We start from the raw sequence: 72,089 nt of genomic DNA on the forward strand, positions 1-72,089 counted from the left end.
CTCTGTTAGAAAACCTACAGGATGAATTGATTTCACTGTTGTCAAAAAATACAAGAATGAAACAATACATCAATAATAACAATAATAATGGTAAAAATAATAATAATAATCGATAAAATTGCTCCCAAAACAGACTCCTGTAGTGTACATAAAGCTTGATGTAAAAAATGATTATTTGGTTGATTTCTTTTAGGAAAGCAGAAAATCCATGATTAGAATCAACTCTAAGTGCAATACAAATAAAACGATTTTGTCTTCATTACCTATAGCTTCACTATTTTAGTAATTTAGTACATTAACATATGTTAAAATGTTAAATTGAGCACTAGCAGCATCATGAACATCCCTGCTGCCAATGTAAATACATCAAGTTGTGTTTGTTGTACAATGTAAACAATATTTATGAACATTTCTCTCTCCTATAAACACTGTTGACAGTATATTTCTACATGTATTATACATAGGTATGACTTCACTGCCCACATAAAATAGACTTCTATTCTAGCATTCTCTAAACGAGTCTCCATAATACTAACTTAAACTGAGGATTCATTACCATGTCAATTACTTTGCTTTTGTTTTGTTTGTCCCTATTCACATTTTGTGGCAGGTTTGTGTATTTAAACTTAATTGACACTGATTCCACAGAAAGAGGTTGGAGCCCTGCCCATAACACAGTTGTTTCCACCCCTCTTGACAGTCAATTACAGTTTTATGAATAGACCTATGTGGTTTGCATCTATCAACCCCCCCACCCCCTCAAACACACACACAACCACCCACCCCCCCATAACCACCACCACCACCACCCATGAAGTTCACTTATGATTAGCTTACCATGAAATCTCCCAGTTTGTCATAATAACCTTTTCAGTTTAGGACCTTATTTACACATCATGACAGACAAAGTAACAAGAAATGTTTGTGATGTACCACTCTGGCTTGTCAGGGTTATAAATATTAAAAGAACCCCAACTGATTTCCATTACCCTGCTAGCTTTACTCCACCAAATAAAGCACTCAAAATGTACACTCTCATGGTATTGCAAATAAACCACCTTGTTTGGCTTATTTGAGTGTGTGTGTGACAATGAGTGACAACTACAGAACTCAACAAAAGCAACGGTGCAGTCATTAGGTTATTTTACTTTTTTCCTGAGGTCTAGAAGTATTGTCTGGGATTGGTTTAGATGTTAAGATATTGTTCCACCACATGGTCGTTTTCTAATTCAATTAGTCAGTGGCATACTGTGGTCCTGGACCTGGGGCCTTCAATATGACCACATGTGGCAATAAAAAATTCAAACATAGCAATAAAAATAATAGCCATAGCCCTGTCACATGGAAGTTCAGCATACTAAAGGTTTATTTGCCCTAAATGGCTTCACAACACGCAAAGGTGATTCCGGAAAACCAGTCTCACAAAACTGGCTATCATGACATCACTAAATTTAAATATGACATGTAAACGACTAAGCCTATTTTATTTTGTGAAAATAATGAAACAAGCAAATCACATTCACTTATTTCATATATTGTATTTATATATCATCGACAACTAAAGATGGATCCGATGCTGTTCTTCTGTTTGTTTGAGCTTAGACATACTTGAATTTCAGTGTAAAGTGTTGTATCTCTCCGTCAGAAGTAAAGGCAGCAATGCTGTACAAATGAGTTAATTGTAGATATCAAATGTCTCATACTGACCAGCTAACACCTCCTGAGGTGAAATGGAAAGGGGCACAAGCTCTTTGTAAGCTATGCTCAGCCATTTTTCATTGGTCTTAATTAAGCCATTTATTGCCATTTCATGCCCATAGCAATAAAGTTAGAGAGGCAAAGTCCAAGTTTGTAATGATGATTGGAAATTATTACTATTATTTCAGTGAATAAAAATTTTAAAATATATATATTTATTAGTAGTACAAAAATTGTTTATATTTTTTTATATTTATATATTCTTTGTCAATATTATTTCTTAGTCCTTCACTTAATACTTTGAAGGCCCAGACGGTTCCCCTGCATAATGGCTCATCAGTTAATCAGGTCCATACATGAACTGCCAGTCATTTCCAATAAATGCTGTTTCAGTCCAGATTACAAACAATCTTTCCTATTGATGCTGAAATTTTTTTTTATGAATTCTTACTGATACTATACGTTATATGGTATTTTATGCAGTGACTATGCCTGCAACTTCTGCATCACAAACCTCATTCATCAGTTACCATAGGACATCCTATTAACTCATTGATTATACAAACAGAGAATTCCACCCGGTAGATCCTTTGCCTTTCATGGCAGAAGGGGTCAATGAACAAGAACTGGACAGAAATTAACTCTGATGTAAATGTGTGAGTATCACTCAAGATTTTTCTTACTGAGGGGATGACTGATGACTGTTTTTCTGCCCGACTGCCACAGTGGGTTAAGACAAGGGGCTTTATGATGCATGGACATCCTTCGTTACTAATTAACCTTCATAGCACACTAATTAATTAGATTCTAGCAAGGTCAAGCTTCCTAAATGGAACAATTAAGCGCCTTCCTGGTATGGTATTGCACAGTACAGAGCCTAACAAAGCCTAAAGAGATCAAATGGAGGTTTATACTTTAACAAAAAAATGGTAAGTTTTTTCAACCATTTCACTCACCAAGTTAAGTATTATACTTGTGATTATCTTGTGCTGAATTTTTGTACAAGAGCATTAATGTCCTCATTTTGACTGGGGAGGCTGCTAACTATCCATTTTTGAGAATATGCTTTGATATTTTCTTTACATAAAATACATATTTAATTGTTTTTAAAAATAGAGATGTAATAAACTGATAGAAGAGATTTAATCTTGATCTTTTCTCTGCTGCTGGACAGTCAGCAAGTTCCTACATATGGATCATAGCATGTAGTCTAATTTAAATCTTTTCTTTTTTTCTTTTTTTTTGTTCTACTTTGAATGGTAAGATGTAACACTGACTGAAGATGGATAGGAATAAAAAGTTCTAAGAAGAAATAATAAAAGGAAAACAGTGGTCTGACTGCATCAACACAATAGCAGTGACAAAATATTCAAATGATGGAAGGTAATATTGCAACACAAGCATGCTGTGGGCCTAAGAATGTTTTAACAGCACATTAGAGATTTCACTAATGATAGCAGCAGTAAACATTACCACACATTTCCTTTTTATTTGAAATGCAGAAACAGATCTACTACAAAAAGACATTTGAATGAGAGGATGTGAGAAATTAAGCTTGCATGAGTACACACACATTTTCACTAGCAGGCGTAATCGACCAGTTGGACAGGACAGCTTGCTTATGTTCAGGAAAAACTTGTCAAATAATGACAGAAGCAAATGCAAGTACACACACACACACACACACACAAACACACACAGTCATTTAAATATGCATATGTATGAACATATGCATGTACAGTATGTGTGTTTCTCTTACACATTTGTATACAGTGCACATGTGAGCATACAGACACAGGCAGTGGGGTAGATATCATTTAAAAGACTATTCCCCCTGTACACTTGGGCCTATATCTGACTAACAGTGTGGAACCAGCCAAATGTGGCAGCCAACTGTTCCCCATCCTCAGGCGATCCCTGGACTTGGCCCGAGTACAACAAATTGTATCATTGTGGTGTGCATGTGTCTTTTGCTCTGTGTGTATGTTCTAGAGGAACTGCAGAGAAAGACAGACAACAGTGGGTATGTGAAGTAGCATAATTTTATAGAATAGCATAAAGTAATTCATTTGAAGTTGTGAATGCGTGTGAAGACAGATGCCATGGACCCAGTCTTTGCATGTATTTAGACTTGTGGTTGCTAGTGGATCAATGTTGATCACGTCACACTGTAAAAAATAAAATTTTGATTAATCAAGTAGTTGATCAACAGAAAATGTTGATCAAAATTTTTATAAAAGGCTTTATCAAGCAAAAAACAAACAATAAATATAAATATTTGCTAGTTCCAGCTTCTCAAATATACAATACCAGATTTGATGTTTACGCTGTTGGTAAGCACAAAACATGCAATTTCATCACTTCAAATTATAATTATATTCTCTTCTGTAATATTATGTAGATGCTCCAAGATATTTGGTTTATTTGGTATATATTTACGATTTTCTCTTGACCTAAATGCTCATTAGATTTTTTTTTTCTTCCTACATGGAAATGGTGGCATGTCAGAATAAATACAAAAAAAGTAAAATAAAATTCAGAATCAAGTCATAATAACCAATGTTTTCTTTTCTCTGTCAAGAACTGGAGCCCAGTGATATACACACACCTTGACAAAGCGTGTATATGTCTATATCAATGTAAATCTGCATAAGTTTTGCGTGTACATCACTGTGCATGTGTTAAATCAGGCGTGCATGTAGGTTTGTGTGTGTACTCCAGACGTCTAACTGTGCATTTGACAGAGATTAATAAGCAGTAATCCCATTCTGGGACTACCATGGGGCTGTAGACCCTATATTTTACTAAAGCCCACATAAATAAAGCCACAGGGTGCCATTTGCTTGTAATGACAAAAGGTTCTTTACATACCGTTGGCATACTGGGAATTAAGCACTGGTAGAGAGGTGACAAGGATAGACTTTTTTGTTGTTTTTTTGTTTTTTGTCAAAGAAAGAAAGACAGAAAGAGACTGAGCTGATTTTCAATATCACTGGGGTCACTTTGAGAACCAAATTCTTCCAGATGGTGTTTTATACATTTTTATTTATTTCTAGGGAGTGATGTAGTTAGATGGCATGTTTGATTAGAGTATTTCTGTGATGCACCCTGGGACAAATGAACTGCTGTAAAGAGTGCAAGGTTAAAGAGCCTATTACACAATCTGCTTAGATCACACTTAGCAGTGCATGTTTTGACATACTGCCCCTCTCAAGGACTTTTAGAGCAATTCCCATTTTGGGAAATAGAATTGCTGTTATGGACTTGGCGTTTGATGAGATCAACAACAATTTCATCTTTGTGTGTTCAGAAGAGAGAGCAGATCAAGACATGTCTGGCCAAGCTTAGAAAGACTGGAAGCAGGGTTAAACTGCTAGCCTCCATCAAAGGAGCTTTACAACAACTCAAAACTGCTTTTAACATGTGTGAAAAACAGACACTTAAAGTGGAACTTTATCGATTTTACATCAAAGTCTGTTTACAGGTCTTTGGGAGTACTGCTGTGTATGTGAAGCATTTTGTGGCTCTAGAGGGAGCTGCATGAAGTCTGATAAATTCAAGTGATGTCACTTCAGTGGTGGCTGAAGACTACATGTTTTTAAAATTTAATAAAACCTGGAGGTGTGGAGTTAGGAGGAAGTGAGGTTACCAGAACTTTGCACCAGACGTCTGCAGCCCGCTCCTCCGCTCTGCTTGAGGCTACTGGCTCAAGGCTATATTAGCCACTACTAGCATAACACACCCAAATCTCTGACCGAACTGTCAGTGGTCAGTTGCCTTGTGGGCAATGTATGTGCCAGGTTTTGACATGGAAGAAGACTACATGGAATAAAAAGAGGGTATCTCTGCTTCTGCTTGTGACCATAGTTGAAGGTTGGAAAATGAATTGACTGGTAAATTTAGGGCTTCGACTTCAGGTTTTGACTTCAGGCCTTTACTGCAATGGTCTAGTAGGGGAGACAAGGGACAGTTGTAACACTTTTTGCTATTTTCAAATAAATAAAAAACTATTTACACTGGAACTGTCCATTTGCTATATTGTAAACTTCAATGTGTCAACTAGTGAAACAATGTATTTAAGTGGTTTTATGAAATATGTACAGGTTGCAAAATTGATTTAAATACAGTCACTCCACTGTTACAACTATCCTAATGTACAGGGACGGTTGTAACACATGCCAGGGACAGTGGTAACATGTCAAAAATATAAATAATTAATCAATCAAATACTCAGAATGAAAAAGATTATTTAACATTCATGTTATTGTGACTATTCACTGTTTTTTTTAAATAATGAATACCTTTTTTCACACTACATGACAAAAAAGAGGGAAAGCCATCAAATTATAATGCAAGAAAATGATTTAATGGGTAGAACACACGTCCTCAAAAAGGTTTAAACAAGAAATCAAAATGGATTAGTTTGAGGACAACATTCAGTACAGGGTCACATGGCAAATGCCATATGATTTGGCCACTTTCCTGACTGATTTACCTTGTTTTATGCCATCTGAAGCCATCTCCAGCAAAGGAAGTGGGATTCCCCTTTCTGTCTTCCTCTTTCTGATATTTAGCATGTTGTAAGCAAACACATGTGTTCCTACTGATTATTACCATGCAACTGATTATTATTAACTTAGCATGTAATTTTATGACATTTTACATTTAATTTGCTATCTATCTATCTATCTATCTATCTATCTATCTATCTATCTATCTATCTATCTATCTATCTATCTATCTATCTATCTATCTATCCATCCACCCATCCATCCATCCATCCATCCATCCATCCATTCATCCATCCATCCACTTTATGTAGGCCTTTTATAAATGAAACTTGGTATCACTAGCCATTCTTTCACCTCATGTTAACTGCACAACTACAAATTGAATGCATTCTGCCCTAACAACACACAAAATGCTGTATATAAAAACCTGTAGCTAAACATGTTTAAAGGCATGCTGTGTACTATTTTATACATTGTAAAAAAAACAATGTATAAACTCATACAAATATATATATATATATATATATATATATATATATATATATATATATATATACATATATACACACACACACACACACACACATATATATATATATATATATATATATATTCTTATTATTTTTGCTCTGTTCAGGACGTTTCTGGGTGTCAGCCTTTGGGCAGTGGGTGTGTAGCCCCCAGCCAATAACAGTGAGTGGGGTGTGAGGTTGGGACGCTATAAAAACGTAGTGAGAAAATAATGCTTTATTTACTTGATTCACAGCACTGTAGCTTGCTCGACCAAGCCAACTTTAAATGTTGTGCTTACAAACACAAACACCAAATCTTGCATAGTATGCCTTTAAATTCGTCAGTTTGCTCTGCAATATAATTGTCTATAACAGTGCCCTGTAAATATATAGGTCATTTTATAAAGTCTAAATGTGTCTATAATCAGATGAAAACCTAAGAGAGTGGGAGATAGAAAGAGGGGAGTATGTGTGGGTATTAGCAAGAGAGAAAAGGGGGTAATTAGAGAACGCGTTTGTATTATATTCATTCATTCACCAGGGAAGTCCAGCAACACAATACTTCAGCACAAAGAGACAAAATGCCACATCTCCAGGTGTAATTTATTAGGGAGTGATGGTAGATAATATGGATGCCCTAGCTCACACAGGAAACAATGTGTTATCCAGTTACCATTACACACAGCTCACACTGCAAAGGCCTTAGATTAATGATGCACCTGTTTGGTCTATATGGAGTACACGTTAAAAGCCAATGGCGTGCATGTATTATAGCTTATTAAGAAGCCAGAGACGGAGAGAAGGAGAGGAGGTCAGAGGGAGAGAGAAATTAAAAGAGAGGATAAGAGGACATGAGAGAGAGAGAAAAGGAGAAAATGATTTAGACAAGTGTAAAAGAGGAGAGAAAAAAGCTAGAGGGAGGAAGGCAGTGGAAGGAAGAAATACATGAAAGACATAAAATGGGAAGGGAGAAAGTGAATAGTTCATTAGACAATGGAATACACCCAAGTGCTCCCAGAAAACACACTAAATTAATCAGATATCTATACATAGATGCCTCAATGCGTATATTATTATCACAGACACCATTGTCTTGGGTTTACTATAAATTAATGTCCATTACAGAGCAGGGTTCACACTGTAGACAATAGAGAACCATTACCTGGGGAGGCATTTATCTCCTATAATGACAGCTATTGTCATTAACACACACGTACAGTAAAGTTTGCCTTGTTAACTAGTATTTATACAGATGTTACAGGATACAAAATGAGTGAATGTCTTATTCACTTCACATCTTTACAGCCATTGCAAAAGGCATGTGTCATAGGATTATGTACTACACAAATGTTATCCTAAGTACTACAACATTCTGAGATCATAATAAATAACTTCCTTTTTTTCTTTACTTTTACTATCATTCATTCAATTATGAAAAATATGCAGTATATACAATATTCAGTCTACCAAATACAGTCTGACTGAAGTTCACTTTACCACACCATCAAGGAAGGGGCCTCTTTCCAGGCTATTAAGAAATGACTGATAGGCAAGAGTGACAATGATCCAGCTACTATGACAACCTGCTATCATTACAGTATCAAATGACCCCTTGGGCTATATTACCACCACCCACTGTCACCAATTACTAAACAAAGATAAGTTGTAATATCATGAACATGCATTTATACTGTCTGTTGTCAAATCGTAATGTTGCATAGAGGTCATTTGGGCACACTTTGGGTCTGTATTGGGGCGTTTGATAGACTGAAATACAGCAAATTGCACACTGAATGAATGGTGTAGAGGTGTTGAAGCAAGACAAGTAGGACCATTATTATTAGTCATAAAACAGGAATAAGAAGCTAAGATATATCCTTTTGGGACAAGACTGCTGCTGCAATTTTTCATGCTGAAGCCGACCTTTAGTCTGCCCAGTTATAAAAACTAGTAGTTTTTGTCACATATCTCAAGTTGTACTCAAAGGTTGTGAACAAGAAAAAAAGAAAACATTTCAAAAATATTTTCAAATTATTACGTATTAAAAATGGGACCAATGGGTATAGTCCTTGTATTACTTTTCAGTTTCAGCCCTTGCAGATGCTCAGCAATGCTTGGTGAAATCATCAAGATGACAATACTGCACTCTTAAGAAGAATGTGTTATTATGTAACACATTTTTGTAACTATTTTAGCACCACAAGCATTTGTATAATTTGTAAAACATCTCGAGTATGCTAATGCATAATGATGAGGTGTAACACTTGAGCTAGATGTGTTGAAAATGATACTTTCTCCCTGAAAACTGGGTACCTCTACAGCTGAAACTGACACGATAGTAAACATCCCTATTTCAGATTCTTTAATCTGTGTTATCATAATTATATGCAGTAGTTTGCATTTTTACTGATGTAATAAATAATCTGAATTATGTTGAAGAGTGGATTTTGACGAGAAGAGAAGTCAATGGATGAATGAACCTGTGTCTCAGACTGCTCCCTGGCCTCCCTTATGGACCTGAAATGACAAATATACAGTCTGGCTAATCGTCAGCGGGGTGCACTTGCTATTACACACTGCACAGCCCCACAGGGACGGTCGCAGAGAAAAGAATGGATAATTTGCTGATCTGGACATTTTCTTTCTCTCCCTCTCTCTTGCTGTGCATGCATATGTGTGTGTGCGCGTGTCTGTGTGTGTGCATGCGTAGGTAGGGAAGTGAGTATGTGTACATGTGCAGCAGAGGGAAGAGAGAGAAAGAGAATAAATGACTGTAATAAATGAAGATGAACATTCCAGGGCCTCTGCTCTCTTCCTGTGTTTTTCTCAATTTTTCTCTCCCCCACTGCCAAATATGTATTGATTTCCATGCATATTTATAATCTGCGCTGAACCAGTGGGTTTCCTGTGTTTTCAGAGGTGATAGGCCTGCTCTGTGGAGCAGAATCAACAATATCGAACACACATAGAATCTCCAATCCCTCCTCTAAGCTCTGATGATATAAAGCATTCATTTCCAACTCTAGTTTGTTCAGGCATTGTGTAGCTCGGGTGTGGTGGAAGGTTGGCTAGGGTTTTGTTGCAGTCAAACATTATTTATTCTGTTTTCTCTCTTCAGTTGTATTCTCTAAATCAAACTTAATATGGATTTCTGTACTCCAGTGCGCTGTATTTTGAGCACTGTATTCATTACCATACAATGTACTGGGTTTTATTATGCCATTGCTTCTTCCAGTCTCCATTTTCTATACATTAGATGTGATTATATGTCTTCACACTTGCATTACTTAAGTCTTCAAGCAAGTTTATGGCACTTTGATGAGACAGCAACCCCCAATGACACTGGGCATGATTAATTATCCACTAATTCTTTGATGGATTGTAATTTTACACAATTATGTTCTACTTTTCTCCTCTGCCTTAACACTTATCCAGTTAATTTCTCTTCCACCTGACATTGAGCGCAACTATGACTTCATCGTTTATTCCCTATCAATATGCTCTTTGAGTGTAGAGCTCTCAAAGGGGAGGCACAGGATAAAGACAAGAGACAGGTCTCCTAAGTGGCTCTTCATCTGCCTGCTGTCAGGCTTGACCTTGCTCTGATGGCTTTGTAAATGTGTGTGCGTGTGTGTATGAGTTGTGTGTTTTCTCTCTGTCTTTTGTGTGAAGTGAAATTGTGTTTGTGTGCTGTCTTGTGTCAATGCAAGACTTTGTGTACTGTATGTTGATAAGTGCATGGGAGCATAGATAGAATTGCATAGTAATTGTTTATAAGGCAGCAAGTTCTCCAAATGAAATAACAAAATACATTGTTGGCACTCCAGAACAACACACAGTATTTTCTGATCGGATGCCCATTAGCAGGACATCCTTTGTCTTTGCCTTCCAAAACCAGTACAAATCCTTGTTGAGAAATAAATATGTCTTATGATAGGTTTGGTTGGCTTTAGGCACAAACACGACTTGGTTAGGTTTTGGAAAAGATCATGGCTTGGGTTCAAATAAGTAACTTGGTGAGGTGTGGTTAAGGCTAATATTACCACCATCCTAAGGTTAAGGGACCGTCATTGTCATGGTTACAATAACAACTGTGTGGTTGTGGTTTAAAAAAATCAATGTTGATTCACTTATGGAAATAGGAAAGGAACAGTGGTCTCCTGTGTTAAAATGTTGTTTTGGTGACCCATCGATCCACCCTAACCTCCTATCTGTGCGGGTTTTGTTGCTGGACAGTAACTTCACCTGATGTCATCCCCTCATAATTACTACAAGTGCTAGAGGGCTTTGTCACTTAAATGTAAACATATGTCGTTTGGGGCACTTGTCAAAACGACTGGTTCTGTCATTTTTCTTGGGAGGACAGCCTCTTGTTGATCATAGAGTGATTAAATGCTAGGTGGAGCACGAAGCACTAATGGTTAAAGGAGAGATTTCCCCTGGTGCCTCATCCCCTCACTCAATGCATCAAAAAAGAGACAAGTGATGGAAGGTTACATCAAGCAAATACTATGTAACATGTACCAAATACATTTCAAGACAGCCAGCCACCTACACACCACCTTTTACATGTGAGGAGCTGCATGGTACTTCCTCTACAACAAAGCACATGAAACATAACTCAGTGTGTTTTTCAAACTGTTCAAATATGAGGGAATATATCACAAATAAGAGAAATGGCATTTGTTTTTGAGTCATTGAGTTAAACAAACTTCTCCTTTTGCAGCCACTTATGTATCCAAATGACCCAAGCTGCTTAACAGAAAGTGATCAAATTAGGTCTGATATAAAATAATGCTGCTTTACTTATCAACTTTACCTCCTTTATTATGCTATATTATGTTGTGGGAGGGTCAAGGTAAGGATCTCTGCTTCCTCTTAGTCAACAGCAAAGGTATTGTAGGATGGGGCTGACTTTGGGAAGGAGCAGCAGCATCAAGAAAACAGGCACTGGCAGTAGAGGGCATAAGAACCAGTCTAACTGTTAACTGAGGATGGCTGTAATTACTTAATGGACGTGTAAAGGCTTAATGTCCTTAATGTACAAGCTGGTGATTTCTTCAAGGTTGTAGATCTTAATGGTCATGCCAGGATTTGCTGTGAACCACATTCATTGAACATGTTTATGTATTTATTTAATTTGTTTTGCCATAGTAAACTAACATGCATTAGCAGTCTCAAACAAGACACAGCCATGCATTTTACTATTTCGATGTTTAGTATCTATTGTGTGGCATTATGATGAGTAAATAGAAAATCACCTGTTTTCAAGTATAGGCAGTTGCCCAAAGCACAACCAGACAGGTAGCACTCTTGTGATTAAATTATCTGACATCCTATCATCATTTAATTGTACATTATAGTGGTGTCTAATATGTCCATTAAATTTATAAATTAACCAAATCTGGTATTTCTTAATACATTTCGCACAATTTTAAACCAACTGCCCTGTGATGCTGACACTGTGAGTAGGACAGCAGCTGATGTAGATATGGGAGACGTTATGAAGGATGTGCTTGTGCAAGTGAAGTTGAGGAGATGTTCAGCACTGACAATACCTTTCTTGATGATGATTTCACAGCAAGTGACATTAAACAGATATGGGAAATACAAAAAAGAAGAGGAGAAATGGAAGTAACATACATATAATGTGTAATTAAGGTGATACTATTATATGTAAAGTAATATGTTATTTTATATTACATTACATATTACATTATTGGCTTACTTCCTCATTGATGACAGACGACAATTTTTAAGACATGTTTGCTTGCTGCTGTGGTTGTTTTTTTTGGCAGGAAATGGGTGACAGTGAATATCCGTCCATAGGTTACCAGACCAGCAAAAACAGCTCTGGGTTCATTTGAAATTCACCATCTTGCAAAGACATGATATGACACACTCTTGCACTTCCTTTTGTTCTTGCAGACAGACCCTTCTTCTAACTTTTTTAAGAAGCAGACACTGCATGGATGTGGGGCTGTCAGCCCATCTCCTCTACCCCCTGTTGACTGGATGATTTATTTGGCCCCAATGAAGCCTTGATCTATGCTGGAGAAAGGTTTCCACAGAAAGTTGTTATATCCAAGAAAGACACCTCTGCAGGCAAAAAAGTGCATGTGTGTGTGAAATGGGGGTAGGGTGGGGGTGGACTACTACCGACCCCCCTCTGACAGTGGCACAGTGATGGAGCGTCCATGTTGGAAGTACAGCAGCCTATGAGACTGATGGATGATGTGTCATATCTGATGGTGGAAATGCCCAGAGAATACATCTGATATATGGATGTGCAACAGTAATACAATGGTAAAACTAGGCACTGAGAAGGAGTGACAGACAAAAGAGATGGGGAGTTATGAGTGAAGTTAAGAAAAAAAAGAAAAAGAAAATCAATACAAAAGGTGAATATTGGCAGTTGATTGAGATAACAAGAACAAAAATAAGACACAAGTATCTTAAAGATGTGACTAACAAGATATTTCCACCTGAGAAATCATTGTGGGTGCAGGTCTGATGAAGTCAGACGACCAGGGCATGAGGTGCACTGCTGGGTGGTGTATTAATGATCCTAGACTGTTTCTACTCACCCAAGTAAGAGTTCTTTAAAAAAGCTGTTTTTTTGTTTTTAGCAATATATTTTTTAAAATAACTATTTTAGGGAAAGAATGCATGGTGGATGTTTACTTAATTTGCCCCTTTTTATTCGGTCTTAGAATTAACAAAAAGAATACTCCAAAAATATATACTAGCAGCAGAGATCACCATTTATTTTCAGTGTAATCATTTCTGTAGATGACAGATTGGCAAAAAGGTAATTGATGGATTTCTTGGTGGAAGGGTCCAGTAAAATCCTGCCATTATAAACTATCAATATTGGAATACTAACGCTATGAAATGGTATGAAATCTGAGCACGTGATAACGGTTTAATTTTAAATCACATCATCATTCAACTGCCTCATTAAATGGCTTTGATGACCTACCTTCCACCATTCAATACAAAAATTACTGAAAATCCCACCAACATGAAAAGTTTAGAGGATACCTCTGATAATTAATCCCTCACCCTTGTGTTCAGCATTAAAAGAAATTAAGAGGAAATATGCATCTGTTAGCTTTAAAATTAACTGGTAATAAGAAAATTATATGAGTAATTGTTTCAGACCCAGTCACAACCATATTCAATGGAATTATCTGACTCTTCCCCGACAACTTCCACCTCACACAGTGTCAGATATTCCTTTCTTCCAGGAATCACAATGTTTACATAACGGCCTTCCATTCCATTACACACAAAGGTTTTGGAGGTGCCGGCTGGGATAGATGAGATAACAGTGCATCTGAAGAAAAAGAGAAGAATAATGAATTACGGTTAAAATACTGTTAGATGGCAAACACTATGCCAAGGTCTCAACAGTATTTCTAATTTTATACTGATGATGTCACTGAGTTGAAATATTTTGATTTCTCTTTGTAAATCATGAAGATAACCAGTGCATTAACTGACTGTAACTTACACAACAGGTATCAAATGTTCAAACCTAATATAAGACAGACATTGTTGTTACCTGGGATTAGCGTTGCCATTGTCACTGAGGGAATTTCCGATGCGGATCTCAGCTCCATTGATCCTATTGGGGCAACAATCCTTTCTGTTGGTGATGGTGACAGTGTTAATTTTATATGACTTCAGAAGGTCCAGTCTCCACCATGGATTGCGATCATTCCGTGTGCAGGCACAGGATCTCTGTCCCCAGTTGCTAGCACGATTTCCATCAATGGCCCTTTCAGGGACAGCTTTCCCATACAGTGAAGACTGAGTCACTTGTCCGATTCTGGCAATATTCGTATCTGGACAAAGTTCAAAATTTTGAAATTATAAGTAGTTTGAGGAAGGCGCAGAATCATTACACGTGTTGTTTTAACTGAGGACAGTAAAGAACAAACAGTCAGCATATATGATTTAACTTTTTGTCTGATTATCTGCTCTAATTCATCGACAGAACACTTTATATGGTACAACTCACCAGTGGTAGGTAAAGGTTCACCACTAACTTCTACCTCACACAGTGTCAGATATTCCTTTCTTCCAGGAATCACAATGTTTACATAACGGCCTTCCATTCCATTACACACAAAGGTTTTGGAGGTGCCGGCTGAGATAGATGAGATAACAGTGCATCTGAAGAAAAAGAGAAGAATAATGAATTATGGTTAAAATACTGTTAGATGGCAAACAATGTGCCTAGGTCTCAACAGTATTTCTAATTTTATACTGATGATGTCACTGAGTTGAAATATTTTGGTTTCTCTTTGTAAATCATGAAGATAACCAGTTTATCAACTGACTGTAACTTACACAACAGGTATCAAATGTTTAAACCTAATATAAGGTGGACAGTGTTGCTACCTTGGATTAGCATTGCCATTGTCACTGAGGGAATTTCCAATGCGGATCTCAGCACCGTTGATCCTTTGGTGGCAACAATCCCTTCTGTTGGTGATGGTGACAGTGTAGATCTTATACAACTTCAGAAGGTCCAGTCTCCACCATGGATTGCGATCATTCTGTGTGTGGGTACATGATCCCTGTCCCCAGTTGCTAGCACGATTTCCATCAATGGCCCTTTCAGGTACAGCATTCCCATACAGTGAAGACTGAGTCACTTGTCCGATTCTGGCAATATTCGTATCTGGATAAAGTTCAAAATTTTGAAATTATAGGTAGTTTGAGGAAGGCGCAGAATCATTACATGCGTTGTTTTAACCGAGGACAGTAAAGAACAAGCAGTCAGCATATTTGATTTAACTTTTTGTCTGATTATCTGCTCTAATTCATCGACAGAACACTTTATATGGTACAACTCACCAGTGGTAGCTGAAGGTTCACCACTAACTTCTACCTCACACAGTGTCAGATATTCCTTTCTTCCAGGAATCACAATGTTTACATAACGGCCTTCCATTCCATTACACATAAAGGTTATGGAGGTGCCGGCTGGGATAGATGAGATAACAGTGCATCTGAAGAAAAAGAGAAGAATAATGAATTATGGTTAAAATACTGTTAGATGGCAAACAATGTGCCTAGGTCTCAACAGTATTTCTAATTTTATACTGATGATGTCACTGAGTTGAAATATTTTGGTTTCTCTTTGTAAATCATGAAGATAACCAGTTTATCAACTGACTGTAACTTACACAACAGGTATCAAATGTTTAAACCTAATATAAGGTGGACAGTGTTGCTACCTTGGATTAGCATTGCCATTGTCACTAAGGGAATTTCCAATGCGGATCTCAGCACCGTTGATCCTTTGGTGGCAACAATCCCTTCTGTTGGTGATGGTGACAGTGCTGATTTTATACGACTTCAGAAGGTCCAGTCTCCACCATGGATTGCGATCATTCTGTGTGTGGGTACATGATCCCTGTCCCCAGTTGCTAGCACGATTTCCATCAATGGCCCTTTCAGGTACAGCATTCCCATACAGTGAAGACTGAGTCACTTGTCCAATTCTGGCAATATTCGTATCTGGATAAAGTTCAAAATTTTGATATTATAGGTAGTATGGGGGAGGCACAGAATCATTACGTGTTGTTTTAACCGAGGACAGTAAAGAACGAGCAGTCAGCATATTTGATTTAACTTTTTGTCTGATTATCTGCTCAAATTCATCGACAGAACACTTTATATGGTACAACTCACCAGTGGTAGCTGAAGGTTCACCACTAACTTCTACCTCACACAGTGTCAGATATTCCTTTCTTCCAGGAATTACAATATTTACATAACGGCCTTCCATTCCATTACACACAAAGGTTTTGGAGGTGCCGGCTGGGATAGATGAGATAACAGTGCATCTGAAGAAAAAGAGAAGAATAATGAATTATGGTTAAAATACTGTTAGATGGCAAACACTGTGCCTAGGTCTCAACAGTATTTCTAATTTTATACTGATGATGTCACTGAGTTGAAATATTTTGGTTTCTCTTTGTAAATCATGAAGATAACCAGTTTATCAACTGACTGTAATTTACACAACAGGTATCAAATGTTTAAACCTAATATAAGGTGGACAGTGTTGCTACCTTGGATTAGCATTGCCATTGTCACTGAGGGAATTTCCAATGCGGATCTCAGCACCGTTGATCCTTTGGTGGCAACAATCCCTTCTGTTGGTGATGGTGACAGTGTTGATTTTATACGACTTCAGAAGGTCCAGTCTCCACCATGGATTGCGATCATTCTGTGTGTGGGTACATGATCCCTGTCCCCAGTTGCTAGCACGATTTCCATCAATGGCCCTTTCAGGTACAGCATTCCCATACAGTGAAGACTGAGTCACTTGTCCAATTCTGGCAATATTCGTATCTGGATAAAGTTCAAAATTTTGATATTATAGGTAGTATGGGGGAGGCACAGAATCATTACGTGTTGTTTTAACCGAGGACAGTAAAGAACGAGCAGTCAGCATATTTGATTTAACTTTTTGTCTGATTATCTGCTCAAATTCATCGACAGAACACTTTATATGGTACAACTCACCAGTGGTAGCTGAAGGTTCACCACTAACTTCTACCTCACACAGTGTCAGATATTCCTTTCTTCCAGGAATCACAATATTTACATAACGGCCTTCCATTCCATTACACACAAAGGTTTTGGAGGTGCCGGCTGGAATAGATGAGATAACAGTGCATCTGAAGAAAAAGAGAAGAATAATGAATTATGGTTAAAATACTGTTAGATGGCAAACACTGTGCCTAGGTCTCAACAGTATTTCTAATTTTATACTGATGATGTCACTGAGTTGAAATATTTTGGTTTCTCTTTGTGAATCATGAAGATAACCAGTTTATCAACTGACTGTAACTTACACAACAGGTATCAAATGTTTAAACCTAATATAAGGTGGACAGTGTTGTTACCTGGGATTAGCGTTGCCATTGTCACTGAGGGAATTTCCGATGCGGATCTCAGCTCCATTGATCCTATTGGGGCAACAATCCCTTCTGTTGGTGATGGTGACAGTGTTAATTTTATACGACTTCAGAAGGTCCAGTCTCCACCATGGATTGCGATCATTCCGTGTGCAGGCACAGGATCTCTGTCCCCAGTTGTTAGCACGATTTCCATCAATGGCCCTTTCAGGGACAGCTTTCCCATACAGTGAAGACTGAGTCACTTGTCCGATTCTGGCAATATTCGTATCTGGACAAAGTTCAAAATTTTGAAATTATAGGTAGTTTGAGGAAGGCACAGAATCATTACGTGTTGTTTTAACCAAGGACAGTAAAGAACAAGCAGTCAGCATATTTGATTTAACTTTTTGTCTGATTATCTGCTCAAATTCATCGACAGAACACTTTATATGGTACAACTCACCAGTGGTAGCTGAAGGTTCACCACTAACTTCTACCTCACACAGTGTCAGATATTCCTTTCTTCCAGGAATCACAATGTTTACATAACGGCCTTCCATTCCATTACACACAAAGGTTTTGGAGGTGCCGGCTGGGATAGATGAGATAACAGTGCATCTGAAGAAAAAGAGAAGAATAATGAATTATGGTTAAAATACTGTTAGATGGCAAACACTGTGCCTAGGTCTCAACAGTATTTCTAATTTTATACTGATGATGTCACTGAGTTGAAATATTTTGGTTTCTCTTTGTAAATCATGAAGATAACCAGTTTATCAACTGACTGTAATTTACACAACAGGTATCAAATGTTTAAACCTAATATAAGGTGGACAGTGTTGCTACCTTGGATTAGCATTGCCATTGTCACTGAGGGAATTTCCAATGCGGATCTCAGCACCGTTGATCCTTTGGTGGCAACAATCCCTTCTGTTGGTGATGGTGACAGTGTTAATTTTATACGACTTCAGAAGGTCCAGTCTCCACCATGGATTGCGATCATTCCGTGTGCAGGCACAGGATCTCTGTCCCCAGTTGCTAGCACGATTTCCATCAATGGCCCTTTCAGGGACAGCTTTCCCATACAGTGAAGACTGAGTCACTTGTCCGATTCTGGCAATATTCGTATCTGGACAAAGTTCAAAATTTTGAAATTATAGGTAGTTTGAGGAAGGCACAGAATCATTACGTGTTGTTTTAACCAAGGACAGTAAAGAACAAGCAGTCAGCATATTTGATTTAACTTTTTGTCTGATTATCTGCTCAAATTCATCGACAGAACACTTTATATGGTACAACTCACCAGTGGTAGCTGAAGGTTCACCACTAACTTCTACCTCACACAGTGTCAGATATTCCTTTCTTCCAGGAATCACAATGTTTACATAACGGCCTTCCATTCCATTACACACAAAGGTTTTGGAGGTGCCGGCTGGGATAGATGAGATAACAGTGCATCTGAAGAAAAAGAGAAGAATAATGAATTATGGTTAAAATACTGTTAGATGGCAAACACTGTGCCTAGGTCTCAACAGTATTTCTAATTTTATACTGATGATGTCACTGAGTTGAAATATTTTGGTTTCTCTTTGTAAATCATGAAGATAACCAGTTTATCAACTGACTGTAATTTACACAACAGGTATCAAATGTTTAAACCTAATATAAGGTGGACAGTGTTGCTACCTTGGATTAGCATTGCCATTGTCACTGAGGGAATTTCCAATGCGGATCTCAGCACCGTTGATCCTTTGGTGGCAACAATCCCTTCTGTTGGTGATGGTGACAGTGTTGATTTTATACGACTTCAGAAGGTCCAGTCTCCACCATGGATTGCGATCATTCTGTGTGTGGGTACATGATCCCTGTCCCCAGTTGCTAGCACGATTTCCATCAATGGCCCTTTCAGGTACAGCATTCCCATACAGTGAAGACTGAGTCACTTGTCCAATTCTGGCAATATTCGTATCTGGATAAAGTTCAAAATTTTGATATTATAGGTAGTATGGGGGAGGCACAGAATCATTACGTGTTGTTTTAACCGAGGACAGTAAAGAACGAGCAGTCAGCATATTTGATTTAACTTTTTGTCTGATTATCTGCTCAAATTCATCGACAGAACACTTTATATGGTACAACTCACCAGTGGTAGCTGAAGGTTCACCACTAACTTCTACCTCACACAGTGTCAGATATTCCTTTCTTCCAGGAATCACAATATTTACATAACGGCCTTCCATTCCATTACACACAAAGGTTTTGGAGGTGCCGGCTGGGATAGATGAGATAACAGTGCATCTGAAGAAAAAGAGAAGAATAATGAATTATGGTTAAAATACTGTTAGATGGCAAACACTGTGCCTAGGTCTCAACAGTATTTCTAATTTTATACTGATGATGTCACTGAGTTGAAATATTTTGGTTTCTCTTTGTGAATCATGAAGATAACCAGTTTATCAACTGACTGTAACTTACACAACAGGTATCAAATGTTTAAACCTAATATAAGGTGGACAGTGTTGTTACCTGGGATTAGCGTTGCCATTGTCACTGAGGGAATTTCCGATGCGGATCTCAGCTCCATTGATCCTATTGGGGCAACAATCCCTTCTGTTGGTGATGGTGACAGTGTTAATTTTATACGACTTCAGAAGGTCCAGTCTCCACCATGGATTGCGATCATTCCGTGTGCAGGCACAGGATCTCTGTCCCCAGTTGCTAGCACGATTTCCATCAATGGCCCTTTCAGGGACAGCTTTCCCATACAGTGAAGACTGAGTCACTTGTCCGATTCTGGCAATATTCGTATCTGGACAAAGTTCAAAATTTTGAAATTATAGGTAGTTTGAGGAAGGCACAGAATCATTACGTGTTGTTTTAACCAAGGACAGTAAAGAACAAGCAGTCAGCATATTTGATTTAACTTTTTGTCTGATTATCTGCTCAAATTCATCGACAGAACACTTTATATGGTACAACTCACCAGTGGTAGCTGAAGGTTCACCACTAACTTCTACCTCACACAGTGTCAGATATTCCTTTCTTCCAGGAATCACAATGTTTACATAACGGCCTTCCATTCCATTACACACAAAGGTTTTGGAGGTGCCGGCTGGGATAGATGAGATAACAGTGCATCTGAAGAAAAAGAGAAGAATAATGAATTATGGTTAAAATACTGTTAGATGGCAAACACTGTGCCTAGGTCTCAACAGTATTTCTAATTTTATACTGATGATGTCACTGAGTTGAAATATTTTGGTTTCTCTTTGTAAATCATGAAGATAACCAGTTTATCAACTGACTGTAACTTACACAACAGGTATCAAATGTTTAAACCTAATATAAGGTGGACAGTGTTGCTACCTTGGATTAGCATTGCCATTGTCACTGAGGGAATTTCCAATGCGGATCTCAGCACCGTTGATCCTTTGGTGGCAACAATCCCTTCTGTTGGTGATGGTGACAGTGTAGATCTTATACGACTTCAGAAGGTCCAGTCTCCACCATGGATTGCGATCATTCTGTGTGTGGGTACATGATCCCTGTCCCCAGTTGCTAGCACGATTTCCATCAATGGCCCTTTCAGGTACAGCATTCCCATATGGTGAAGACTGAGTCACTTGTCCTCTTCTGGCAATATTCGTATCTGGACAAAGTTCAAAATTCAAAATGAATTTACGTGATATTAAGGATAGTTTGGGGAAGGCGCAGAATCATTACATTTGTTGATTTAACCAAGGACAGGAAAGAATGAGCAGTCAGCATATTTGATTTAACTTTTTGTTTGATATTCTGTTCAAATTCATCTACAGAACACTTTGTATGGTACAACTCACCAATAAAGTGGTACGATAAAGAGCTGTGAAGGGACTGAAAAACGCTTTCTGTGTAGACCCTGTATAACAGAATTGGCCCTTTAAATTTTCTTTTCATTTACTTAATTTTGTAAGCTACTGTATTAAAAACTAATCAAATCACTAATGAATACTAATTTATTCAGAAAATATCAGCCATTTGATTGAAATTAAAAGAACAATCTCACATATAGTGCTGCTTGTCTGTCCTAGAACAGCCAGCAAGGTAAGGACCACAGCTGGAATCATCATCCTGTGGAAAACGTTCAAAACATTTCAATGGAATACTGATATATCAAAACTTGATTTGATGATCTAAGCACATGTTTTCATACACACATACATACTACACACATACATTTTTCAAGGAAAATTCTAACTTGGCACCATTTTCCTCATTTAAAGACAGGAGAAACCCACAACTTAACTCTTTATATACATACAAGAGCCGGGTTCTGCTTGAGGTTTCTACACTTTAAAGGGGAGTTTTTCCTTACCGCTGTCGCCAAGTGCTTGCTCATGGGGGAATTGTTGGGTCTCTCTAAATTAAAGAGTACGGTCATGACCTGCTCTATGTGAAGTGCCTTGAGATGACTTTTGTTGTGATTTTGCGCTATATAAATAAAAATTGATTGATTGATTGACATACCATCTCCATCTGTATATAGATGCACACTCTGTTTCTTTGAACTTGTCCTGCACCATACCCTCTATAATATAAAGGGGTCCAAATATCATGTGCCTGATTAATGTCTGAAGTCTAAATGAAATTACTTTAAGTTAGAAAGTATCACAAAGGTATCCCTACTACACATGGTGGCTATCCTTGCGCTTAGTAGAAAATATTTACATGCTTTCATTTTAAACAAAACACACTATTTCTCTTGTAGTGTCCATCGCTATAGCGCCTCTATTCACACTCAAATTGAAAAAATTAGTTTTAGTGTCTGTCTCTTTAAGGCCCCCTTCCTGAAAAGCCCACTCTGCTCTGATTGGTCAAATCCCACAGGCCTGAGCAGGCCACACCATGGATGTATTATAAGAGCTTGATAGGACACTGCCGCTCAGCCTTGCAGCCAATTTTTCCTAGTGGTCACCAGGAAATATTGCAGCGAAAAATCCCCCTAGACCACCATTGTAAAAGAGATGCCTGTAAAACTGGACACTACAAACTGCAAACAAGGCAAATTATGACTCTTTCTATTATGATTTTTTGATCCATGGAGGTTTTATATTTGTAAAACTTTCCTCAAGTCTAGAAAAACAATTAAAAAATCAGTGACGTCATCACGATGATAAGTCTATCGGCTGAGCGGGAAATCGCGGACAGGGCCAACAGTGGAAACATCACTGTGCATATTCAGTGGGCCGCACAACATGGAAGCAAACCTGGAGGCTAGAAACTTTTTTTGGCATATGTACTAGCCAAGCAATTCTTATAGGTTTGATTGGGTGCCATTTTTGGTTCGTTATCCAGCTCTTATAATACATCCATGCTCCAAACACACTCTTCTCCTCTTCAGTCAGAAAAGAAAAGTAACTAGGCTATCCTTGTTTATATCTCTCATGCAATCAATAACTGTAGATTGGCATATGATAAGCAGACTTTTAGCCACTCTATTCCACTCTTTTAAGCCAGTAGTAAATTAGTTCTTATATGTTTGTCATCAATATGAGAGGGGCACACAGTTGTTTGAGCCTCCACTTTATTCAGCTTCTTCCTGTTTGCTGTCGCACAAGAGCCTTATGGGACACATACCTAAATGTAGCTATTACCACAATATTAGCCATTGCCAGCTCTACTGATGCTGGTCAGCAGATGGCAACAATGCAACAAAAAAGTGTAGGACAACAGATGACATGATAGGCTAAACTGTAGGCTGTAGCCACTTTTTATATAAACTATTGCATATTTTCATTGCATTAAGCAGAAAAGCAGAATATGACAACCAAGTCAAGACCATATTTATATTCTCTTTATGAAAAATGTTAAAAACATTAATTTAAATCAGGAGGATTTCTCTGTTTTGGTGAAAGATTAAATAAATACCTAAGCTGAGCCGCTCGATGGAGTGTTTCTTTTTCTGATTCAATTGTTGAGTGAATGTAATGGTCTTCTATATGTTGAGTCAACACATAGTCCACCAAACGAGGCAACTATATTGTGTGTGTGTAAATGGAAGCCCTCACTCAAGTAAAAAGATACTCCCAACACTGCCTACTATCCTCCTTATATTCTCAATAATTAATAATCAAATTAATGCTTGTCTATGTGCTGTTTTCTTTAGTTGTTGGGGTCAACTATTGTTTCAAAAAATTCTAATAGGCATTGTCATACTGCACTAAATTTACACAAAATAATGATGACTTTTTTTTTTTTTTTTTTGGTAACGACAAGCATATATATACAGTACCAGTCAAAAGTTTGGACACACTTTCTCATTCAAAGGAATGAGATTACTTTTTCTCTAAAGTAATCTATTCAAAATTGATAGACATAAACAAAAATATTGGTTTCTTTTAACTGTGACCGTGGTCTTTGCCTTAGCCTAACCAAACCACAGTAACCCCATTAAAAATGAATATCATTTTATCATTATGACTGAATCAACGTCAGAAGTATTAGGATTGTCACACAAAGTCTTCACCCTAGTTTTGTTGCACTTTCAGACCTGTCTTAAAAATAGTCATATTTATAGTTTCATCATTACTCTGTGACATTTAATATGTATACTACAAACTTACCTGGAAGGTCTCAAGCACCCTGGAAGCTGTGATCTTTATGTGAGTGTGTAGAGAACAATTCTTTTATACTTTTGTGTAGAGCATGAATGACAGCTGTTTTATTAACAGACATCCTGGTCAAATAACAAGTGTTGTTTTTGTGCCTGGTTAACTATGTGTGGCAAGAATGTGGCAATCCCCACCTTCGTGATACTGTAACAACTGTATCTGTGCAAGTCGGTTGTGGTTGTAATTTATGAATAACCAATATCAGCTCAGGCCATAAACTTGAACTCATATTAAACATATTATTACATTATATAGTATATTATTTAAATTACTGTGACTTTAGCTTCAGTGGTTTTAAGCTATGCTCAAAAAAGAAATAAATCCCAGGGAACATTCTGATTGCATCATTCAAATATTATTGCAGATATTTGCTGTACACCTAGAGTATAACAAGCACAAGCAAATGAGAAAACATCTTCACCAATTTGGCTAGACGAGAAATACTTACAGCTATGGGCTTGCCTCATAATAGACACAATGGTAATAAAAGCATGCAAAGAGTAAGGCATGTTTTAATCAGGGGAACAGTATACATGAAAGCTCTTTTTCCTTGCTCAGCATGCACCTTAGGCACCAAAACAAGCAACAAGTCCTCTAAATTAAACAACAAAATACATCATTAGTCCATGCATTCCAGAATGACACATTTTCTGTGAAATTTCTGAGATCTGATGACTCTGTCGGCAGCAATCGGCAGGACAACATCATTTGGCTGTGCTTTCCAAAACAGTTACAAATCACTGTTGAAAAAGAATAGATGTGAATAGATGGATGTTTCAATCAAGAACAGAAAGAAATGTGGGCAGAGACAAGACTTTTTCTTTGCCTCAAATGAAAAGCAATACTTATTTCTAAAAAAAAAAAAAAAAAGCCAAGCCTTTAGTTTTTCACCAATTGAACCATATGAGGTTTGAAAGAAAGAGAATTATCAATTAACCAAATATTGGTACTCTGATACAGACCCAATCTTTGCACCCCGAAAGGTAGTGACGGGTGGAAGGTCAATCTCTCTCTTACAATTTTTGTACTTTAGTTTAGGATTTCAGCATTTAGAACCAATTTCATATAATTCAATGTGTATTGAATAAAATAGCGGTAAATAACTGTGTTGTCTGCATAAAAGTTATCTTTGCAATGCACCAATATTATAGAATTAAATCATTTAACAATGCTCACTGAAAATAATGAGGGGTTAAGCTATTGATGTATTTTTGGTGAAGATATGCAGCCTCTAAAATTGTTACAGTTATTTTAGTTAATACTCAAAAACATTCTTGCTGTTATGATTAGTAGTCAAGACTAATACAAAGTAAGGGTTAGTTATGTGTGGAGTATAACTTTTCTAGTAATGTATTGTATGTAATATAAAGTATGCGAATGTGTAAAGAGGTTAAAAAAACATCCCAAAAGTTGGCATAGCAACTGAATGAGCCAATCAATGGCTCTGCTCTTTTTTTGGCCCTATTCCACACCCTCTCTTCCTCCTTTCTCTACCTTTCTCCTTCTTCTAACATTCTTCCATCCCATTCTCTCCCTCTCTCCCTCCCTTGCTTTCACTCGTTTCCAACTCTTCTGCTCACTCATTCCTAATTACCTCTTGCTCTTGTCAACTAGTGCCTATATCCTGTCACCTCAACATCCTTCTCCTTTACCCTATGTGTCTTCACACACTTCCAATCCCATCCAATCCCTCACATGTATACTCTTTCTCTAATTTGACTTTGCCCACTTTTCCTCTATCCTCTTCCTTGCATTACATTCTCTGTGATCTATCTGTTCCTGTATGTGTGTGTGTGTGTGTGTGAGTGAGTGTGTCTATCGGTATGTTTGCATGTGACAAGCCACATGCGCACTATAAGGGGAGCTTGAAGTAGGTCAGGACTGCATTTCTAATAATATCATGGTCATATTGACATAGTGTCTTGTTTGAGAGCAGTCAAATCAGCAGACATTATACTGTCCGCAGACTGTCTGACAGGCTGCCATAAGGGACACACTTCAGAGCGCTGCTCTCTCTGAGTACTTAACCTCTTGTTAGAAGAGGGGACAGTAATAAAATGGTGTGTGGTATGGTTAATGTACATGCCATCTGGTCCCTGGTCAAAAGCTCAGCTATCATATTCAGACGTTACTATACAGGAATTATCATATGCCATTTGAAATTGATGGTGATGTCCATGTTTGGACATGTTCTTTAAACTTTGGTTAAGGACAACTATGATTTTTAAGATAGGGACTTTGGTATAATTTGACCATCAAGTTGAAGAGAGACATGAGTGATTATAAATGGCTGTACAAAACATATTGAATCTTAACAGTGTAATTACCATGATAGAGGTTTTATTGTTTATACGGTAACAGTGTAATTAATATTGTGATGATATTTAAAATGTACCTACTGGACATTCTTGTTTAAAAATCGCTTATTACTTGCAATAAAAGATTGTATAAGTAAGCTAAAATCCAAGCGCACCTAAATACCAAAATGGATACAAAAAATGTATTGTGTCAGTTCAAGATGAACCATGGATGTACTTAGACAATATTGTGTTCCATGAACACTGAATTTGTTTTAGTGTTGACGGTCACATATGCAAAAACATTCAATGCCAGCCAACTTCCTGCACACAAAAAGCACAAAAAATAATATATGAATATGGATCTTTGTGAATTAAATCTTTTTAGTGGACCCAAAGACTGAAATTGTAATAGTACAAAGAGTTATATCTGAATAACTGATGCTCTGTTTCTTTTCCTCTTGTTTGTTTGTTTGTTTTTAATGGTTGTGTATGGGAAAAAGTCACTCTGAGCCTAGAAGTAGGCACACAGCACAGTGCTGTTTCTGAGGAATTTGTACAAGCGGAACCTTAGCTGCAGTACTCCATTTGTCTCTGGAGAACAACTGAATTGTGTCATGCTTTACTACTCTTACTGACTTTGCAGTAGCGTGAAATGTAAGGATCCACACCTTTACCAAACATCCTTGTTAACAATCTGTGTTAATACAGTACTGACACGTCCAAGGCTGTAGTGGTAAATAAAACTTGGGTAAACGCTACCTCACCTCAGTTATTCTATTGTGGCACAAGGCCTTATGGATATATAGATGGATCAATCAGTCTCTATTTTAAAATCAAATCTCGTTTCTCACACTGTCTATATGATCCTTAATATAGATCAGAATTTGGAATACAATGGAATAATAGAATAACTAACTTAAGGGAATTAATCTGTTTAAACTTAAATCCAAATCAAGATAGAAGTTTGACTTCTAGATGAATCAGTAAGATGAATGATGAATCAATGTTTTGTGTTTCATAATAACTGAAACTACCAATTTTGTGCTGTGTTTACAACAGTTACCGAGGTCAAGAACCTTTTAACAGCTTTGTAACATCCTCATATGTAAAGCTGGAACAGTATGTGCATTACAGGACACCGTTGTATAGTGACGCAGTCAAGTCCCACATGAACCAGGGGTGTGTGTGTGAGATTCAAGCTGGTGGAATAAAGATTGCACAGTAAACAACAACATCAGTGTCAATATCTTTTATTAAATGTACGTTATCAGTGTGCAAAAGGGTTAATACAAAATGGTGTCGAAGTAGAGGTTCATAAACCCACTTAACAATGAAGAAATGGAAATGTATGGCGTACCAGCACCCCGGATGGACTGGGATTCACCAAACTTACCAGTGGCAAGGCAGCAATTCTAGCACCATGCAGAGTTCACAAGCCCCCTGCATGAGAAACATGAACAAGAGTAGTGCAGTTATCTTATTTTGTGTCAACCACGACACCATGCACGCAGTAAACAACAGACCAGAAACAAGATGGCAGAATAGCATCAAACCTGCAAGACCATGGGAGTTTAATACAGCAAGTAAGGAATGCAATTGATGTGAAGGCTCACACAGCACAAAAGAAGTCTGCCCAGCTAAGGGTGAACAATGCATGAAGTGCATCATTTTGCAAAAGCTTGCAAAACAAATTCACAGCGCAGACAAAACTTCACTGTAGGGGAGAACAGGTCAAGCCAGTGGGTAAAATGAGCCACCGCCTGTATCTAGGTAACCAAAAGCAAAAGTAATCATGTGACCGCAAATTAAGAAAGTATAGTTCACATCACTCAATCCATCTAGGACTTAAACACATGGAGAGAGTGGTCAGCAAAACAGAGCAAAAAAAAAAAGATTTTTGTCATGCCAAATAAATTTATCATGTTACTAAAGTTATCAGTCTTGTGTCTTAATTAAAATAGATACGTTTTGGAAATGATTACATGTTAATTTAAGTCAGTGTAAGCTACAAAACAAGGTCATAAACTTAACATAATTGTGGATCTGAGCCACTTTGTGGCAGAGCTTTGTCAAAATGGAGGTTGTGGGATAAAACGTGCCGGTGATGTTGGGGCGTGTTGAGTCAATAGTTCAATTTACACCCAAAAGTTTAAATAGGCTACATACGTACAGAGTAACCTGTGTATTTAAGTTTTAATTTCTGATATTTTAGACATAAGAGACACTGTTCATGTTAATGTTTGATCACTGTTACAATGCTGATGAACAAACACCTAATTGTCAACTAATGTTAACATGCTGCACATACAGTATGTGCAGCATGTTTGTGTGTGGCTCAGGAAAAAAATACATTTTTTGTGCTCATGCAGGCCATTGGATTTTTATTAACCAGAAGATTAAAGTATTGTCTTATATCAAAGAATATCTACTACTCAAAGATATTTGGAACAAATGGACAGTCAACATTATTTATAAATGCTATGATCTAGATGTTTGAGAATCCCCATAAGCATCTGTTGTATAGTATCCAATATTCTTTTTTTATAATACTTGTGGAGTGATACTGGTCAGAAAAAAATCTATTCACTCATCTCCTTCTATATAACCACCACAGAACATCATGTTCAAAGCAATAGCTGAAATTTCTGTTAGTGTTTACATGATCGACTTGATTTTGTTTGTCTCCTTCTGTGTAAAATGTGTGTTTTAAAAGATAATCAGTGCTAAGTCACTTTTTAAGTGCAGACTCTTTATTCCTTAAGTTTGATTAACAGAATTTTCCATGTGTCAGAAGTATAGAAAACATTATTTCCCTCCAGCAAAAGACCTGTTTTCAAAAAGATACAGACCTACAATGCGCATTAATTCTGTTAAATCTGGGAAGACACCACATATCTGAAAGAAGCAAGCAAGAAAGAAAAAAAGAAGGATAAAGAGGGGTGTTAAGAGAGAATCTCAGTGAAAGAACAGACTCTACACCGGCTCTCCAGGGAAGCACTCTCTGCTCAATCGCTTGCTCTTAGGTCCCTCATAATGACATCTCCAGCACCAGATTGCCTCCCCGCCAGAGTACTTGTTTCAGTCTATTGTCCCAGAGAGATGTTCCTGACATGGGGTGTTGAGCATGTGAGGGTGGGGGGAGGCAGTCTATCAGACAATCAAATGATAGGATTTTCTCTTCCAATCATTTTTGATAGCGTGTCTGGCTTTTGGTGTGGCAAAGAGAAGGGAAAGGGCAGAGATTAAAAAAAAACAAACAAGTAAAAAACACTGAATTTGTCCTTCAGAGAGGTCCATCAGGTCCACAAAAATTATTTGTCCTTTTTGAGGGGAATACGTAATTTTCAAGTTGTGTGTCTTTCATGTCTCCTTTCCACAGATCTGAATATCAAGGCTCCCTGCTTCCTCTTATCCACAACCATCAAAACCTGATGGCTCAGCTGAGTAAAATGCTTGCAATATATGTACAAGGTTGCTCCCCCAGTCTCCTTTTAATTCCTTAAAAAGAACTTCTAAAAATGAAAGAAATTTAAAAAAGTCTATGTATCTACCTCCAGGTGAGCAGAAATTTCTCATATCTGATGTTACTAAGTACATTCCAGACGTTAAGCACCTGCAAAAAATAGGCAACACAAAATGTTGACACAGTGATCCCAATCCTCAGGCTAGTTGCTTCTCCCTCCACTCTTCCAGCACAGTAAAAGTGATGCCACCGCAAAAATGTGACATAATGTAGCAGTGCCTGGTAATATGTCATCAACTCGTACTTTCACCTGCTTTTCCAGCTGGCACTATTGGATGCAAGAAACTCTGGATAAAGTCTGATTTCCTGTTGGCAATGTCTTCATCAGAGTCTGTGAGGAAGGCATTCTCTGTTCCCACTAGCGGCATCAAAGACCACAAGCCACCACAAAATAAATGAAAGGGAGGGGAGAAGAGAAAATGAGGTAAAACTGTTATTTAGTTTTTTATATAGTTTTTTTGTGTGCTTAGGCTCCACAGCATAACATTAAGTAATATAAATTCTCAAGACTTATTTTTCCCCTGTATTTATTTATTGAAGCCCACAAGACTCCACTCTCCCTCATCTGTACGTTATTATGGATGTGCATTGATATTGTGCTGTCATTGTCACTCTGGCTGCTGTTCCACAGGCACAAGCCTGGTGGAAGCAACCGTTCATCCAAATCACCATTGTTTTTGTTAGCCACTATAAGATAGGTTCACAATTTTTCAGGTGCCCGTTTGAACACTGAAACAGGTTTTCCTTCCTGTAATCTTCTCTCCTGTTCATGCTGACCATTAGAATATCCCTTCTGAATGCGCTGATAAAATACGTCATTGATGGGGATAAAATCCACAGTCCTAGTTTGAGCCTCTGAAGATAATATGAGGCTTCCTCCATCTGAGCTAGTCAAATAAATTTTCCACTATTAGTCTTTTTAGTAAAAAAAAAAGTCCCTCTTTGTGTCTCAATGCACAGTGTTTTCCTGTTCAGCTGTAATGGAAGGATGGTAACAAAAAGAGGGAATTTGGCACTAAAAAGACTTTAAAATATATTAACTTGATTTGACTCCTGAAGATTTGTATCTTTAACTTGAGAGAACCTGTAAATCAAATAATTGTATTGCTGCAGTGTGGGAGGTTATAGCTATAAAAGCTATAATATAAAGCTGTAGCTGCTTGCCAATGCGATCACAGCTTTAGATGCTCAGCTGATCCTAGTCATCTTAATATGTCACACTATTTGATACACTGTTCCATTAGAGAATGGGTTGGGTTACAAAAAATTGGAAACCTGTAGCAACATGGCCACACCAATTACAAACAGTGTTGTTTGCACTACATGACAGATATAACTAGAGTTCATCACAGCGGCCACGGTTCTGCACATTCCAAACATCTAAGTTTTTAGTTGCCTATATTTATTCTCTTTTAAAACGTCATAGGAGTCTCCCTTGTCTGTCTGAAGGCACGCTCATTTTAAGAGATTTGATGAAGGCTATAAAGCTGTCTGGCAATAAGAAAATAAACCCATGTCAAAGATTTTATAGCCACATTACCATGTGTAGCTGTTATGCAGGCACACTGTCTTATGAGGACATCCCATTAAGGGAAATCCAGGTTGAAGAAGAACAAGTGTGCCAAAGGCCACACCAGGCTTACACATTCTGCAACAAAAGAAAAACATAGTGCAAAAGAAACCTTATACAGAGACCTTCTCTAAATCCTTGCATAAGTTGCACATGATTTCCTCACTTTGTCTATTGCTCTTCTTCCTTTTTTACTCTCCTCCTATCCTCTGTCTGTCTTTATCTTCATATATGTTTTTTTTTCTTTCCCTCACCTTCTCTCATCACCATCTCCTCCCCACACTGCCTCTTTTTCACTATCTCGCCCATTTGTCTCCCTCTTCCATCGTTCTCTTCTCTTGATCCTCTTACTCCTTCTACTGTATGTCACCCCCTCTTCCCCCAATGCCTACACCCATCCCTCTCTTCCTGCAGCTCACAGGAGGGTCAAGTGCACAGGCTTTTGTCTCAAAACATGTGGAGGGAATTAATTGGCTCCAGCGTTTGGCTCTTTCCACCCGACTGCTTCTGTGTGGCTGTCACCTGGCTCTGGCTCCCGCTTCTCTCTCTCTCTCTCCTTCTCTCTTTCTCTCACCCCTCCCTCCTCTCTCTCCCCATCTCTCCTTTCTGTTCATTCTCACTGCTCCTTATGTTCCCCTTTTCTTCTTTTTCTACCACTCTTTTTCTTTCTTCCACTATGCTCTCTCTGTGTCGTGGCCCCCTTGTAAGATCAAGCCCCCTGCTGCAGCTGAAGGACTCTCACATTGTGTCTAATGAGGGAGGATAATGTGTGCTGTTGTAGTTGATGGATATATAAGAGGATATAGAGTATAGAAATAGATGGACAGAAAATGAAAGAAGAATGTGACAAAAGACAGGGACAGAAATTGAGCATACATACATACATACATACATAATGTACATACAGACATAATTTAAGAGTTTAATTTCCTGAAAAACAGAAAAGGTGCCACTCTCATTTCTCTCATTGTCTTTGTCTTCTTGAAAAATATACTTTTTATTAGCATTTTGTCATCTTTGCATAATTTGTGCACAGTTATTGCCATTGATATGCATTTAGAATTTTAATCCCTGGATAAAAAGTTACATTTTGTAGAAGCTATACAAATAGATGAGAGCACATAATTCCTCGTTCAGCCTGTCCTTTCACCATCCTCACACCCATCCATGGACCTGCCTATATAATGCCTTACATTGTCACAACTGTCACAATTCCAAAATGAAAGGGGAAAACTGTTTTTCAGGGAGATAAGGTTTGATTTAAAATCATCTCATTCCACTTCTATATCCTCTTTTATCCCTACCCATCAGTCTATCTATCCACCCATCCTCTAACTGTCCTCAAGCTGCCTCACTGTAAAATTTAGATGCATTCAAAAAACTGCTAATTTCATTTCCCCTACCCCTCCTTTTTCTCTTACCCCAATTACCAGACACCCCCACCCCCAACTCCCATCTACCCCTCCCTGCACCCCCTCCTAAGAAAGAGGGATAAATCAGGCTGCATATTAATTGTATTGTAAGGGGGGACCATGTGCCTGGCGTACTCCTTGTTTCCATGACAACCGGCTCAGGATCCATAAAGATTTCAGGGGCAAATGGGGCTGGGAGGGTGGGGGTCACCCCAAAAGAGGATAAGCATAATTACAGTGAGATAGACAGCCAGTCAGGGAATGGTGAGGTCTGTAAGCAAGTGTCCCAGCCAGAAAGATACTGAATACAGTCTGGCTAGAATTAAATAGCTGAAATATATTCTGTACACACTGAAAATATGTTTTTGTTGTGTGTTATGTTATGATCTATCTTTATATGTTTTTCTGCATTTTTAAAAAATATATTCAGCAAATACTAACAATAACTATCAATACACTGTGGTATAAAAAAACTCAATTGGTTTGTGTTATTTAAGTGCATTTTAATATAGTATATCAGTTGGATGCATCAGTTCTTAGAGCTGTTTACATGAATATCAGTAAATTTGCTGTATTTGTGCATAAAACCTCATGCTGTTTGTTTTTCAGCAACAACATGCTGCAGACTCACTCCACTACATGAATGCATATGATTTATCCTTTTATCTGTGTGGTCTGTTCAGAAGAGAACTACACGGAGCTAAAAGAGATACAAATGAGTAGTCTCTTCTTCTTGACTTGGCGTGTATTTGGTGCATTGAAATGAATTTGCAGCTGATTAAGCACAGCATATGGCCTGCTGTGAGCACTCATCCAAGGTGGAATACATGTTCAAGTATTTTTTAAAACTATATGCATATTAAACAATGATAATTGATTTGTAGATAGGCGTCTTCTGTCTATCCCATCTGTTTGGTTTGAAATCTGTTTGCATGTGAGAAGAAAGGCATACCACAGACACACCCTTCTCTTGATTACATAGAAAAAAGTATATAAGCGGGACCTCTTCATATCTTTGTCTATGTAAACAAAAGTTAATGAAATAAAACCTACAATAAAACACACAATTCAGAATACTCTGTTTAAAAACTGGATAGTCAACTGAAAGGTGTTCATCAAATTCATCTGTCCCTATATTTATTAGAATGCAATATGATGCCATTATCTACATCTGTTTTTGTTATTGACACTTTAAGTTTTCAACCATTCATATCATTTTGATTTGGTTACTGAATTACATTAATGTTGAATGTGCATTGCTACAGTTGCCATATCTGGGCCTGCTGCAAATTAAATCGTATTTTCCTCTTTGCCTTTTTAGTTGCTCCTTATGGTAATCTGATGGTGTCCACCTCTATTTGGATGTATGGAATCAGGTCATTGTCTTGATTGTCTCATCAACCCAGTATCTCTAGGAATTATGTCCATATTGTATGAATCTGCAGCACACAATTTCTGTCCAATGCCAACATTAAGTACCAAAGCATGAAGTACTGTGCCCTTTCCTGTATGCAGTTAGGCGTACAGTGGAGGTTTGGAGGTCAGGGTGGTGGATGGGCATTTTCATGTAAGTGAAAGACCTGCAATAACATTCATGTTTTTATTAACCATAATGTAATCTTTCTCTAACCTTGTATTAGTGTTTTAGGCCTGACATACCCTAACCATATGGTAGTTAATTTGCCATAGCCACAATTCTCCAAAATTTTTAACCATACTGTAGTTGCCATGTGCAGGTATAAAAAAATTTTAAAGACATCGGTATTCAGTATAAAAATGTAATTGAGAGTAATCTGGGGTTTTGCAGAATTGTCTTATATCAACATTTCTGTCAGATGTTGGTTCTGTAGGGTTGCGTATATAAGTCACCTGCTATTGAACACTACTCATGCTCTGAGGAAGACCCTTGACCATGACACCAATGGAGATTGCTAAAATCAGATGTATTGGTGAACACAACCTGTTGCCATCCCAGACCCACAATTCCACACCCACCCACCAGTTTGAACAGCATCTATTCTGGTCAGTATTTGAAGCTTCCTCTACACAAGTGACAAATTGTCTGAATGTTTTGCTCTGTACTAGTTGTGCTGTTAAACTAGATCACTTTAACTATCGGATGTTATCTAGTCAGGCTATCTATTACACCAACAGTGACTAGAGTTAGCACATTAAGTCAGTTTCATGTACACTAAGCAAACTTTTCCATATATGCTATATTATATAAAGCTCTTTTTGGTAGAATTCTTATATATCAATAGATAGAGTCTTTAAAGGTTGTAGATACAACCAAAACAGTGTGATCAAATAGGCTATTGATTGTCTGCTTTTCATATTAAATTCACCTGATCACTGTCAGAGAGAATTTATGACTCAGACATTGCGAATAAAAGGAGAACAGTGCATGTTTTGTGGCTGTGAAAGGGGAAGAGGGGTTTCAAGCCATAAGCAGTGTTTGTTGAAACAATGAGCTATAGACTATATTTGTTTATGAATCAATCAATAAATATTGCTATATTCACAGAGTTAATCACTATGTGCTATGTTGATAGAATATATCAATACATTTAATATTTAAATAACACTGCTATATTGATAGCCTATAATTATTGAATCAATCTGTATCATTATATTGGCAGAGTCAATCACTTTACATGGTATGTTGACAGATATATATCGCTACATTTAAAGAATAAAGGATACTAACTGTACTGCATTGGCAGAATTATTTAAAGCAGACCTGTTATGCTCATTTCCAGCTCTATATTTTTATTCTGGGACGCTGCAGAGTAGCGTTGCATGACTCACAGTTCAAAGAAATCCTTATTTATCTTATACTGGCCCTTTATGCAGCCCCTCAGTTTAACCTGTCTGAAACAGGCCATTTTAGCTCTTCATTTAGTCTCTTTAAGGCCCCCTCCCAATGAGCCCACTCTGTTCTGATAGGTTAGCTTCCGAAAGCTGCATCACGGCTTCACTGACTTCCGCATGCTCCGGAGGCTATGTAAACAAACTATAGTAGCAAGATTTCACTCATTTTTCTCCGTCTTTACTCCAAATGTCAACTTCTCAAATTCATCCATACATGTTTGAAGCCAAATCAAATCCAAAATATGAGAGCGGACAACAAGAACATCCACAGCAAAAAAGATTACAGCAGGATGTCTCTGTTTTGTAAATATTACATTCATTACCTGCTTATTTCGTGACATAATGGTGTAAGTTGCATGTGGGAAATGCACTAAAATGCTGACTGAAGTGGAAAACGTCTGTTGTCAGGAAATAACAAAAGTAACGTAGCTAGCTGTATAGTATCTACCTGCACCGTGCGCACTGTGCCTGAAGCAGATGACCATATATGTGAGAGACAACATCAGATGTGAACGTGTGGTTTATAATGCGGGTAACACATTAGAATATGTTGGAATAAAAATAATTTTATCCCAGCAAATGTCTTTTACCATCATAGGTATCTATAGGCCCCCTTCTAAGCTAAGAGAGGCTAAAACTCATTTTTATTTCAATATTTTGAATGAGGCAAAAGGCAACAGTAAATTGATCTGGAAAAACATTGATAGTCTCTCAAGGAGGGATCCAAAATTTTTAGGAGATTTTAAACTCAAAGTACAGGGAAAGTTAATTGAAGATCATTTTACTGTTGCTTCTGTCTTTAATATTTTTTTTCTTGAGTCTGTATATGAGTTAGGAAAAAAAATTACGAAAAAAAGAAAATCGATACTGTTCCTATAGATGCTACAGGTCAGGTTTTTGAGCTGGTAGAGACTAATGAGTTACAAGTAAATAAAATCATCAGCTCCTTAAAAAGCTCCAAAAGTAGAGATGATTGACACTATGTTTGTCAAATCACACAAAGATATTTTAACTCCCCCTATTGCTCGTTTAATTAACTTGTCTTTTAAACACAGCTCCTTTCCCGATGACTGGAAATGTGCCATTGTCATGCCTATTTTTAATTCTGGAGATCGCCTTGAAGCCAGTAACTACAGACCATACCGCCAGTACTCTCAAAGGTTTCTAAGAGTTTGTCATTAAACAACTGAAAACATTACTTAATACAAGCAATTTTGGTCTACATTGTATGCAATTTGGCTTTAGAGCAAATCGTTCCACCGAAACTGCTACCTTGCACATAATAGAGCAAATTAAATCAAGACTTGACAAAGGAGGAGTAGTTGGTGCTGCTGTTGGCTCTGTTTTAATATCGAAACTCCCTAAATTCAACTGCTCATCTAGAGCACTGGCATGGATGTCTTCATATTTATCCAAAAACATACAATGTGTTAAAGTTGATGACACACTGTCCAGTAACATGAAGTGCACAATCGGTGTTCTACAAGGGTCAGTGTTAGGTCCCCTTTTATTTAGCCTATATATTAATGATCTCCCTCAACAGTGTCATGATATAGAACTACAAATATATGCAGATGACACCGTTGTGTACACACATGCAAAAACAGTTGAATAAGCTGCTGCTAAGCTAACAATGGCATTGGAAAGGATCACACATTGGCTTGATCAATCATGTCTGAGTCTAAATGTAAACAAGACAAAAGGTATGTTTTTCTCTAAAACTATGGTACAACCCCCTAATGCTGATATTTTCATCAAAGGTGAAAAAATTGACATAGTTACTGATTTTAAATATCTTGGTGTGACACTGGATCCAAAATTGAACTTTAAGAAACATGTTTAAAAAAAAGATTAAAACCATAAAGTACAACTTAGCAAATTTTAGACATGTTAGAAACCGTCTCTCTTTGGACGCAGCCAAGATATTTATGCATGCTATGATTCTTTCCCATATGTCTTATTGCATCACATGTTGGGGGCAGGCTGGAGAAACAGCCATAAAACCTCTTGAGCCCTTATACAAACAAACTCTAAAAACTCTGGACAAAAAGTCAATGCATTTCCATTACTGTGGGGTACTGGAGAAATACAATTTAATGAGCTTTGACAATTTTAGATTGTTCTCAAATTTGTGCCTAGTTTATATCCTCCACTATGTGACTTTTTGTACACTCTCTCCCAATAAGTTCTATTAGATCATCCAGAATATCCTCTATAGAAGATTGTACCATACCATTTCGTCACATTGCATTTGGGCAGTCAGCTTTCTCTGTGAAAGCCACAACTTAGTGGAATGTCCTACCTGATGATATGAAGAACTGTAGTTCTATCAATATATTCAAGGCCAAACTAAAAAATGTACTAAAGACCAATCAGCTGTGTGACCACTGAATCTAGTTTACATTATAAATTTCTAATTGACATTGTGGGTGTATGTGATGTGCTGTTGTGTGTAGCTTTGTATTTTGTATTTTGTATGGTGTGTTCTGTGTGTTTTTTTTTTGTTTGTTTGTTTTGTTTTGGGTTTTTTTTTTTGGTTTTTTTTTTTTGGTTTTTTTGCTTTGTACTGTTTGTTGTTGTGTTGTTGTATGTTTTAATTGTGGGGGACTATGGATGCAAATTAGCTTCAAGCTAGGCGCAGTGCATCTTTAATGTTTAAAACTGCACACTGTCCCAATCAATAAATCAAATCAATATAAAGAAATCTGTCACAAGCCAATGTCAGCTCATCTCGTAAGTAGAAAAAAAACCATTGGAAACCAAGCATTCAGAGAAGTCTGAAGCCTGAGCTCTCTGCTCACAGGGATTACTTCTACATACGTTTACCTCATTATTTGAAACTTTGGCCATGTTTAATATGAACATCCAACATAGTAATATTATATATGACAGAAAATAAGGAAAAGCATAATAGCTTGAATATATATTATTGACAAGATCATGTTAATTAGCAACATGTACTTGCGGTGACAGCCAGTAGTTCTGTGTGTTTTTTTTTTCCTGATAGCAGAGGTATCATCTTGTATGTTTTGTTTTCTTTTGGTGGCATTTTCTCTCTTAATAATGGAGCTGCCCTGAAAGTGGAGCATTCTCCAGGAGCAACCCCACAGAGGAGGCCTGCAGGTAGACTGTCTTGCTGAGTTTTCATCACCTGACCCAGCCATGTCCATCTAAATGCCCAGTATTAAGAGGACAACTAGTTATTTAGTATACTTTGAAAATCACTCCAAATATAAAATCTCAGCTTGATCTATTTGGAGTTCATGTTTCACAGGAGAAACAAAATTATGTAATTGACCTTTTTTGTCAGGAAGCAGAAGAGCTTCTGTTATAACACTCTGTGGGTTGACAGTACAGTGTGATAAAGCAAGACTAGATGGCACTATTTTGATTCATACTTCTAGGTTGATTTATGACACATGTTCTATGGATGCTGCTTGAAATAGAAAAAAGAGGGGCCAAAAGATAGCAGTAAATAGAGGCAATCTGGACAGGAGTAGATTTATAGATAAATTCACTTGTGCACTACAAAATCCATGAAAAAAATACAAGTAAATCATCAAATATGCAAAAACTAATGTATACAGTAATTGATGATCAAGCATTGAGACAAATGTAAAAAGAGAAATGGAGGAACTGATGAAAAGTAGTGCAACAGCTCTGTTGGTCCACATGAAAATGTTTGTTCTTGAGGTGCATAGACTTTGCTGGAATTTGGAGCCTCCATCATACTGCATGTTGTTCAGGGCAGGTTTGCAAATGATTTATCCAACATGTTAATAATACACTTCGTGGAATGAAAAGTTGCCACACCCCTTTTTGTACCAAGAATATAAAGCTACAGGCGGGCAGACATTCACACATGCACACACACATGCACATTCACACATGCACAGATCAGTGCAGAGGCTTGATGTATTATGCATGAATTTGGTTTAATTGCAGGGATCCTATTTGCATAACCTCTCCTAGTTTGATCAAATATGCTTATCTATATTGCAGCCCTCTGACCTTGGCTGTGGGCAGGTTAGTTATAGTGCCTGTGTGTGTGATGTGCGCGGAAATAAGATGTTCAAGTGTACACATATTTTATTGCTCCACTTATAAACACAAATTGTGTACACATTCCATGCATGAGTATGTGTGTGTGTGTGTGTGTGTGTGTGTGTGTGCGCACATGCATGCTTTTCTGTGTAGGTGGGCCATGGCTGGACCTGTCTGATTCTTAATAGCTCCTGTCATCGGTGCTAATACTGGTCTGCCTATGAATAGTGTAGGCATCACTGGCGTAGTTAATATCAGTATTTAATAGTAGTATAGTTAATAGTTAATCTCAGTATTTCAAACTGTCACCGTACTGCAAATTGAATTGGGGAGGTCACATTCAAAATATAACTGGTTACAAACAGGTTATTGCATTCAAAAACTGTAATCGATAACAGAACATAGAAAGCCATCTGTGGTACTCTTGGTTACCATGGTGATTGACTGCATGCTTTTATGCTCTTAAATATATATGTTCCAGCTCAACAGTTAGACTGTAAACACAACCATTCATATATTTCTTTTCTAATTTACAGTAAATGTTGTTGCCTTATGTAATTCCAGTTCAGAGAGAGAGATCATGTCTGACTCCTCTCACCCCTGCCAGCCCCTCTTCCAAAAACTCCCTCTCACAGAGGAAAATCACACTGTGAGCCCCCAGAACCATGACCACCCGCCACCTCTACAGCTTCTTTCCCCAGGCAACAGCCATATTTAACATGGACAGTAAAAGTCTGTAAACATACCAACTCCACTTCACCTCTATATCTCATTTAAATTCATAATGTGTATACTATGTCTTTGTCTGCATTGTGTAGATGTATATAGATTGTATTTTCTTAATTACTAACTGTGCATCTATACCCTGTTAATACACACACAGTTTATTTACACTCAAATTTATATTTATATCTACATTGGTATTGATACTTCTATTCATATTCTGCTTTTTTGCAAACACATAGCCTTTATCATGTCCATATTCAAGTACAGTCTTTACTGTACCTCTCTTCTAATGCTGTCATGTTTGTGTTTATGTTTATTGTTTAATGTTCATGTTTATTGCTTTTTCTGTTGACATCTGGAACACACCGAATCCCTTGTACTAGCTACTTGGTGAATAAATCTGACTCTGATTCTTATGTTATTTAGATCATGAAAAAAAAGTAAATTTATTGGGAAAAAATGAGCCTGACATGTGTGACTGTTCCTTTTAGTCACTAGTGTTTAAGAATGAATGAATAAAAACTGCAGGTAGAAATAAACTGTTAGTTAACCCTGTTAATCCTACTAACCATGTTTTTGTTTTGTTTGTTTTTTGTTTTTTGTTTTGTTTTTGTTTTTTTAAATATCAGTAGTTATATATGGAAGCCAAGAATGACCATGCTTGCAATTTTTTTAATGCCGTTATCTCATTTCCTCTTATTACTAATAATGTTTATCAGAGATCAGGAGTGCCATGCCAGCATGCATAGATGGCGTCTTGACAACTGTAGCAACTGATTTAAGCTGAAAATGTCAGATCAAGGAGTACCCATTGTTGATCAATGCATCAGACTGTACTGCAAGGCCTAACATGAACCCAGCAACACGAGGAATCTTAAGGGGACTTAGCACACCCAGTTGTATTTTTTGCCCCCTCTGTTTAAGCTTTAGGTAGGCTATCTATAGAAAAATGTCAAAAACAACACAATTATTGGCTGAGATACATGTAATTATCGCTTAGCTGTTGTTTCAGAACCATGGACAGTGCTGTTTGTTGTGTGTAGGAAGTGATGTTTATTAGTTGGTTTATTTTATAAGAATTCTGCTGGTATGATGTGTTGGAGAATTACTTGCCAGAATAATTTTAGGTTATTTGCACACACCAGGTGTATGCTAGGGCTGTGCTGTCCATAGTACTGAAACAGAGCGGAGGAGATCGTTGACAGACAGACAGACATCTAGACAGACATGTCACTTAATTTGTTTTCTTAGCCTGCTTGCTTTTCATGGCTGTAAGAAGAACTTTTGGTCCTAGTAGTTCCATTTCCCCCCTATGGTAGCAATCCATAAACAGAAGGGAAATGAAGGGACAGTCAACAAGAGAAAGAGAGAGAGAGAGAGCTGCAAGCCGCAAAAAACTGTTTCTATGTTCCACCCCCTGCTGATTTTCATAAATTCAAAAAATATTTACCGCTCCGCTAATGCTACATTTTTATGTAAGCGCTCTGATTAATAAATGTAGGCTGTTCTTTGATTTTGAAACAGTAGCCTTATGTTGTTGTTATTTAGTCTTTATGAGGCTTTTGCATGGTTAAATCAATTAATTATATTTTATGAAAAAAAATTGCCCCCCCAGCAATTTTTAACAGCCCCCTCAATCAGTTATGAATCCTCCCCAACAGTCACATCAGTGATCTTGAAGGCTGAAATCAGGTGTGATCAAATGAACCAGACATTCATTTTTGAGTTCTCCATAATTATCCCATGATCTTGAGAAAACAAAAGTCATTTTCTTGTGATAAATTATCTTGTTATCTCAAGAAATCAGCTTTTTGTTTCCTCAAGATAACAAGATAACCCGTTATCATGAGGAAACAAGTTTTTCTATCTTGAGATAATGAAATAATTAACTTGTGATCTCAAGATAATGGCATTAAAAAAATAATTGCAAGCACGGCTATTCTCGGCTTCTGTAGTTGTAGATGTTCATTGACAAAATAAATGTACGATTGACAGTAGATACATCAGGTCTCAGCCTCCCACTTAATGGTGCTTGGGTGTTTACCTGTGGCTAAACTACTGGGGCTGAGCCACCTTCCTCAGGGTGTTTGATATCTTAACAGGACAGGAAACATAATAAATCAAACCAATATGGTATTGTGCAATCATGGTACATCTGTTATAACTTGTGTTTGTTTTCAGTTTTCACTTATTGCTTTCGGGCTGTTAGACTTGCTTGGAGATGCACTGAAGCTTCAGTAGAAAGAGAGTTTTTTCGGTTTTATTCCCAAATGATTAGAAAAAAACAACATTTTAACATGCAAAAATATTCAAAACATAACATGTACATCTAGTTAACTAAATTGGCACTTTAATGAACCGAGTTGGCAACCAATAGATTATATCCAAATATTTACTCAGAAAAAATTTAGATGATGTGTAGCCTATGTAAAACAGTGACTGTTGCCATCATATTAAAGGTTGGGTTGGAAATTAATGGGGAAAAATCAATTAGGAAGCGGCCTCTGGTCATGTGTGATGGCCCAACTTTTGTCAGCTGCAGCTGTCTGCCACAAATGGTGATTTAAACAGTGTGAATGTGTTTGAGTATGTCATTCTTTCCTTTAATATTAAGATCATCAACAACAATTACTTACTTGTAAACTGTAAATACTGTGCCTTTTTTCACATATCTTAAACATCATCCTGACCTCTAGGTTGGAGCTGCTGTCTCAGACCCTAATTCAAAACCAACTTTGATGGATGGATGAGCAGACAGATGGATGGGGGGATCGATGGACCGATAAACGAATTGGCAGACAGATGGACGGATGAACAAATGGATGGTTGGATAAGTGGATGGGTGAATGGATGGATGGATAGGCATTTTTACACATGGCTGTCTGTCTGCATTCCTGTCATGTCCAAGGCTTTCACCCAGCCTGAATGTGTGTATTTGTGTGTGCGTGTGTGTGTGTGTGTGTGTGTGTGTGTGTGTGTGTGTGTGTGTGTGTGTGTGTGTGTACGTGTACACGTGTGAATGCATATGGCAATAACTTTTGTTTTTATGCGTGTGTGTGTGTGTGTGTTTGTGTATGTGTGTCAAGCAGCTGTGTTCAGCAGACAGGTTATCTTGGAGGGATGTGCCCCCGATGGCAAGATGATATTTATTCAGAGGGGCAGATTTGATTTCTGCTTGGACCATTTCCTACTGTAGGCTCCATCTTGTTTAATCCTGTGAAATTCTGCAAATATGTGAGACAGCACTGGCTTTTGGCCCAGCCCTGATGCACATACTGTACTTTGAGCATAGCAGGCATATTTTGGGAAAAAAGAAAATGTGAAAACTTGTGTTAAAGAGAAAGAAAGGGAGAATTTGTATCAGCATGTCACACCTGTTGTGGCATACACAAATACTGATTTTACCAGTATGCCAACCAATGTGTGGGTGTGTACTATAATTCTTTCCATAGACCTGGCCTACATGTGTGCTTGTATCTGTGTTTGTAAAGTTGAATAACACTGATGAAACCAAATTCCTAAATGCTTCATTTTTTCAGTATTTAAAATCAGAGAAGTGCATGTTTGTGCATGTGTTAAAGGGTCTAGACATATGGAGAACAAAGCAATACAGACATACTGTAGCTACCATAATGGTAACATGTCAGTAGCAGTTCTTAGCTGTCCCTTGGGCCTTACAACTACATAAACTACAGATGGTCTAATTCTATTTGCTTGGATGGATCATTTCATGAACTATCAGTTAATTTGTTTTTGTTGAATTAATGCTGTGTTTATTGCACTGGGTTGTCCATTATGTGCAGATTATATGTGACATTATCCCCATACTAACTGCTATAAAATTCTATAAATTATACAGTATGTTCAATGTATTATCATCTATAGTATTATTATTATCATTATTATTATTATTATTATTATTATTATTATTATTATTATTATTATTATTATTATTTACAATTTATATTTTTGAAAGTTTGAATTCCGTTTTGGATGTTTTATTGATCTTGTTAATCTACTTTGTGTTTGTCTTTGCTCTTTTTCCCCCTCAGAGGTTCAAGCTGTAAATAGCACTAACCTTACTGGAGGAAAGAACTGGAAATGAGTCATTAATTATGGGACAATGGTTTGGCGAGAGGCCACTGAGTGCAATCTATGAATTAGGAGCTGGCCAACAGTTCCATTTGCATAATACTGGGGGACTAAATTGCGACTCCAGCAATCTATTGAGAAATAGTTGTGGGGCAAAGCTAATGCATCTAAGTCAAAGGAAGCTAGGCACACATTCATAATAAATTATCCCTCGTCTATGCAATCACTTGAAGAAATGATTGCTCTCTTCTCTCTCATTAGCGTTTCCTCTCTGTTTCTCTCTTGTGTCTCTCTTTCTCCTGTTTTTTTTCCTTCTTTACTTCATTCTCTCTCTGTCCTTATTCACATCTGTATGTGACTCAAAGGCACAAATGCATACCATTATCCAAGTGCACTCGATTGTCTAGTTCCACCTTCCTGTTCCCTACTACCATTTAGGTGTATCTCTGTCCTTGTGCATTTAGCAAGGCAATGACAGGTGATGCATGGTAATGACATCAATTACCAAGAGCTTTTTCTTAGAACATCACACAAAAGTAAAAGCACAACTAATGTTTGTATGAATGAATGAAGTGGGGCTTTCAGGAGCATGAATGTGAGGCTTTGTATTAATACATGAAAAGGGGAAAAAACACCCTGTTAAATAAAATAAAATTAAAAAAAGAGGCATCCATACATGTTATGTCTCATGCTTAATTTAAGTTTTAGGTTTCTTCTTCTCGGATATGATTTCTAAACCCTTATTATATCAAGTGGAACTATTGTTTTGGAACCATTAGGTTTGACTAAATGTAAAACTACAATACCAGTGTTGAAAGAGACACCGATCTACCTTATTTTTTGAATTACTCTGAATGTCACACTTCTTCCCATATCACCACTTGATGCTCTAGCCTGTATTATGTAGATACATATATATTTCCATGAAAATGTTATTGCTAAAGCACAGGCTCCTTAAGGCTACAAGCCCTTATTCAGTAAAATCTGTTAGTTAGAAAGATATAAGGTGTGTAACACAGAGAGATCATACAATCACTTTAAAATGAAACCTGTGAATGTCATACGATCAAGCTCTGCTGAAGCCAGATCAGTGAAGGGCAAACACAGAACAAGAGTCACTGCAAAATAAATACGGGCTAAGGGATCGAGGGAGAGGGCGAGAGAAAGAGACAGACAAGCATGGAAAAAGACAGATATAAATTCACAGAGGATGTGTACTATCCTGTGTCTTTAATCCCTCTTCAGCTGGACCATCTGCAACCCTGTCAATGTAGCTGTAATTAAAGGTTACGACAGCCACCGCCACCCAGCAGGGGGTCCGCCTGCCTCGACCCATGATTCACGTCAAACGCACCCCTTCACCCACCACTGTCCCTCTGCATTGCCCCTAATCTGGCTTGACATTCACTGGGAAACAATGCAGAAAAGGGGCTTTCCTTAGGAAACTATGTGCCAACAATGCTCCAATCCAATGACCAACACTGAAAAACATAGCAAATGGGAAAGTTGGGGGTTGGCAGTTTTAATATTGTGACTAAATTTATTTATTTTTATATTATTTTTACATTATTATGTATTATTATTATTTTAGATTGAATTTAAATCATCCTCTTGCAGATAACTTAAATAATCAGTAAAAGTAAAAGAGTGGACAATTTATTTGACAATGATACTGGACTATTTTCCATTCTTCCAAACAACCTTTCTTAGTCTCAACTGAGATACAAGGATTTTTGTCATTTGTCATCAATTTTACAACAAGATTAACTGTTTGCTAATGTTTCCTTTTTTAGTGCTCCCCTACATACTCGCCATTAACTTAATTTCTTTGTTTTGTTTCATTCCTGCCTATTTGAATATTTGAGAAGAATAAATAAACACTTAACTGTGATGGTTTGAGAGTTATGTCAAATCTGGTGAATACCTGGTTGCCCAGATGAAATTGTAACTGAAGCGGGACTTGTATGTTTCTCCTAGGGCAATGCATATACCGTAGGCTATTACTGGTCTCCATAGATAGAGGCTCTTCAGCTAAAGCCTAGAATATCTGGAGGATGCTAGATACCTATTTGATCTGACTTAGTGGTCCACAAAGACACAAATCACCCCCACCCCCATTACACACACGCAAACAACTGTATGTAGCATTTTTTAGTTTATCTGTGTTCACACTAGCAGGAAAAAAATATTGCCATCCTGCTGAGCTGCCACAACAGTGAAAACACTGTTTACAATAATTCTCTCTGTCTAGTTTATCTATCTCCCTATTTCTCTGTGATTCTACTCTATTCTGGAGGTTGCACTGCTGTATATTCAGAAGTGCCTCTAATATTTCTCCACCCTTCTCAAAATATAAACACCTTTCAATATATGGCACCGCAACCCAAATGATGATTGAGTTTAATCAGCTGATTGTGGTGTTGGATTTCATTGGCTTTCCCTAATAAACTAGCATTTTTGTGTGTTTGCCTGCTGAAAAAAAAGATCAAGAATATTTCTGTTCGATACATTGTGCTGTGCAATCACACTCACAGAAAGTTTAGAAAGACAGAAAATGCAGAATGAAACTGAAAAGCTTAAAAAACTGGGTGGAAAAGAAAGAGTGAGAGAATACAAAGTGGCTAAAAAGAGGCTATGGCTGTGGCAGAGATATGTTATTCTGCTATATGCTGTGGATGATGAGAGGAGTGGTGTCTGTGCCAGATTCTCTTATAAGAGTGGCAACAAGTGCAGGTATTAGGACTCCACTTGGACCATGTCCAACCACACACATATCACGTACACACACACACACATACACAGATCGTCTGCCCTTGCAGGTGTTTGGCTTGCTAACAAGAGTCTTCTCATTATTCTTTTAGAGAGCCGATTAACCACTGGGATCGTAACAATCATGATCACTAATCAGCTGATGAATACCACAACATCATAATTCAGGGACTTGCAAGATTTGTTTGCCTTGATGGCGTTTTAATTAAACCTTAATTGTTCATGTATTACCTGCTTTCGGCCATAAAGTCTGTTTATGTCTCTGGCTCATGTTTGTTCATTCTTGGGAGAATCCTGTGAAGTTTAACAACTTCTGTGTCAATCAACTGAATGATGGTGTCATGAGCATTTTGAGTACTGGTACAATATTTCCAAGTTACTCAGTGTACCATGGATTTTACATCACAGGATAAAAATAAGACCAAAACACTGCATTAGTGAATTGCAGTCTCTTGTCCATGCAGGAACTGTGTGGTATCCTGGGATTTACCCTTGGCTTATTGCTATGAACTAAGTAGGCGAGAGGAAATCAATATCTGGTGACAGCTAGTCAATCTTAGACTCAATGCTGAAACTCCAGTCTGCTTAAAAGGACGGATCTTCCTCACACACATTCAATCTCAACCTGGAAGCAGCGCAGCTCAAGACGGAGAAAGCTCCATGTAAATTGGACCAAGTAGGAATAATCGCCTGACAGCATCTCTAAATAACTTTAAGTCCAGCTGTCCCTGGCTGGAAATGGGTTTACGTCGACTTGTACTGACAACATTTACATGTGGGTGAGCCTATGGTGGTTTTACATGCCTGGACTCCAAATGAATAGAAATCCTGACACATCAAAAAACTGGCTGAAGCTTGTAGGTCTTAAAAGAAGCCTTTCAGCATGGAGCGGGAGTGTTGACACACAGGAAAAAAGCAATTTCAGTCTTTCACGGTACTTGGATAAATCAGATGATGCATTTCTGTGTGCATGCAGGAGTTGATTTATCAGGCAATATCAGTGGTATTGCAAAAAGTCCCCTATTAAGCTTAGGTGTTTGTTATCCTTTGGTCTACTGCCTTGAAAAACTATCATGCTCTTTTTGAGGCTGTTTCATGTAATATGTTTCATACATTGCAACTTTTTGAGACTTTATTTCAAAAGTGATTACAAAAATGTTTTGAAAATATCATTAGAAAATACCGTATTATGCATTCCCCAGTGGACTAAATACATTCTCAGACTGTATGGATACCACATTTAATGTCCATTCATCCATTGTACTGTAGTACATGACTACAGTACTATTATTGCAAGCATTAATACACTAATTGGTTTTACAAGTAGTGGGTGAAATTAGTTTCTGTAGTTTGTAGTTAGGCAATGAAAACATTCAACTCTTCTACGGTACATAGTTGCATCTACTGCAGAACGTTGCAATCACTACAAGCTAAACTAACTGTATCCAGCACTGGCCCGCAGTGTTAAAAATACATTATACACATCACATATTGTATGTGCAGTCAGTAGTCAGTCAAGTCTTTTCCCCGTAGGAAGTCTAGTTGAAAAATCAGTGACCTTGAGAGAACAGTCTTGAGAACATTCAGCTTCATTCGATGCCTCCTACTGCTGTTTTGACAAGTGCAGCCCAATCAGACATGTTGGTTCAGGCTCCATTTTCTCACTCTCTGGTGACCGTGGGGGGTCATAGGGTGTGTGTGAGAGAGTAACACACACAGACTGAAGGAGACAGAGAGTAATGTGTTGGGGAAGCTGTGTATCATCCTGTGTGGGTACTATTATGCTTATGGGTGACATTGTGTGTGTGTGTGTATGCGTGTGTGTGTGGGGGGGGGGGGCTTGTTTAGGGGCAATTTGTGGTGTGTCTCAGTGTCTAAATGAGTATCTGTGTGTTGGGGGCATCCATTCCCAACTGGTGATAGTGGCATGACGAGAGACAGCCATGGGCCTTAGGACCTGAAGATACAAAGACCCCTGACACATTTGCCTTCAGGTGTGTGTATAAGAGAGAGACCCCTACATTTCTATGTGTCTAGCATCCCTGTGTGGTGTGTATGTGTAGGCATGTGTGTATGGTGTCTTGTCAGCAGGCTGCAATAGTAACTAGCACCAGAGGGAGACATTGGGTACCTTTTTTGTCAGAGACTAACCTGACTTTCAAGAAAGAAAGAAAGGAAGACAGAAAGAAAGCAGATAGTCAGAAAGAGGGAGAGAGAAAGAAGGAGAGGCTAGTTGAGCTGACAGTTCACAGGAGCCTTAGAGCAGGGCCCAGTTGTCCTCTGTGTATGGTTGGCTGCGGGGTAGGTGATGTCAACCCCTGACAGGTAATTTGGTCTGAGCCCGGCTCCCTGGGGCCAACAACACACACACACTAACCCAACACACACACTACACACACTTATACTCTTGTACGCACTCATGTGCACATGCACTGTCTCAAACCTGGCCCAAATCCCCCAAGCTTTTCTAATTAAGAAGAAACACATGCAACAGTATCAAGTGTTCTTGCAAGAGGTCCAAATCAAAAAAGAGTCTGAAAGACAATAAACACATCTTCAACACTTGGAGATGTTAGCTGATAACAACACTTAAAATGATCTGCCTTTAGTCAGCTTATATTAACTTCTAGTTACTATAGATTTTTCTGTGCAGGATTCTCGGTGTGTCTCTAAAGTTTAATGCAGGATTGATGCAGTACTACAAATGCATGGTGAGGTTCTTCTTCAACAGTAACAGTACCCCAGATGAAACTGTTGAGCAGGTAATGCAGTCTGTATCTGTCTGTTGACCAATTACTGTATCTCTCTCAGCACTGAGAATTGAGGCTCTCACCTTGTCTGCCCCAGCTGTCCCCATAGATCCCCAGCGTGTTCTGGATGTGAAGGCATGGTGAGGGCATATCATCTGGCAGCATGGCTTGGTCAGTTACTGCTGTTTTGGCTGGGATGCTTGCACACTGGCTTTGGGCCACAGAATCTAAATAAGGAGACTCTTAATGACTTTCATTAATCCTCTACTGTATATGAATATACTGGGTGTTTTTAAAAGGGAAATAAGTAATGTTGCACTTTCAAATATATTTTCTCTTTTGCAGTATAAGGGCAGTAAACATGGATTTGGTGCACAGGACATGGAATAAAGACTTGCTGCCTTGACACAACATTACCTGCCTTAAAATTCAATAAGACTGTGTTAAACATTCCAATTTTAGGGTTTCTTTCAGCCATTCATAAATGAAGCTGCACTTATTTCCATGACAATACTGTCAGTCTCCCATCTGGCCAGTTTTTGACTGTCTGTGTTGAGAATTGCCTCACAATTTTGTTGAAAATACATTTTCCTTCCAGTTATTTTCCTCAGGCTGCTCAGGAAAGAAGATCATAGAGGCGTTCCTTTATTTTTGCATGTTGATAGTTATTTAACTTAACTCTTAGCTGTCATATTAAGTCATATTTTAAGTCAAACATACAAAACAGTACTTTACTTTTGTTTCATTAAAAGCTGGATTTTTGAGTGATAGGCCACTGATAGAAAGGCCAGCCCCCCTCAGAGTAGTTTCATATCTCTATCTCACAGCAGAGCCCATATACAGTATACCCTGGTGTGTTCTGAGTGTGAAAACATGTCAACATACTGGTTGGCCCAAGCAGTGCTACTTTGGCCTCACTGGACTTACTAACTGCCTAGTTTATGTCTGTCTGTCTGCTACTTGGATAAATTTGGCCTGGCTTGACTATGTCCTGTCTGTCTGCTGCCCAATTATTTTCCCCAAGCCAAGACCCCTGAACTCTCTTCTTCTAGGACAGACACGTAGATCCCATGTGTGCTGTACTGTAGTTGTGTCACTGAAGGTTGGCCCGGTCAGTGCTGCTTCAATGAGGCAGTGGATATGTGCCTGCTTGTGGATGGGTTGTGCTACTCAAAAGGGTAGTATGAATAACAAGGACATTGCTCGAAGTAGCTGCAATACAGTTTTGATGGTCATAATGATGATTGAAGATGCAGTTAGGCCTATACTTGTTACTTGTCTAGCTGATCTGCAGATATGGATTATCTTCAAATTTCAAAAACAGAAAGAACTCTCTAGACATCTATTTTGCCCAAAGAGAAGAAGAGAAGAAGAGAAAAAAGAATGACTGCAATGTTCAAAATGTTCATTATTTATTTTATTTTATTTTGAATTATCTTGATTGATTGCATCCATGGCTTTCCTTTTGTTTGGTGTGGGGTTGCTGTGAATGTGTGATGTGGCCCCTGTGAGCAGTGGTAACTACGACTGCCTTGGCATTTCTGTCTTTCCCTGCCTGTGTTGTGGCTCCCAATTATCTTCCCCAGGCCAAGACCTCCAGACCCTCTGGAGAAGAGAGATGGAGGAGTGGTCCTGGGGAGGGTCATGGTCACACACACAAGAACACACAGTGCACCATTTCCCCATCTCTCAAATATATTTCCATCACTCAGCAGAGTTGTGGAATGCCAGTAGACAGTAATAAGTTCACATACACACATGCACACATGCAAATACATGCATGCACAAACACAGGCCTACTGTACAGGCATTTGCACACTAATGAGTTCACAAGGGGTTCAACGCCAAACCTCTCGGGGCTAAAGAATGTCGGGGGAGTTAAGCAGAGGTGAAGTGGTGGATATGTGTGTGCGTGTGTGTATGCTTGCATACATTTGTGCATTTGGAAATTGGTTACAATAGTCTGATATGAAAAGATGGCTACTGTTATTCATCACAGTTACTGAAAAGAACTCCTTTTAGCAAGCCTTTATTTTATAAGCAGTAGCTCTCTGACAGTGTTGGGTTTGGTGATGTAATGTATCAGCTCTTGAGTGCCTCAAAAGACAAAAGCTTGAGAGGAACTGAACACTTCAAGTATCTGCTATGTCAGTGACTAAGGCAACTTGTCAAGAATAAGGACAACAGAAACAAATCACAAAAGGTTCCCTGTACAGAGACAAACATCATATTCAATACAATAGTAACACTAACACTAGAGAGTTTAGTGGATGCATTATATCAACCCCTGTCTCACTGCAACTGAGCGCTGAGCAACAGCACTGTGAAACCAGAGGCAAGGCTAATAATAATTAGACTAGAGGGCCAAGGGCCAGTGACAGGATCATTTGTGACTCAACTAAAAGTGTAACTTGGGCCTACAGACAACCATGCCGTGGGGTGTTTTTTTTTTCTTCATGAAACACACATAGACACTGTTGATTTGAATATCGTCAGTGCCCCACAGAAATCTCATATCTTCAACAGAGTGCACTTGACAGAAATTCAGAAAAAAACTGCTTTAGTTTGCCATCTTTGCATTTAGAGGCTATGTGGTTTGTCATCATCTCTGTATCACTAGTGTGGGAGGCTATGTAATCTCTCATTTAATGATAAAAAGAAAATTCTTAGATACCAGGTGCTTATGGAATTGTATATTGTGTGCAGAGCTTAAAGAAGAGGTGTAATTGGTAACACATTTACTTAAAGTCCCCTTATTTGGTGTAGTGGAGGCTGATGTATGAACAGATAATAAATGATGATACAGAAAAATACAGTTGTAATAATATGAAATGTGTCTTCATTGGAGTTATACTTATAATTATAGTTAAAATTGCTAATACTGTAGGACCAAAGGTTATGTTAAATTCAGGATTGCACCTTCAAGTAAAAAAAAAATCTAAATAAAAAAATCAATAGACATATGGCTGCATATACATATACAGTATACAGTACATATACTGTAATATATGAATTTCCTTAAGGCTGACAAAATGGCATTTTTTGTGATTTTTTTTTTTTACATGTGACACTGGGGAATTTGCACATTTGAGCATTTGTGGGGAGATATTTCAGTAGTGTCATCACAAAGAGAAGACAAGCATTATTACATTACCTCATTATTCAACCCACCCATGACTCTCCTTCTCTCCCTCTCTCTTCATCTCACTTTCTCTCTGTCTGTTACCCTCCCTCCACCACTCCACACACATCCTCAATTCCCTTGGTGGTAGCCAAGGCTCTAACTGAAATGCTTCAAGGGAAACTGAGAGAAAAGGAGATGGCAAGAGAGAGAGAGAGAGAGGTAGAGAGAGGCAGTGATATACAAATAAATAAATAAATAAATAAATTAAATAAATAAGTAAATAAAAAGATCCTGGCACCAGAGTACATTGTTTTCGCTCTTTGCCATGTTTCCTATTTTCGCTTTCGTTGCCCCCCTCCTCCTCTTCCTCCACTTCCTCACTGCTCCCTCCGTCTGCCTTGCTTTTTAGTCTGTGGTGCTCCAGGCAGATCAAAATTCAACTCACTGATGTGTGACTAACGTTAGGACACACAATACGCAGCCACAAACTCTTTGATCATAATTCCATTTAACAGTGAAAATGTACGCGGCAAATAAAGAATGAGAAAGAAAGAGGAAGGGGGGGGGAATTATTGTGCTTGTTACTCTGTCTTCATGCACCATCAAGCCTGAGACGGTCGGCTAAATATCAAGAAAATGAAAGACACGTACTGTACACAATTAAGGATTAGTTATTAAAAATAAGCCCATAGCAAAGACAGATATGTTATTTTTATTTATTTATTAATTTTTGTCTCATTTACATCACAGACCACATTTCTTTAGCAATTATTGTGTGCTGGAAATAATATGGCGGTACCATGGCTTGAGAGAAAATGCATGCTTATCCCCATACTGCATCAAGCCATTTTTTCATTGCAATAATAGCTTTTCATTTCACAAGAAAAAAATAATGACAACACACAACTGGCAGTGACTGTCTCCAACTGTAGGCTTATAGCAGTTGTCGAGAAGAGGATGAACAGCACTTCTGTACATTTACAGTGTGTACTGCATTGCTTAGGGATGAGGACATCAACAGAGTTTCGAAAGTGTAAAATAGTAGAAATGGTAAGGTTAATGGAGATACTGTATATGATTGCATTAATGTTTGGATTTCAAATATTCCACTGAATGAGGCTGAGTTAAATTGGTTACATTTTTAATTGACTGTACTGCGTTGCTGTGGGATGTGGATATCAATTCAACTTCCACAGTTTTTCAAAGATTATAGAAATGTTTTAGCTCTCACAGTCCTTTTCTCACAGCCCCACAGAGTAAACCTCCCAAGGGAATGCTGTTGCAATGGATGGTGTCTGTCACTCACAGACCACCTGCACAGTTACCTTCTCCAAAGATAGCAAACTAAAGTGTAAACCAAGTGGTCTGGGTGAGTATTCTGATATTGAAATCACTGAGTTTGCATTTTCTCAACATGGCCAGAGTTGGGGATTCAGGTTTATTAGAGTGGGGGGTCTGTTAAGTGTCTCAGCATATCCACTCCCAAAGAAGTATTGGTGTGTGCCAGAGAAAGAACAATGGATGTGAGGTGTGAATTTCTAATCTAAAGATGAAGGCAGCCTGGAGGTATATCTTCAAGATCTGGCTGATAACTTGCATGTTCACTTTTTATTCTCTGTCTTGAAGGATTCCCTCTTGAGAGAAAATCAACCTCTGTGTGAAATTTTCCCAAAATGAGATGATTACTGCTGCCAATATTCTCAATATTATGTGATGATTCTGGAGAAACAGAAGAAAACAGTCTTTGAAAGTTCTCCTCATCACCCATAACACCCTGCACTAGAGATTAAAGGCCCCATCATTGGCCTCAAGGATTGATCAAACTACAGAAGATTGGAAGTGTCCATAAAGTTACTCCAGCAGGGAAAGGCAGCTTGTCTTTTGGGCATCTTAGAAGCACACAAAGCTGTCAGGACAGACTCCTCATGCAGCCTGCAGGTTGCCTCTCTAGTTGTTGGGTTGAATGAACTGCAATGTTGGCAACTGTAAGCTTGCCACAACATGTCAGTTTATGATATCCTTGATGGATAACTATGACACAAGCTCTGGGGGTAAACTGCTAGCTAATTATAAAAGACTAAAAAATCCATATTGACATGCTGACTTGCTGTATAACTATTGTATACGGCTAACTATTGTCCTGTGTTGAAATACTTAACCCTAACCCTATAAGCAGAGAGAACAACAGAGAATTAGTTAGCAGAGTGTGTTTTACTTGGGGAATAAACAAAAATGGCGCACAAGGGTATACTATAAGAGGAAGAAAGGTGCTCATGTCTGGTGTCTTCTATGGTTGGTTTTCAAGCAAATACTCTCATATGAGGCTAAGATTTCTAAAGTAAATAGGTTACAGTTTTAAATAATATGTTAGTCAGAGTATTGTGACAAATTTAGCCTTTTTTAATGGAAGTACATTATCAGACTTTGTTTTAAACATATTTAATTTAAGACTGCATTGTGAAAGTCTACAAAGTACCCCCGAACACAGAGGACTGAATGAAGCAGTTTGCTTTACTCTAAATGGATTTTGTTTTCTGTTGAAAGAGAAGTGAAAACAGGAGGTGGCGGTAACCCTCAATACCCTGCATAAACATTTATATAAAATACTGTTCCTTGACAAAGAGGAGTAAAGGTTACATCACACAGTCGATGTGTGTATTTGCGCCTGTATGTGTGTATGTACGTGTGTGTGTATGTGTGTGTGTGTGTGTGTGTGTGTGTGTGTGTGTGTGTGTGTGTGTGTACGTGTGTGTAAAGCTGTCAGTAACAGCTCTCTCAGCAAGTGGTCTCCAGCACATGTGAATTCCCAAAAACTTGACGCTTTCTGTCAGCTATCACAACCAGCAAGGTGACAGAAAGAAAAAAAAAAACACCCTAAGAAAAAAAAACAAAAAGAATCCTTCATTGTTCAAAGAGTTTCTCAAAACCTGACAAGTGGCACTGCTGCAAGAGTTAACAAATAGTTTGTGAGGCACTGGGTTTAAGTTAATAATGAATTTAATATGGAGGTGATATGCGCTCACTAATAAGCATACAGTGCAGTTGGCCCTCCTGCTGTGAGGAGATTTATGACTGTATACACTATGGAAGGATCTTCTGCTGGTGCATATGGCATGTTTCTCAAGTGTGTTTATGAAAAATAGATTGAAGAGGAGGATGAGGAGATGAATGCAAAGGCAAGGCAAGGCACGTTTATTTGTATAGCACATTTCAACAACAAGGAAATTCAAAGTGCTTTACATAAATCATAAAAAGCATCAAGACAGAATATAAAAGCTACACAAGACAATATAAAAAGATATTCAATACAATTAAAAAGTGTTAAATTGGAAATAAAAAATCCGCTGGAATAGAATAAGACAGACAAAACAGGAGAATAAAAGTTACAGTGCAGTGTAAGATATTAATCAAAACCCTCAAATTTGATTTAATAAAAGGCGGTGGTGAACAGAAAAGTCTTCAGCCATGACTTAAAAGAAATGAGAGTTGCAGCAGACCTGCAGTTTTCTGGGAGTTTCTTCCAGATATGTGGTGCATAAAAACTGAACACTGCTTCTCCATGTTTAGTTTTGACTCTGGGAACAGAACGCAGACCTGTCCCAGACAACCTGAGAGGTCTGGATGGTTCATAATGTGGCCGAAGATCAGAAATGTATTTTGGCCCTAAACCATTCAGTGTTTTGTAAACCAACAATAGTATTTTAAAATCAATTTGTTGACAGACAGGAAGCTAGTGTAAAGATCTGAGAACTGGAGTGATATGATCCACTTTCTTAGTCTTAGTGAGGACTCAAGCAGCAGCATTCTGAATCAGCTGTAGCTGTCTGATTGACTTTTTTAGGGAGACATGTAAAAACACTCTTACAGTAGTCAAATCTGCTGAAGATAAATGCATGGACAAGTTTTTCCAAATCCTGCTGAGACATAAGTCTTTTAATTCTTGATATATTCTTTAGTTGATAGTAGGCTGACTTTGTAATTGTCTTAATGTGGCTGTTGAAATTCAGGTCTGAGTCTATGACTACACCAAAATTTCTGGCTTGGTTTGTGGTTTTTAACAATATCGACTGAAGCTGGGTGCTGACTTTTAACCATTCTTCCTTGGCTCCAAAAAAATTACTTTATCTTTGTTTAATTAAAGAAAATTACAGCACATGCGATCGTTGATTTTTTCAATGCACTTACTTGGTGCTTGTATTGGACCATAGTCCCCTGGTGATATGTTATGTAAATTTATGTGTTGTCTGCATAATTATGGTAACATATTTTGTAGTTTTCCATAATCTGAGCAAGCAGGAGCATATAGATATTGAACAGAAGAGGCCCTAGAATGGAGCCTTGGGGAACTCTGCATGTCTGCTCAGATGTGTAATTACCTAAAGACACAAAGTAGTCCCTATCCTTTAAGTAGGGTACAAACCAGTTTAGTACTGTGCCAGAAAGTCCCATCCAGTTTTCCAGTCTGTCTAGTAATATGTTGTTGGTGACTGTGTCGAATGCAGCACTGAGATCCAATAATATTAAAATTTAAATTCTGCCACTGTCTGTGTTTAAGTGGATGTTGTTGAAGACCTTAACAAGAGCAGTCTCATTGCTGTGGTGTGGTTGAAATCCTGACTAGAAGACATCACAACAGCTGTCTAGCGCCAAGAAGTTGTTCAGCTGTTGAAAAACAGCTTTTTCAGTGATTTTACTTAAAAACAGGTTTTATATGGGCCTATAATTGTTCATTAGTGAAGTGTCTAGATTGTTTTTTTTCAAGTGTGGCTTGATGATGGCAGTTTTCAGGGCCTCTGGGAAGACATGACAAGAGATGTGTTGACAATTTGTGGAAGATTTGAGTCCATGCAATTTGAAACATTTTTGAAAAAGCCAGGAGGCAGAATATCAAGGCAGCAGGAGGAGGATTTCAGATGTTGTACAATGTGATCTAAGTTTTTATAGTTGATCAGATAAAATTGTGTCATACTGCTTGAAATGGTTTTAAGAGGACACAGCAAAGAGAGATGGATGATGAGAGAGATGTTGTACTCAGAGTATAGTAAGAACAATAAGTGCCACAATGCTTTTCTTTACATGTTGGACATTGGTACATGACATAACTTGAATATGGTATAAATTACACATAAAAACTTCACATAAAAAATATCAGTGAGCAGAAAGACCACAAAGGTTCTATTAAAAAAAATACCCTGATAGTTAATGCTCTCTGTGGTGCACATACCGATGTTTGAGTAGTGTAGTATGCTAAGTAATCATAGAAATATTCAAGTAGCGTAATATAGTAGTTATATAGTAGTGTGACGGCCCCTCTGCTTTGTGCTCATTGCTACTGTGCTTTGTTTGCAGGAGCAGATTCCTGAGTACGCTAATTAGCAGGATGGGACACATCTAGGCCCGGTGTGCCCCAAATATAAAGTCAGAAGCGGCCAGTTCAGATCCTCTCTTCTCTCCTCCACACATTCCTGTGTTGCTTTTGGTTCTGTTTCTTTTGTGTCACCATACAATACCCACACAGCATACATTCACTCATCCACTACCTACATGACTGATTTTACAGACTAACCCTACACATTGTTATCTTTTGTTTGTTTTGAGTACTTTGTGTTAAATACATTTACTTTTTTATAATTGATACCCGTGTGACTTCCCTGTTTTGCCACAGTCTAGAGCCGGGCTGTGACAGTAGTATTATATAGTATAGTATGTATGACATACAGTATACCCTCTCTCCCCATTTTAATTGCCTTTTTTTTCTGTGCCCTGTGCCAAAACAAAAAATGATTTCCTACAATCTAATTTCATCTTAAATTGAAAACATTGCTCATTATACATGTTAATATTTACACATCATTGTTTATTTCTTACAAACCTCTTTCATGATAAATCACTAGTTTGGAAAGCTAACCTTATTACTAGCTCGATAAGACGGGCTGGCTTGAATTAGTAATGTTATGTTAATTGTATTTTCAATGTAGTTCAAAGAGAGCTTAACAATGCTGAATATGCTTTGTTACATTGTGCCCCAGATGTACCTCAGAGTCCAATATTGGGTCTAAAGAAATTCTACAAGACACCTTACACCCTCTCTGTGATGGGCTCTCATAATTGAATACAAGGTTAAAATGCCTTACACTGTTCCACCCACATAGTACACAGCAGCAGTGACAGGTTAAGTAGCCACAGAGGAAAAAATTATGTGAAGCTCATCCCCAGTGGATAGACATGGCTTGTCTTTGTATTACCCAATCTGGAGACTAAGGGATGAAGACAATTCATCATGTCATTGCTGGTGGATGAGTGACAGACTAGTGTGTGTGTGTGTGTGTGTCTGTGAGTTAAAATAGAGAGAAAGAGAGAGAGAGGAAATATCTGTGGTAGAAAGACAGGGAATTATTTTCTACTGTTGAAAAGAGCTTAACTAAATATAAAATATTAAAGTAAATTACTTAAACTGACCATGTCTGTATATTGATATACACATGGCCACAATTAGACTGCTTTGAAATAGGGTGGTGCATCGCATTGTCTTTATTCTAATTGCAGTGAAAGATACACAATGAAATGACAAGTCTATAATCAATCAATCAATAATTACTGGGCACATCATAAGTGACACTGGGAAATATAGGGTCTTGTGGCTATTTTTGACTTCTAAAAACGTGACTATGGTTTTAGATTGGTGAGTAGCTAGTGTATGCAGTCAGCTGCAGTGTATTAAGCGTGTGTTGAATTGTGCCTGCAATTGTACAAAATATTGTAATGTCTGCATACTGTACATGCAAAATTAGATGATTAATTACAATAGTAATAATATAAAAAAATAAATATTAAAGTTAGACATGTTAGAAAATAATTGCCGAAAATTTGTGAAATGGTGGCTCAATGACGTAGAGGGGTTACTAGCATGACCCCTCCCTCACTATATAAACACTAGAGCGCACGCACTCATAATTAGTATTATTTTTACACAAGGTAGTTTTACAAACTTTCATTGGAGACAACTGGGATTCACTTTGGATAATCCACTGTTACTGGTGAATGGGGCCATTTTCGGTCAACATTAGCACTCAAGGAGTTATTTTAAACCCAGCTGAAACAGCTGTTGATGGATGGAGCCACCAGCAGTTTTGGCTTCAGCATGGGCTGTTCAGCTGGAGGATGGGTGGAGCCAATGGACCCACAGTGGCCGCCGCCTGCAGCTTCAGCACCAACTGTGCTGGGAGAGGGAGAGTATTCGTCAGGCAGCACTTCACCAAAAAGCATGGTGTGAGAGGCAATTGCTCCAGGGGTGATTGCCACAGTGGAGCCACCAAGGACTTAATGTTAAGTACACTGAACTCTTTTGAAAAAATTACAATTTAACATAACGATGATTGGTTATGGATCGTTCTGTTAACTAGTCATTTAAGTTACATTTTTACTGAAACAAGTCCACATTTACCTACAAAATATGTGTCGAATTAAACAGTGGCTCCTAATGTTACTTTATTTTTGATCATCTGTGTTGCTTTCCTTACACTTAAAAACAAGGCCTATTTCAAATTATATATTTTTATATAAGAGTATAAAAATGGTTGGTAGTTGGTATGAGCGTTGTTAACTCAGAGGCTGTTCAGTTGGGCTGTGCTTTCAGCAGACATGCCCCCAGCGTTTCAGAGCAGAGAACACTCCTTATTTTTCCATGATTTTGAAACCTAATTTTATATACTTGGTGATTTTTTTAATCATTCAAATTTGGCTGGGTGGTTAATTACACATTTTTCTGTGGTGTGACAAACTCAAAAACAAGAACACATGTTTATTATTGCTTTACATAAACTTTAACAGCTCTAGGTTACACATTTAGAGTAAAGACAGGACCTAGACAGGGCAAGGCAATTTTATTTATGTAACACAATTCATTACAGGTAAACTCAATGTGCTTCACATTAAAGTGCAAACCATTAAGAAAAGCAGGCTTGTGACTAGAAGGTCGCAGGTTCAATCACCGGGCTGTCAGGATAAATCTTGGAGAGGAAAGTAAAAAATCAGCGCTTGTCCTTCCCTCATTACCACCATTGAGGTGCCCTTGAGCAAGGCCCTTAACCCAAACTGCTCCAGTGGAGCTGCTCAGTGGCCAGCAGGTCAGAACTGGTTGTACTGGGCAGCTTCCAGGTGTGAATGTGTGTAACTGTGTGAATGTGGTCAGGGCGTTCCTGCAAAATGAGAGTCTGTCTCTCAGTGAAACTTCCTTGAATAAATAGGATGAATTTTTAAAAAAGTGCTTTAAAGACTAAGTTGAATTTTGAATATGACTCTGAACTGGACCATTAAACAGAGAGTAGTAACAACAATACTAACAAACAATAGGAAGACTCACAATCTTCCTATTGTTTGTTTGGACTATATAGTACAATAGTAATGCACCATGTTGCATAGGACTCTAATTTAGACTCTAATGACAAATTGTGTTCATTCCAATTTCTTGAATAGACTTAAATTCTTCATCCAATGGTGCACCTTTACCGTAAAGTAGTTTGGAAGTCTAGCAGAATTAATGTTTTTTTCTGAAAAGTCTGAGACAACTGCTTGATGCTTTTGACTCAGTATCAACTAAAATGTCTAAGGAATATTTTTTTCAGCAGTGTAAATTCAGAAAATCCTGGCTGTTTCTAAGGGAAGTTTGGCCCTACTTAATGCTGGCAGGTGCACATATTTAAGTGGCAACTACATGTCCAGCCTTCAGTTACTGTGTTTGCCCTTTTAATAATAAAAAAATAGGATTATCAGACTTTAGAAGAATGGCAACACAATGCTGCTATTTATCTCTCAAATCACATGATCTTGCAGTAATTGCTTGTTGCGTGCTGTGTGGCTCACCTATCATTGGCTTGTCTGTACTGACCTCTAATAGGTTAATTGAATTAAAATGGCTAATCATTGCATACATTTTTAGATTCAAAGAATTCTGAAAGCTTATTTAGAACTTAAGGATTGCTAGGTTATGTGGCCCGGGGCATATGCTACTTATTGGAGCACAAATTAGTCACACAGAGAGGCAAATTAAATCTGAAATTACCATGCATATTCAAATTAAGGCTGCATTTAAGCATACATGTACACACACAAGCATGCAGACACACATTCAGAGAGTGGTTCGTCGGTAAGTATAGCTGAAGGATGTTTTATATGAATTCCTAATTTAGTGTTTTCACTTCAGGGTAAGAAGTAGCCCACTGTAAAATTATTATGTTAAAATGAAGATGTCAGGAGCAAATATCCACATTTCAATGGCAAAGTGTAATGTGATTTACCTGGCCATGTGTGTTTACATGAAATTAAATAATATAATATGCATATGAAAGAGATAAAATAATACAGTAATGGGCAATTGAATATATAATATGGTATTAAAGGTTCAGTATGTAGGAATCAGAAATTCATTCTCATTAGTGACACCGGTGGCCGTTAAATGAACTGCAGTCAGCATCCAGTTGCTCACACTCGCATGCATGCTCACTCGCAGATTGAGCAGCAGTGGGAGACTATTGCAGGTGATGTCTTTCCTCACTTACACTTCTTATAAGAACATAAAAGATCTCTGACATTGTGTTTTGCACCGTGTTCCGGCAAAGCATCTCAATCCCAGTCAGTCAGTCAGCTGTTGAGAAATGTGTGCTTATTACTACCTCTGGACTACCAACAGAAAAAAACAAAAGGGGTAAGCTATGTTCTGCTATCACTCTGGAGATGGTTTCCTGCTCCTTTGTTGAGGAAATAATGTTATTTTAGCTGTGTGTGTGCTCAGAAGTGGGCCACTTGTCATTGCAGGGGTGTTTGGTGTAAAATATGTAGTGGTTCATGGAGGCAGCTAGATATCTCATTAGCAGGAGAGCTAATATCTGCAGGGTATTTCTACTCGGATAGCACCATTTTTGTTGTGGTAGATGCCAGTCGTTTGTTGACGTTAGCAGGAGAGAGGCAAGGCACTCGGGAGCGGACAAAAATGTCACATCTGTTGATTTTTTGCAGAAAATCCAACCAATTAATAAATAAATTCATATAGATACCTTTAATGTACAATAATTATATATTTATGACTTTAATCATTTTTAAATGAGGCTGAATACGTCTCCCAAATTAGGCTCAGAAATATTTCATAATTTTGATTTATCAAGCCAAAATTACATGAACAATATTTTCACTGCATTGCCTTTTGCTAACACATGATCTGCATACTATTTCTACAGGCTGTGGAAACTGTGAAAAAATAGGGTGTAAAAGCTGTACGCTTCTGATGTAAATCTACAGTACATGATGCAATGTGCTGAATAGCCTGTTTCCTCCAGTATACACTGAACCCCAAAAATGTAAGGCCACTGATAAATCTGGTTCTGTTGCCATGGAGACTGGATGAAGCCTTTCTGCTAATACAGAGTGAATGCTCTGGTAACTGTCAAAACATTTAATTGAATGGCACCCCACCTGGGGCCAGATGCATAAAACTCTGTGCAGATTCATGACTAAAACTGTGTGGACGCACAAAGCTGGAAATATGCATACACAGTCTTTTCATCAGATTTATAAAGCCATGTATACGCATGGTTCTATTCTAAATCTCAGTCATTGAGGAACTGGCCACACCTACATGAGCCTCATTTCCACTCCCACAATTAGCCATAAATAGATGAAGACACGCCCTGAATCAGCCGTTTTCATATCAGTTTGCTGCTTGCTCCACCAGTCTGTACAACTGTCAAAGAAACAAAGGGGAAAAAAGAAGTGTCGTTTTACCGATTGTGTTGCCCCAGCAAGGTTCTCCAACAGCAGAACGGCTGTCATTGTGCACGACCATTACGCATGGCTGTGCAGCTCTTTATACCGTCCATGTCATTAATTCATCACATGGACCTGTAAACCATCGTCGGCAGTGATATTTCAGAAATGTAATCAATGATTAGTTTGTAGCGCTCATATTTAAATCGACTTTACAAGGTGTGACACAACTAAGGATAAAATAAAAAGAATATCACTAGCAAAATAAAATGTTGACTGCTATGTAACTAAAAAGAATGAACAAAGTCTTACTAAAAGATTCCATCTCTCACCTTATATTTCATCTGCACCTCATCACATCACCCTCAGATCACTCGAGAAAAACATATGATATGTATGCCTGGTCTAAAGACTGCATGAGGTGTGTACATTCTTACAGCACATTCTTTGTTTATAAATACCAGTTTATGTGCAGGAAATGGCGTATGCATGGTTTCTGTGCGTACTCATCATTTATGCATCTGGCCCCTGGTGTCCTTGCATTGCTTGGCCCAAGCCCAAGCCCTTTCACTCATAGAGTTGGTTCCACTTCACTCAGTAAATTCTCTAGAAGGGTTTGGGCTATATTCTACAAGCTTCACTTCCCCTACTCATGCCAGTATACCAGTACGAATAACCACTGGAAATAATAGCAGGTTATTTTTTCCCCAGTACAACCACACTACTGTTTCCAATGTAGTTAATCTGATCTTTATTTCATCCAGTCTGGCAAGACAATCGCTCTAGTCCAGTGGTGTACAGCAGACACCACTGGACTAGAACCTGGGAACCTGCTGCCCATGGCTTGGGCAGCACCGTCACAAAACCTCTGATCAAGGGGGCTTTAATCAACATGAGGTCTGTGTGTAACAAGTTGTTTATCATAAGGGACTTGTTTGTGTCTTATGATCTTGACATCTTGTCCAGTCCAGTATGTCCAGTCAAGGAGGAGACCTAGCTGCTGTTTTTATCATTCCATCTGCCGCTCCATGGACATTAATGATTTCAACACTTTGGAGGCACTATTTATCCGAACTGTTTGACTGTAATAAGAAAAATCCTAGAGCTTTGTTTTGCACAATTGATAGACTGGTGAGCCCTCCCTCTGTACCTGCTTTTGCAGATGACGACTGTGAAATGTTTTCATCATTCTTTGTGGATAAGGTCACTGACATAAGGTCTAAGATATTGCCTGCCTGTACCCATGGGGTTGACTGCCCAGCCCATGTTTGAGCCGGTTTAGCCTAATTTCTTTGGAAGAACTCATAGCCGCTCTCTCCCAAATACATCCCTCCTCTAGTCTTCTTGACATTGTTCCAACCTCTCTTCTTAAAGATGTTTTCTGCTCCTTAGGCCCAATCATACTCTCCTTTGTAAATAGCTCCCTTAGCTCTGGCTGTGTGCCTGATTACTTCAAACATGCTATTATTCACCCATTCCTAAAAAAACAAACCTTGACCCATCACTTCCAAGTAATTATAGACCTATATCCACACTTCCTTTCATTTCGAAAGTCTTGGAGAGAGTAGTTTGTAATGAACTCCTGCCTGCCTTCGTCTGATGCACAGTCCTGAAACTGCTCTTCTTAGGGTTTCAAATGACTGATGTGTGCTGATGCTGGGGAGTGCTCAGTTCTGTCACTGCTTCACCTGAATGTAGCCTTTGACACTGTTGACCACTCTATTCTCCTATGGTTTCTTAATATGATTCCCCTTGGTTTCTTAATTAGTTATTTCAAGTGTATTTCTTATCATTGTTATGCAGACGATACACAGCTCTACTTCTCTTTCAAATTGAATGACTTGTCAAAATGTCTCTACAATGCAAGACTGCTTAACTGCTGTCAAGGACTGGATGTCACATAACTTCCTCCAGTTTAACCCTGAAAAAACAGAAGTCCTTATTATAGTCCTTATAGTCCTACAGTAGGACACGAAATCAATCACCTGCAGAACTGATTTTAAAATTCTCTTAATCACCTATAAAGCACTACATGGGCTGGTCCCGCTTTACATTTTGGAATTATTGTGTCCCTTGGCTACAATGGAATCATTGAGATCCCTCATGTCTTCTGACCAAGGCCTTCTTCCCAAAATCAAGGCTAAAAACTAAGGATGACCAAGCTTTTGCAGTTGTAGCTCCCACTCTCTGGAACCATCTTGCCTTAGCTATAAAAAATGCAGAGTCAGTGAATATTTTTAAGAAGCTATTAAAAATTCACTTGTTCCATAAGCACTTTGTTTTGCTATGTGTATTTGCCTTGTGTGCAGTTTTAATGCTTCTGTATTGTTACTCACTGTGCAGTATTAATGTCTTTATACTGTTATTTTCTGTTTCTCAGTTTTATTTTTACTTTTATTCAATGTTTTTATTGTACAGCACCTTGTAACTCTTGTTTCAAAAGGTGCTTTATAAATTAAGTTTATTTACTACTTACATACATTAGACACAGATACAGTATTTAATGTTAGTGGTGGTGCTGAGACATGGTGAACTATATTAATAATTATTTTTATAACATCTAGGAATCATTTGACGTTGCTGGCGTAAACATTACTGTCATCTTTTCATACTGTATGCAGCTAGTCTCATTGCTTCCCACTCAAGCGCAAGGTACAAAATCCCATGTTGATGGGCTTAGATTTCGCTTGATAGACAACACATTAGCTAGTGTTGAGCATAAACTGGTCAAAATATTAAAACACTTGTGAAAAGATAAATCTTCCAACACTACACATGCTATAAAATCTTGAAATATTGGGCCCTATCTTACGCCTGGCGCAAAGCAATGCCAAGCGCAGCGCAAGTGTCTTTGTTATTTTAAGACCGACGCAGTTGTCATTTTCTCATCCAGCGCCCACGTTGTTAAAATAGCAAAGGCACTTGTGCCCATCAGTGCGCCTATGGGTGTGTTGGTCTAAAAGTAAGGTGTGGTCAGGCGCATTGTCGGCACATTGCTATCTTGAGGCAACAGAGAGCGATTGCGCTATTGACCAACAAAAACCTGGTCTAAAGTCAATCGCACATTGTTATTTTAAGAGCACATTATCAAGACAGTAATGTGCACCTACACAGGCGGGTGCACAACATGCACTCTGCTTGTTACACACATAGGATGCGCAGCAGCGCACAAACATGCAAAAGGTAACAAATACAGGATTACAATGTGAAATATTATTATTGTATATATTAACATATTTTAAAAAATACATGTCATAATGCTTAGTCATAATATTTATCAGAATTAACTAATCGCAGTAATGACGGATTAAATTGTTTGATTATTTGACCAAATCGTGGCAATACATGTAGTTATTTAAACAGGTGGACAACAATGGACAGACACAGATCGACTTTCCTGCTGCATCAATACATGATGACATGAGGAACACATGAGGAAATAAATGAGGTGGAAACAGTTATTAAACTAATGAAGGAAATAAATCTGCACAGCTTCTAGCTGCTGCCAGCAGCAGATCAGCACCTCAGAGAGCTGATCAAGTCCTGATAACTGTGTTGATGATTCTTTACATGATTAAAATGAATGATTTAATTTCTGAACAATATTTAACAAATATTCTTTAACATTTTTGAGAGTACAGTGATCAGGTTTCCATTTTCCAACCTTTTTGAAAACCAAACGAAGATAAATTTGCAACAAATTAATGAACAGGATCTTAAACTGGTGGTCTGTGGCTGACCACAGGAGGGTCCAGGAGCACTGTGCTTGTTATGGATCGTGCACTTTCACTTTGCGCACGAGCAGACCCGTTGCCTCTGCAGAGAAGCACTCCTTCTTACTACTTGGCAAATGCGCCGTTATAATAGCGATCTGCCAAGGTGCAAGCACACCTCGCTCTTAAAGGGAATGAGAGATGACACTGTGATTGGTTTATTGCATGTTACGCTGAAAACACACCCATGATTAATTAGGAGACTATGAACAACCCCTTTGAACCATGCACCTGGTGCAGCGACCAATTTTCCCCCGTTAAAATAGCAAAAGTGGATTTGGACACACCCTAAATGCAATTGAGCCATGCGCTTCAGACCATGCGCTTTAGATTGTTAAAATAGGGCCCATTGAGTTTTAAATTGTGTGAAACATAATAATGGCAAGATGAAACAAAAAAGCACAAAAGCGTGCTTGCTGTCATTATGAATATAGGCCTTTTTTACTTCAGACATTCTGACTTGTAATAGCAGGAAAAGCACAGGTGGAACTGATGACTTTAATGAATGTTAACCATACTGGTGAACCATCATGCAACATACCAGGGTCATCAATTTGGAAACAAATAGATGGGATTCAGCCATTGTTAAAGTCCCCCTCAATTCAAAAATGTGTTTTGCTTGTTGTTCACTGGGATGTTTGAGCTTCACTGTGCAGAATGACGTATGTGCAGAGTTTGACACTAGAAAGCTGTTTTAACATTCATCTGCTGAAGGGGGGAACGTTTCTCTGTACTCACTCTAAATCTGAGTTTAACACGTGTACCTACCAGCATGATTTGTGACATCACATCTAGTTTAGAGTCAATCGTGGTCAAGTATTTAACTTACACAAGTGTGATGTGGAAATCTGAAGCCTTCAGTGAACATACAGCAGTAACCTCTGATATAAAAAAATATGTGCATATTCATAGATTCTGGATTTTTCAATGAGGAGAAGGAGTAAATGTCATTTTAAGGATTTTAACTAGGTAATTGAACTTCTTTTGTCAAAACAAACAAACAAACACAGTATTTAGTTTACTTTCTTAGTTTTGCTCAATTCCTGGATGCCTATGGGATCATGATTATGTTATTTGATCCCATAGACTCTCAATAATTGAACCAAGATAGTGTGATATTGCTGTTTGACATACTTCTGACTATACCAAATACATAAAAAAAGGTTTGTCTGAAGGCATTTATTTGTTTCTGACTCTGAGAAAGTGGGAAAAACAGTATAAATCCCCCAAACTACCGTATCTCTGAACTATCTCTTTAACCAAATCACACACATTTAGACTATTCTCTGTGATCTCGTTTTGATAACTAATATAATAGCTAATGTAATATTTTTTCATCTCCATTCACTGAACCCCCCCTGAAACTGTTTGGAGCCATGTGGGGAGGCCCGCCTCCCACATTGAAAGCCTTAAAAGTCTTAAAACATGTCTGGAGGAGATCTTTAATGTTTTTAATTGCACATGTGCTTTTCCTGCTTTGACTTGTCAAAATGTCTGCTGTGAAAAAGATATATTTCAAGTGTCCCAGTAAACCATGCCAGTATGACAGAGCCAGCATGCGCAATACCAGGACCCTAAAACCAAAGCAGCTGTAAATGGAATTCAGCAATCAGTAATTTTATTATTTGCACATTTTCTTTTCCAACTGTGACATTCTGTGAAAAAGGCACATTGAGGGTTTTACGGTTACCTTGCAATTGCAACTGCAATAAGAACCTGTAACTCTTCACCTAGCCAGATACCAGAAAAGATAAAAAAAAAAGATCCGTGGACAAAAAAATAAATGTAAGCTAACTAATCAAAGCTAAACAACCACATTCAGTTACTTTTAATGAGTAAAATCTCTCCAGAAAAAGTGCCTCTGAAGCATCACACACACATGAACGCATGCAGAATTCAAGGACACATTTGTGTGTGCCACACATATTCATACACAGCAAAGAATGACAAGTAGCTTAGGAGCTGTCACTGTGTCAGATCTTGCTTAAGAGATTACTGGAATGGCTTGATAAGCTGGACATAAAAAGACTTTTTTTTTTTTTTACATAATAACATAATATCTAGAGGCATCATTGTCAAACAGAAATGCTACTCTACAGGACAGAATGTCCTTATTAAACTGTAGACAATGTAATAATTAATATGTATTTGTGATTTCTTAGGACTTATGAGGTCATTATTAGAATATGACAGTACTTCATATCTGGTGAAAGGGAAGTGTAAAAGTTTTTTGGGAGAGTAACCAGGGAGGATAAACATGTACTTTACATTATAATCATATCAGCATTCAGAGCACCACAATGGCTCAGTCGCAGAGGATTGTCACCTTACAGCAGGGATATCCTGATCCTGGAACATTCTTTTTTCTGAAGTTTTTATGTTCTCCCTATTCAATGTAAAGGAGACACAAAGAAACTTTGACTTGCAAAACAAGATTTATGACAATGAAAGCTGATGGGAAAAGAACATGCAGGCTGAAAAGACTGCAGATAATCTGCTGGCTGCGGAGGGACAGATGAAGTCAGGCCCAGAGAGAGTTTTCAACAGGTGCTAGAAATCAGTTTCTGATAGCTGGAGTTGATCCAGATTATCTGCAAGGCACCAGAGGGTTCATGGGAAATGACACTATGCAGACAGCAACATTTGCATGGGTTTACTTCAGGTGCACAGGTCTCCTCCCTCTGTCCAAAAAGATGCAGGTCAGGTGAACTGAAGACTTTAAATTTCCCTCAAGTGTGAATGTGCATGAATGTGTTTCCTTGCATTCCGCTCAGTGTATGCTGGGATAGCCAGCAGCCCTCCTGTGACCCTGAACAGGAATAAGTGAATATGGAAAATTTATGAATGAGTAATATCAAGACTGGATAAAAATACGTGGGCATTTAAAATCAAATATACACCCTGCAGCTCCATAAAAATCTGATTACGGCCTTTGGTTAGGTGAGAATTTAATTTTACATATTTAGCCTTTCTGAGGCCAGAGAAACCAGATAAATCCAGAAACCATCTCCTACTAAATAAATATCGCTTTGCTTTGAACAAGAAAAAAAATGAGAGGTGGATGTAGTGTTAAGTAAAATTTAATGAATAGAATAACTAGTTAAATGCATCAGTGAAATAAAGAAAGCCCTACAGAGGATTAAAAACACACTGATAAATTGTAATTTAAGTGATAACACTTCAAACTGTCTTTAATATTTTGTTCTTTTTTAGCTCAGGAAAAGAGACAAATCAAAATAACTCCATTGTCCTTGTGTGTGTGTGTGTGTGTGTGTGTGTGTGTGTGTGTGTGTGTGTGTGTGTGTGTGTAAGTGTAAGTGTATGTAAGTGTAAGTGTGAGCGTGTGTATGTGCCTATAGGTTCAACATCAGGAGGTTGCCCTAAGCACTTCCTGACATCTTACAGCATCCTCTCCTGCCTGTCGTCTTCTCTGTATTTCCTGTCTTCCTCTGTTTTTTCAGTCTTATGCCCCCTTCTCTCCATCCTTTGTTGCTCTCTCTGCCTCTTTGTGGGGTTTTCACTCCTAAAGAACATTTTTTTGTCTTTGAAGGACTAGAGAGGCCCTTTATTACTGTAAATCCACATAAACAGGGATTTGAACAACACAGCACATCACATGTACAGACATTTAACAGCTTTCCTGAGAACAACCAGTTTTCACCACACATCCACAGATGGTATTTTTGTTACTCAAGTTTTTGAATGTTGTTGCCCAGACATGAAGTGTCATCTGTGGTAGTTTGTCAACTATTTGGGTGGACAAAACCAGTTTTAGGCAAACTTCAAGTACCTCTGCTAGATTAGTAAACCTGAAAACTGTGTACATCTTACAGAAAACACTACAGGGCATGTACTGTAAACATGTTGTAATAATATTTTATTTTTTACTTATATTTTGAATCACCATGTTATGTTGCTTTGGTTATTATTTGTTTCAAATTAAGTTTGCCTGCGCACTATTGTGCTTTACTGGAAACTGCTAGCTGAATCTTAAAAACCAGAACTAAAAGCATTGATTAGGTAAGTATTAAGTGAGTAAGTGTTGATTAAAGCCAGTGTTAGCCCATTTCATTTGTTGTTT

General features: G+C 38.0%; 1 protein-coding gene across 1 annotated transcript; it reads right to left on the bottom strand.

Moving 5' to 3' along the window:
- Positions 1-13,503: 13,503 nt before the first annotated feature.
- Positions 13,504-50,518, bottom strand: LOC122987248. Its single transcript, XM_044359033.1, has 19 exons — positions 50,437-50,518; positions 21,013-21,295; positions 20,630-20,784; positions 20,173-20,455; positions 19,790-19,944; positions 19,333-19,615; positions 18,950-19,104; positions 18,493-18,775; positions 18,110-18,264; positions 17,653-17,935; positions 17,270-17,424; positions 16,813-17,095; positions 16,430-16,584; positions 15,973-16,255; positions 15,590-15,744; positions 15,131-15,413; positions 14,748-14,902; positions 14,289-14,571; positions 13,504-14,060 (listed from the first exon to the last, which is right to left on the bottom strand). The coding sequence occupies exons 1-19, from the start codon at positions 50,516-50,518 to the stop codon at positions 13,880-13,882; spliced, it is 4,050 nt and encodes a 1,349-aa protein (XP_044214968.1). The 3' UTR covers positions 13,504-13,879.
- Positions 50,519-72,089: the final 21,571 nt, after the last annotated feature.

Source organism: Thunnus albacares, chromosome 8 (genome assembly GCF_914725855.1).
Source record: "Thunnus albacares chromosome 8, fThuAlb1.1, whole genome shotgun sequence".
In the NCBI taxonomy this organism is placed as follows: Eukaryota; Metazoa; Chordata; class Actinopteri; order Scombriformes; family Scombridae; genus Thunnus; species Thunnus albacares.

Bases quoted from the DNA above. Each gene is read 5' to 3' on its own strand.
- LOC122987248 (XM_044359033.1), bottom strand. From the start codon at position 50,518: ATGCTGCCAGATGATATGCCCTCACCATGCCTTCACATCCAGAACACG. The intron at 18,776-18,949 runs GTGAGTTGTACC...AACTTTGTCCAG, and splicing joins TGAACCTTCAGCTACCACTG to ATACGAATATTGCCAGAATC. The intron at 16,585-16,812 runs GTAGCAACACTG...CTTTTTCTTCAG, and splicing joins AATGGCAATGCTAATCCAAG to ATGCACTGTTATCTCATCTA.